Source organism: Ursus arctos, unplaced genomic scaffold (assembly GCF_023065955.2).
Source record: "Ursus arctos isolate Adak ecotype North America unplaced genomic scaffold, UrsArc2.0 scaffold_25, whole genome shotgun sequence".
NCBI classification, from domain to species: domain Eukaryota; kingdom Metazoa; phylum Chordata; class Mammalia; order Carnivora; family Ursidae; genus Ursus; species Ursus arctos.
This window is the reverse complement of record NW_026622930.1, coordinates 30,674,577-30,733,869: the sequence shown is the minus strand read 5'-3', so window position 1 is coordinate 30,733,869 and position 59,293 is coordinate 30,674,577. Positions and strand designations below refer to the sequence as shown.

Sequence of the window (59,293 nt, the reverse complement as noted above, 5' to 3'; positions counted from 1 at the left end):
CCAACAGGTGGTGTGTGAGATGTGTCCATTCCCTCGGTGACGTCTGTGCTTCCAGATTTAAAATTGCACGGATAATCGGGCCTAGCCAGGGTCTCAGTGGTTGCTGCCGCACTGGCAGCTGTCCCAGGCACAGTCCCTGCTGGCCTCTGGAGTTCCTGTCGTCACTCGGGCGATTCGTGGATGTGGTGGTCCAGAGGTCCTTGTGCTCCAGAGGCTTCTCTGGCACCTCAAGGTGGAGCTTGGTGGCTTTTTTCCTCCCGCATCCCTGGTTGTCTCCCCCACTTCCTGGCTGGGGCCCAAAGACCGCCCCCCTTCATCCCCTGTGTTAGTTACGGTTGTGTACTGAGGGCCAGGTGGGAGCTCAGTCTTCCTTCTGTCCTTTGGTTCTCCCTCTCCGAAACTCCTATGCCCCTTGCACTCCGGTTTACTTAAGGGCACCTGTCGTGGAACATGGAACCTCTGTAGTCATTGTCTCACTGGAGTCTCCACCCTCCACCGCCCGCTGCTGTCCGGGCCCTGTGTGAAGGCGGAGAGTGGAGCGGGAGGGGCAGGCGTGAGAGGAGACCCTCCCTCCCGTTCTCTTTCACCCCTAACTTCGCCCTGCTCAGTATTTGGAGAAACCAGAAAAGCACATCAGGGATGTTGTCCCTGAAGCCTGTTGGACCTGGAGAAAGCATTCCAAGGGTAGCACGATGCTGAGAGTTGGCAGGGCCCATTTTTGGTGTATGAAGCCATGAGGGTTTCAAAGAAACTTGCCCAAGATTTTTAATCAAGTAAACGTGGAGCCCCTGGCACTGATCCAGTGAATTGCTAATTCTGTTCCAGATGAAAAGCCGGCCCCCTGGCTCTTCCTCAGACGTTCTGGGAGAAGTGTGTGGGATTGTAACAAAAATGGCTTTGGGCCTGTTGGCCAGACTGAACACATCTCTCTCCCCCAGTGAAATATACTTGCTCTTAGAAGCCAAATGAATGTGTACATTTTAATCCACACATCACCCACGAGGGGGAGCACCAAATACCTTCAGGGTTTCTAAGCAATGTGCTGCCCACAGCGATGCCCTTGGACACCAACGGACCGCGTTAGTGCTGGGAAGCGGCTGGCTGGCAGGGCAGTAAGGTCCTTGGGCCACTCCCGGAAACATGTCTACACTGGCAGCCTCGCATGTGAGCAGTCGTCTGGCGGAGAGAGGGCAGAAGCCTAGCAAGAGGTTGACCCTGCCGATGAGAACAGAACCGTGTCATCTAATGCGAGACTCTTCCCAGCTCAGGGCATCTCACATGTGGGGCTGCCCGGACACAGGGCACTTGGTCTGTGCCGGCACATTCTCTCCTTTGGCTCCCCCAGCCCCTTAACTTGGCCTACTGGCTTCGAACGTGCATGCGGCTCCCCCCGTACCCCACTTCCCCTCCCTCCTGGTTTCCCCTGAGGGGCAGTCAAGCCCTGTGCAGGTAAAGGAGCCTAAGACCCACGCTTGGCCTTAGAAAATGCAGTCAAAGTGGAATACAATACAATAAAAAGAGATCGGTCTTTAGAACCTCAGAAGGGGAGGGGGGTGTGGCATCACAAAAGTGATGTCATCTGAGCTGAATCTTGCAGTCAGATTTTTGGGGAGATGAGAAGAAAAGCACTCTGGACTGAGGGCACAGCAAGTGAAAAGGAACTGTGAAAGTTTGGTGGCTTCTCAGAATATCAGACCCGGTGCGTCTGGGGCAGAGTTGGGGAGGAAAGGGAAGGGGGGGGGGCGGACAACAGGTTGGGACGAAGGAATGGGATCCAGTGGGGCTGAGAGAACACTGAGGCCCAGAGATGCCCAGTGATTGTCCTCAGTTCACACCACCGATGGCAGAGCCTGGATTTAAACCCCTCTTAACACTAAAAGCAGGCAACAAGCCTGCCATGTCCAGATGGCTTTCTCCTATACGTCCTCCACCACACCACAGGTGCTGTTTTATGCTCATGAGGGAAAGTGGAGGCCCGAGGGGTCGGGCTCCATTTGGTGTGCAAACAGACAAGACGTTGCAGCGCCTGAATGGGGCCAGGTGAAGACAAACTGATTCAGTAAGTGTTTGTTGAGCACCTACTACAGGCCCTGGACTCCGTCCTGAAGGAGCTCACGGTCTGGAAGGGACGCAAACATGGAGAGGGAAACTCCAAACGAGGCAGACAGACCTGTACTAGGATGGGAGAGGGCAAAGGTCCCCGGGAACCGAGCAAAGATAACCCAAGCGATGGTGGTGTAGTTCCTTCCGAGTTAGTGTCATACCCTGTGCAATCTGGGCCAGGAGCCCCAGGGAGGGAGTTAGGGTGGGAGGAGGGAAAGAGGCTCCGTGAGAGAGATTTGATGCTGCAGGAGGGTCTGGCCTGGAGCCCAGATCTTTTCCGCCTCTTCTGCTTCTTGGCCCCACTGGGACGCTTGTGCTGGGTCCAGCCAGCAGCCCGACACTGGTGCCAGGGCAGCCCAGGGAACCTCGAATAGGCACATTCCTGGGTCCTTCACTTGGCAGCAGCCTGGCCCACCTGAGAGTGGGGTGGGGACGAAGAGGGCTGAGAGCTGAGGAGGCTGCACTATGGGAAGAACTGCTCTGTCCTGGTTGCTGGGAGATTTTGAGGCCCGATCAGGATGTGACTCCAGGGAGACCCTCGTCACCCTTTCCTGTCTGAGAATGTCTTTGTGCCTATTCCTGACTGGAGTGGGTTAAGAAAGACTCTGGCTCACTCTAGCTGAAGTGTCAAATCAGTGGGCTGGATCCCAGTCGATAGTCACACATTTCCTTACCATGGGCTAGTCATGTGTCGTGGCCGTGCTAATACCTGTCTCATGGGACAGTGGTGACTATCACATGAGCCTGCAGACTCTGGATAAAAGCAACGTCATGGTAATGTATGTTCTTGCATACAGCAAAGGAGATCAAAATGAAAAGGCAACCTAAGGAATGGGGGAAATATTTGCAAACCATATATCTGATAAGAGTTAATATCCAAAATATGTAAGGAACTCATATAACTCAATATAACCTGATCAGAAAATGGGCAAAGGACTGGAATAGACATATTAGTACCGAGGTAGGGCTGTTAGTATGGGGGCCAACTGAGACGTTTATGTACAATATAAACACACCCTCTGATGATTTTAAGGGACAAAATATATGGTATCATCCACAGGGAAAATGCCTAAGCCAGGGGTGGTATTGGCTCATGAGGACCAAACCCCTACTGTGTTGTTACTCAATGAAGATCTAGCAAAAGACACCAAAAGCAAAAGCAACAGAAGCAAAAATAAACAGGTGGGACTACATTTCAACCAAAAATCTGCACGGCAAACCAGCAACAAAATGAAAAGGCGATCTATGGAATGGGAGAAGGTACCTGTAAATCATTGATCTGATAAGGGGCTAGTATCCAAAGAACACAACTCAATATTAAAAAAAAAAAACCCACACAATCCAATTAAAAAGTGGGCAGAGGAACCAAATAGATATTTTTCCAAAGAAGAATGGCTAACAGGTACATAAAAGGTGCTCGGCATCACTAATCAGGAAAATGCAAATCAAAACCACAATGAGGTACCATTTCACACCTGTTAGCATAGCTGTTATCAAAAGACAGGAGATAAGTGTTGGCGAGGATGTGGAGGAACGGGAACTCTCGAGCACCGTTGGTAGGAATGGAAATTGGTGCAGCCACTATGGGAAAAGAGCATGGAGAGTCCTTAAAAAATGAAAAATAGAACTACCCTATGATCCAACAGTATCACTTCTGGGTATAATATCCAAAGGAAATAAGTATCCTGAAGAGATGTCTGCACTCCCATGTTCATTGCAGCATTACTCACAACAGCCAGGATACGGCAACCACGCGTCTGTAGATGGATGAATAAATGAAGAAGATGGGGTACATACATGCACAACGGGATATCATGCAACTGTAAAAAGAAGGACTTTCTGCCATTTGCAACAACATGGATGAAGTTGGAGGACCTTATGGTAAGTGAAATAAAATCAGACACGGAAAGACAAATGCCCTTTGATCTCACTTATGTGTAGAATCTTAAAAAGTCAAATTCCTAGAATGAGAATGATGGTTATCAGGGACTGGGGGTGGGGGAAATGGGGAGATGCTGGTCCAAGGGTACACGCTTTTCAGTTATAAAATGAGTAATTCTGGAGATGGAGTGTACAGCGTGGTTAATGACACTGTATTGTGTACTTGAAATTTGCTAAGAGTAGGTCTGAAGTGTCCTCACCACACACAGGCACACACACAAAATGGTAACTGTGTGAGGTGATGAATAGATTAACTTGATTTTGCTAAGCATTTCCCAATATATACATGTATTTTTTTATTAAGTGGGCTCCACACCCACCATGGGGCTCAAACTCATGACCCTGAGATCAAGACCTGAGCTGAGATCAAAAGTCGGATGCTTAAGCGATTGAGCTACCCAGGCGCCCCTACCAATATATACAGGTATTAAATCATGTTGTACACCTTACAAAATGTTGAAGAATCTAAATATTTATGTCACCCCTGCCTCACTAAAGCTGAGGAAAAAAATAAAAGCCAAAAGAAAAAGAAAATGTATGTTCCTGTCACTTCCCTCGTTCTACACATATTTGAGGGCCTATCTTGCTTCAGAAATGACTAGGGGAGTAGTAGACAACCTTTTGAACGTCATTTTACTCCCCAGGAGAATGAAAAATAATACGTACCTCGCTGAGACTGTTTCCCAAATTAAACGAAACGGACAGGATGTGCACAAGCTGCGTAGACCATCTGGGTCTGAGCTTGTGGGGCTCTCGGGACCCTGAGTGTCTGCCCTTGACTGGTCTCGCCTCGTTCCTGATAAGACTGAACGGCACCGGCCCACGCTCAGTCCAGCAGGATTGTCTCCAGCCTGTTTTGTCTTCCTCAGAACTATCTGCCAGCGTTCGGCACCCCCACCAGCGAGGGCAGAGAACACAATGGAAGCAGAAACGGCTTCTCCCAAGGCTCACTTGGTACTATCTGGGCTGCTTAGTTGAGGGAAGCAGAAGCCACCTGTGTGGCTCGAGGCCCACCAAACTCATGCTGTTGGCCTCTGGTCTTTCCACCCGCCTCAACCTCCATTAGCTAAGGTCTGGTCAGGTGTCCGGTGTATAGAGGGGATGGGCAAAGACTGGTTTCTCTTCACCCCCGAAAAAAACCTGTGCTCTATTTCTTCCATTAAAGACACCGGACCTTTCCCAGGAACCACCTGGGCTCGTTCTACCTTGCTCTTCGGGAAGGGTTTCCTTAAGAACGATTCCAGGGATCCTGCCTTTCTCCCTCCTACAGCTCATGAGCTCAGCCCTAGTCCTTCACAAGCAGCCAAAGCTGGTCCTGACCTGATTAAGCAGAAAAGGAATTAATATATTAAAAGGATACTGGGCGGGCTAGAGAACTAGGCCTGACCAGAGGTAAAGCTTCCAGAAATGCTGCCCAACACCATGCTGAGGAAGTCTGCTGACGACAAAGCTGCTGTTGCCACGGAGCCCCGGATAATGCTGTCTGTGTGCCCCCTGCCCCGGGCGGCCACCGCAGCCAGTGTGGACGCCATCTCGCAGCCGCAGCTGAGCCCCAGTCACACGCTCCTGGTCCCACCTTCCCTGCAGACCTGATGCCTATGCAAGCTTTTTTCTTCATGTTTGTCACCTGCATCTCCAAGCCCTGTCCTAGTACCCCTGACCCATGAACTCCGCACCACAAGCTTCTCACACAAGCCTTCTAGCCTCCATCTGGGAAAAGCAGGACTCCTCAAGTGGGAAATTTTCCATGCCTCAGAACACGTGTCCAAAAGAGCCCCGAAGCGTGTAAGATGTTCACTTTGCACTCTATCCACAGGCTGCCGTCCTCTTCCCAGTCCTGTCTCTTCCCACCTGGTGGACCCGGGCCCGGGCCCTGTGTTCAGGCTGGACCTGATGTGTTTCTGCAGGGGCAGATGAGCCAGGAGGGGCACAGGGGACTTCAGATGGGCCCCTCTGGACAGCGAGCACGAGGGGATGCAACCTAGGCTTGGGAGCTCCAGAGTTCACTAGGGGAAGGGTGTGGGAGCCCTTTGGGAGCCCCCTTCTTAACCAGACTCATGGAATGTTAGACCTGAAGGGCCTTGGGGAGCCTCTCCTGAGGATCACAAACTCAGGTGGCTACAGGGAGGAGCCAGGCTAATAAGTGAGCCTAGCGAGCTAAGCGAAGGACAAGGATGGGGCGGCGGGGGGGGGGGGGGGTGTGCGTCTGTGAAGAATGCCATTCTGGGCAGCAAAACTAAAATAAAAATTTACAAGGTGTGTAAATGTTGGTAAGAGAAAGCAGTTGCTTGGGAGGGGGTGGGGAATGGCAGTTGACTGGACAGGTGCAGGTGGGATCATTCTGGGGTGATGGAAATGTTCTGTATCTTGTTTTGGGTGGTGGTTACTCTGCGTATACAGTTAACAAATAAACTTCGTCAGATAAATATTTAAGATCTGTGCATTTTATCCTGTAATAATTATACCGCAGTTTTTTACTTGGGCAATTTAATAAAGTCTATCTATAAACCGATTTGGCTCTTAGGCGACCCATTTGCCAACTTGTTCCAATACGACTCCCTTCTCTTACACAGGTGGACTCAGAGCCCCCGAGGCGGGGAAGTGGTTTTCTCAAGGGCACAGAGGTGGCCCCTCCGCCCGGAGCAGGGGGACCGCAGTGTGCTCTAGCGGGCTGCCTCTTACTGCGCAAACTCACTTCCCTGCCTCTGGAGCGGTGCCGACCCGCAGCGGGGTAACACCGCCTTTCCGCCCGCTGTCCCCAGGGGCTGGGCAGACGTCTGCCTCGGCGTGGCGGCGAGCAGGTCACCTAGAGCCGAGGCGGAGAGCAGCAGAAGCGGATGAAGCGCCGGGGCCCCCGGGCGCACCGGCCAGGCGCGCAGATAAATCACGGACGCGAACTGCACTGACGTTCGAGACCAGCACTGAGTGCCAAGTGCCGACGCGGACAGCCAAGTTCTGGGAAGACGAATTTGATCCCGCCGAGGCGGCGGCAGTGCCGAGTGCAACCCACCCGAGGGGGGCGGGGAGGGCAGGGAGCCGGCTCTCCGGGCGGGCGCTTCGGGCACTTACCGAAGTCTTACCTGGCCAGAGCCCAGCCCGAGGAGGCACTGGCATCTCCGCTTTACAGGTGAGAGAAGCAAGGCTCTCCGCAGCTCCTCGGAGCTGCAGGACTGAGTTGGGTTTCCAAGCCCGGCTGTCTGACACCAAACCCTTGCTCCTTGCTCTCCTCCACCCAGATCGAGTAGGTGTCTGCAGGAGCGACTCCAAGCCCATCACAAAGCACACGAGTTCCCAACTTCGGTGTAGGCCTTGCCCGCACGCCAAAAAGAAGCGGGGGTAGGGGTGGGGGATAGAGCCAGGAGCGAGGGGTGGGGGTGGGGAAGCGCTGCGGCCGCATCCCGGGCCGAGCGACCCGCCGGGACCTTCCGGGCGCACGGAGCCCGGCCCTCCAGCCGGCGCCCGCACTGATTGGCGCTCGCGGTCGGCCTCCAGCTCGCTCACCTGCCCCTCCCAGCCAATCGGGGCCACCAGAATTGGGGCTGTCGCAGGGAGCTGGGGGAGATGGTGCCGGCTGGAGGCTGAGCCGCCCTCCCCGCCGAGTTCCCGCCGGGCCCGCCCCAACCGCGAGTCCTAGCCTCAGGCTGCGCGCCCCGCGCCCGCTCGGCGCCGCGCTCCCCGCCCCGCGCGCTTTCGGGCCGCGGGTCCGGCCGCGACAGCTCCGCGTCTCTGGGCCGGCTGAAACGCGCGCCGACGGCGCCCGCGGCCGCGCGCCGACGCCGGCTCTCCGCAGCCTTCCGCCGCGCGCCCGCCCTCGCCCGGAGCCCCGCGTCTGGGCCGGCCCGCGTCTGGGCCGGCCCCGCCGAGGCAGGATGTTCACGTCCAAGTCCAACTCGGTGTCGCCCTCGCCGTCCCTGGAGCAGGCTGACTCGGACGCGCTGGACATCAGCACCAAAGTACAGCTCTACGGAGTGCTGTGGAAGCGGCCCTTCGGGAGGCCGTCGGCCAAGTGGTCCCGGCGGTGAGTACGCCTCCCGCGCCGGGTGAGGACCGCCTGGGGAGGGAGCCCAGGGCCTAAGAACCCCCGTATCATCCTCTCTCTTACCGTCCTGCCTCTGACTTCCTTTGTAACCTTGGCCTCGCCCTGTTTCACTCTACCTTGGCTCTCCCTGGAAGATGTGGCTCTCAGCCGGGGGGCCGGGGCCATCCGTGTCGGAGCACGGGTCCAGCTGGGGTAGTACCACTGGCCCGGGGGCGGTGGGGGATTCTCTATGGAATGCATCTAAGTCCGAGTGGGGGTAGAGTGTGGGCCGAAGAGATCGCGGCCGTGGTAAGGGCCCATCTGGGTCAGGTTGGGCCAGACTACCAGGGAGGTTAAGATATCCAGCCAAAGATATCCTCCTGGGATCCCCAGGGACAATTCCATCATCTCCGCAAGCCCCCCTCTCCCAGGCATCGAGGGTCGGGCTTAGAGGTGGGGAGCTGGGGCTCCTGTGTCCTACCCCTCTCCGCGACTTCACCCTGTGCTAGCCCCGCCATGGCGCTTCGGAGAGACTCAGGCCAGGAGAGAGAGTAAGGGTCAGGAAGGGTCTTTGCCGGCCCCTGGTGGAATACTGTTGGCAACCCCTCCAACTATCCCTTGAACTAATTTTTAAAAATCTGAGCCTTAGGGAAAAGAGTCTCCAGTGCTTCTGGCACAGAAGCCTGAGAGGAGGGACTGAGCTGGGGTGGAGATGTGGGGAGACTGAGGGGGCAGGGAGGGGATGGATTGGTCCTGGCCCAGGGATTGATCTGTAGGAAGGGGTGCTGAAGAGAGTCAGAGAAGCCCCAACCCTGGCTTTCAGTGCCAGTTTCCCTGTCCCCAACTCAGAGGGGACTTCCCAGAGTCAGTCAGTAGCCACTTTCCACTTACAAATGGGCCTGGAAGGTGCTGGAGGAAGGGGCTTCTTGCTGGAGGAAGGTATTGGAGGAATGGCTCACAGCCCTGAACTTGCAGGAAGCGCCCTGAGCTGGCTGCAGGAGCAATGGGCTATCTTCTGGACAGTTTCCATCCTCAAGGCAATCTCAGTTCCGAGATTTGCTATTAGAATGATCGATAGACCTCAGACCCTGATCCAGCCTCTCCCTGAAGGTGTGACCCTGCCGGGAAACTAGGAGTGTGTCGAGATGCTCTTTCCCATCCCACTATGAGTCTGTCCTGGAGCAGAGCCTCAGATATTTCCAGGACCTCAGATCACAGAGATGTGGCAGCGATTGGTTCGGATGTTCTGTTTTGATGAATAATTTAATATTTCTACAAGACCAGAGAACAGAAGGATCTGTGGAGGGTGTTTCACGCTTTACAGAGCTGCTTTCACCTGCCTTTGTTGGTTCTGCCACGTTTTGCTCTGGGATTAAATGGCATGTAGGTTTCTTGCATTCCTCCAAAGTTAAACTTCTCTCTCATCCCCTAAACGGAGGCCTGGGGCAGCGTGGAGGGCATCTTCTGAGGGGCTTCCACGGTGTACTGTATGAGATGCAGTTCCTGGGGGCAGGAGCGGCCTGGTTTCTAGCAGGGCACCCTGGTGGGGGAGGGGAGGGCAGTGGGAAGGCTGCTTGTAAATTCAAGTACCATTAGTGCAGTGCCCCCACGCCCTCTCTGCTGCCTCAGCTGCCTCAGCGGCTCCAGGCAGCCACTGCTCCCGCCCCCCTGGGTCTGGATGCTGTCCTGGGCCTGAGTCTGGGGCTTGTCCTCCAAGCCTCTCCTTGCCAGCCGCTGGCACCTGATCACATCCCTAGTAAATACTAGGGGCCTGTGAACCCCAGAGTCTATCTCCTAGCCCCCCTCACCTGGAGTGGTGGGGCCCCGGGCCCTGTAGCCACAGTTGATTTCAGGGCTGGGAGGTGTCAGGGGCGAAGGCTCCAAGCTCAGAGCACGATGATGGAGGCTTGGGTGTCTTAAGCTCCCCCCCACACCCCAGACTCTCCAGCAGCAACCCCCACAGCCACTCCAAAAACCATCCGATCTCATTCAGAACAGTGGGTGCTCTGCAAATGCAGCTTCAGGGCAAGTCCTCCAGCCTCCTTCTGAGGAAATTGTCACCTCTGTTCCCTTCTTATGTAGGAATTCTGGAGCTGCCACCTTACAAAGAGTCCCCCTCCCCTGGGGTTCAGGAAACACCTAACAGCACACCTGCCGTTTGGAGTGGGGGAGGCATGATGCTAAACTTAGCCCCCTCTTGCTTCCTGGCAGGGCCCCCTGGGCCCCGGTTCCCCATTTGTGAAATGGAGTCTGGACTTCAGCTAATTAGCAGCCACGGGAAGGCTTGGGGAGGGGGCAGCCCAGGTCTGCTACTGCAGAGCCTTGCCATTAGAACGATCGATGCCCCGACTGGGGCAGCGAAGGGGAGGGGGCCTGGACAGGCTCCCGTGCCGCATCAATAATGGATGGGCAGGATGGAACCAGCTGTGGCCGGCTGGGCTCTCTAAAACCTCTTCCGCTCAGGACCCAGCTCAGGGCATTTGCCTCCAAACCCTACCGCCCCGAGCAGCCCTGCCCCTCCTGGGGTGGGAAGATGCCCTCAAGCTAAAGGATCTGCTTTCTCCTCATGGGCAACAAAAGGGGAAAGGAATGGAAACATTACATAGAAGAGAGAAGAGAACCTGGGAGAGGTGTCTAGGGGGTAAGGTTGATGACTCAGTCCTCCCTCATCTGTGAGCAGTAGAGATGCAGAGGCTATTGGCAAAGACCAGGCAGCCCAGAGACAAGAAGGAAAGGCGCGGAGAGTGCCTGAGCCTCAGCCAGTGTCAGTCTGCCCCAGGCCTGCTCCCTCAGGCAGGCCAGCTCTCCCAGGGTTCGAGCCTCTCCCCAGCCTCTCTGTCTCTCTCCCAAACTCTTCTGAACAAATGCCGAGGCCGGAGCCCCTGATGAGGAGGGCCCAGCCAATTCCTGCAGCAGGGCCTTCTACGCACCTCCTGGGTCCTCCTTCCCCCCAGAAAGGCGGCCAGTGGGGCCGTGCCTCAGAGAGCTAAGGTTCAGTGTCCACGAAGCACCAGGGGAACCGTGAGATGGGGGCCCCACCTCCCAGATCTCACGGCATAACCTGCCCAGGTGTGGAAAGGTCATCCGTGGTCACCATACCAGAAAGATCGGCGGAGACTTTCTTCCCACCGGGATTTGGGTCTGGGAGTTTCATCTGTGGCCCGAGTACTGTTTCATAGAGATGACATCGCTGTCCCCAAGGGCTGAGGGGAAGAGCCTAGCATGTCACCTCCATGCACCAGGCTCAGCGTCTCGGGGCACTGGGGTTTGGTCTCGCTTTCGGGCTTACGCGGAACTCCGCGCCGCTGGCCGTGGCCGGTGCCCCACGAGCACGGCTGTATTACTGCCTGTTTCATCCCAGCGGGCAGGTGCCTGCACACGTCTCATCGTCAGCTGTGTTCTTCCAACTTCTCCAGCGGGACAGCGTGCTGGCAGGTGGCCAGGTGGCAGCGGAGGGATCTCCCCAGATCCTTCTGTCCGTTACCCCTGCCCTTTTGCAGTGGTGGCATGGAGGCTCCGCCGAGTCCTTAGGTCAGGGAGATGGGCACAGTCTCACAGCCAAACGATGAAACCGCTCGTTAATTCAGGCTTCACAGCAGACACGTGTTGATCCACGGGGACTAGGCCTCTGACGTGAAGTGAGTTAACACTGCAAACGAGCCATACTTCCCTCACCCCCCACCCCCAGGAGCTGGCCCTAGTGGCTGTCCACGTCCTGTTTGAAAATGAGTCTCACCTGAGTAGGGGTCAGACCTCAAGCAGGACACAGGCAGGCAGGTCGGCTTCCTTGTGACCAGGACTTGGAAATAACAAAGCAGCTTCGTTTGAGAGCGGCCCTGGCTGTGCTGGAAAGCAAACCTGGGCTGAGAGGCAGGCGCTCTGGGGTCCCGTCCCAGCGCTGCGGGGACCAGCCTGTGAGCCAGGCCGGGCGGCAGCCCCTCACCTCGCGGGCCGGCAGAACGGAAGTGGCTCACACCGCGGTTTCTCGGCCGTGTTCCGTGGAGGGTTCTAGAGACTCCTTGACTGTACCACGACGGGGTGGGGCTCTCAGGCTCTACCCACTTCACCCAGTGCCTCTGCACTCTGATCTGATTTACATTTTAACCTTGTCTTTACTGTGTTGTTGGAAGAATTGCACTACCGTTTGTAAGAACTCCCTTGGACTTGATGAGTCTGCATAAACTCCAGCTTGTCATCCCTGGTGCCCTTCACAGCTAGGATTCCTGCTGTCCTACTGTCCACACGAGTGCATAGGCCAGGACGGGCATCCCTGAGCCTACCAGGCCACCCGGCATGAACAGAAAGGGACATACCCTGGGGGCTGTGTCATTTCTGCCTTCCTTCTGTCACTTCTGAAAAAGGACACTTCTGACAAGCTGTCCTTCCCCAGCTCTAGGATTTACCTGGCTCCAAACCCCACACACCTGTTCTCAGTGCCTGAGAGGCTCAGGGATAAGGGAGATGGGGTGCCGGTCCTATTCTGGAAGTTTGTGCCTGGGGAGGAAGGGGCAGCCGGGCTGGATAGCCGCCTTCCTGTGAAATGTAACCGGCGGGCAGCGCGCCTGTCTTCGGGGCTCTCGCTGCCCTCCTGAGAGTGACTTAACTGACCCCAGGTCTAATCCCACATCCTGAGGAGGTCCAAACCTGCACCAGGGCTTTGGTGAGCCTCAGGAGACTCTAAACCCCTGTCTCCTTGTGTATGGATCACTGTGCTGTCCGCTGTAGGTGGTCCTGTTGCCAGAGCTCGGCTCATCCCTCGGTCTCCCACCCCCTTCCCCACCGCCCCAGGGACACACCCGCCTCTCACACGAGGTATCTGTGAGTCTAGTAGGCTATGCTGAAGAGAACATTTGGCAATGACAACGGCGGAAGAGGCATTTAAATCACAGAAGTGTGAACACTGCCTCATTGAATGCTGGCTCCCTGTTTTCCCACGCCTTCCAGATACCCCATCTCGCCATCCCCGGAGATGGGATCGTTCATCGCTGTCTTTTGACGCTGTGGGACCCAGACTCTCCCATCTTCTCTGGGTCTTCTCTCTTCTGCACTCTCCCATCAACCCTCCTCCCCACAGCCCTCCAGGACTTCCCCTGACTCGAACTTTCCCTCGCTCTGTGCTCCAAGGCCCTCTCCAGCCCCAACTCCCAATCTTGGCTCTTGCCTCCAAAGAGTGAGGAGCTCAGCACAGTGGGTCCCTTTCTTAAAGAGGACCTGCCCAACTTCAAAGGTACCTGTGGGTCTAAGCAGCCTGTTCTCTCACTTCCGGCTGGGTTGATCGTGAGGCCAGTGTTGGCCATCAGGCTCTGGCGGAGCCCTTGTTGTATTCAGAGCACCAAGGAGGGGAAATAAACGTGGAGGCAAAGCTTAGGAAATCCCTCCCGAGTTCCCTTGTTCGTTTTGGATGGCACCTGTGTCCACCCTGCCACCTAAGCCGGCAGCTGCCTTCATCAGCAGGAAGCAGCCCCACCCTGTTCTGGTCCCTGCTTCTTTCTTTGACCTTCTCTCACCCCCTACTGCCCCTCCCCCACACTGCTGCCTACCCCTTTCTACTCCTCTGCAGTAATACCAGACATGTTTTGATAACCTTGAACCCATGCTGTTCTTTCTGTCTGGAATGCATCTCCCCCTTTGGCTTCCTCCCAGATTCCTGAGATACTCCTATTCATCCTTCAAAACCCTCCCCAGCTGTCACCTCCTCTCAGAGAATTCCCTTGGCTGGACACCTCAACCATCACTCCTCCCCGGTCCTTACTCTTCTCGTACCCCATACAAACCTGCAATATCGGCGTGTGTCCGTGTGCTTTACGGTGTCCCAGGGTGTGCTGGGGCTTTGCAATGTTGCAGTAATCACCCCAGCTCCCCCACTTACCAGCTGTGTGATCTAGGGCGTATTGCTTAACTTCTCTGCGCTCCAGTTACCTACCTAGCTCATGTGAGGAGTGAATGAGTTAACACACATAATGATGTTACCAGAACAGCGCCTGGCACAAACGAGAAGCTCTATAAACATGAGCTGTTTTTTAAATGATTGATTTCTACCCTATCTCTCCTGTATTCAACTCTAAGCTCCTTGAGGGCAGGGAGTCACCAAGCCCCAGAGCCCTGCTGAGGACTCGGCCGTACCCCGTGATTCATTAATGCTCCCTGACCTGAGCTGACCGGGAGCTTGCCATCACTCTGCCGAGATGAGTTCTAGGAAGACAAAGCCATTGCAGGGCAGGCGGGACCAGGAGGGTCGGGCGTGGTGATGAGGAGGACCGGGCGTCACAGAGCACAGCAGTCGAGAACGTGAGCTGTATCAGTGGACCCAGCCGACTTCCAAGTCCGCCCCTCACTCGCTGCTTAGTGTCCGTGTGCCTCTGTTAACTCACCAGGATCCAGAACCACAAATATCTCATCTCTTAGAGTCGCAGTGAGAGATTTAAAAAGAGAATGCCAATGAAACACTTACCAAAGCGAGCGTCTAGGCACCTTGCAAATGCTCCTTCAGCTGGACGTGCGAGTGCCATTCCTTAGGGCCTGAGAGAGGAGGCCGTGGCTTTGACAGACCCCTCCCCTCACTCACATGCTCTGGGCTGCACCCTGGCCTGGTGGGGCTGACTAGTGGGGCTGCAGACGAAGCTCCGCCCAGGCCTGGAGTTGGCCCTGGATGGAAGGGTGGGCTTCAGACAGGAAGGGGCTGCACATGCAGGGAGGTGCCTGGTGCTTGGCCGCCAGGGGCTGGCCGGCTGGGCTGGAGTGGAAGCTGCTGGCAGTAGGAGCCAGGGGAGGGCCGATGGGAACGGAGCCCAGGGCAGGCTGCCGCAGACACTGAAGCCGATCGTAATTAATAACAGCAGCAATAAAAGTAAGCGTTTACTGAATATTTGCCATGTGTCACAATATGCTAAGTCTATACATGAACAAACTCATTTACTCATCCCAACAACCGTGAGAGATGTCGCTACATGTATTGTCCTCAATCGCACTTGGACCTGAGGCCTGGAGAGATCAGGTGACTTGCCCTGGCCACACAGCGGGTAAGTGGCAGAGCTCTGACCCGGGGGTCCCCAGCCTCAGTCCCTCCTGCCTCTGGCCGAGTGGTTTCCTGCCCGGCACTGGCATGAACGGAAGCGGCTCTGCAGGCCAGGTGGTGTGGGAAATAGGAGCAGGGACTGTGGTCTGCGGGTTCCAATCCCAGCCCCACCTCTGCCCTCGCTGTGTGACTTCGCATACGTCATTTCACCTTTAGGCCTTGGTTTCCTCATCTGGAAAATGGGAACAAAGTCCTGCCTTCTAGGATTACGACATAGATCAAATACTTGGGTACACGTACAACACTCAGCAGGGGAGCCAGCGCATGAGAACAGCTGAATAATAGGGATCGTCTCCAGCCCTGGCATAGCCGGCCGACTCCGCAGGGCACAGAAGGAGATGCCCCTGGCTTGCAGTCAGAACGAGAGTGTCTGGGAGCAAGGGGATTTTGAAGAAAGGGACAGGAGGAAGAAGTGTCCTTCTGTGCAGGGGCACTCGGGTCCTGGGCTCTCGCCTGCCTAGAGGGACCCGACCATCATCAGTTGGAGCAGGGGGCTGTCACTGAAACAGGTTTATGAGTAAAGGTGGCTCCTTGGGACCTGGAAGTATGCTGCCAGATGTGCCCTTTCTTGTGATCCTCATCCCTGGCAGCTGGGGAAGCACCCTCCTCCTCCAGGTCAAGTGGGCTCCTCTCCCTTGACCTTCCCTCCCACCCAAACCAAGCTGAGCGTCGCTGGAACGAGGCTGGACTTGGCATGCACGGCGTGTGGGCCCTTCATGTGCCCTGTGATCGGCTCCTGCTGCGCCGTGCTGCAGACCTCGCCGTTCCTTCCAGAGCCGGCACACTTCCCAGGGCCTTTGCACCTGTGGCTTCTCACCTGGAGCACCTTCTCAGGTGTCACCTTCCTAATCAGGCTCTCCCTGACCACTTTGCTTAATATCGAAACCTCCCCACCAACCCCTCACCCCATTACTTATCCTGTTTTATTTTCCCCCTAGCAGTTATTAGCATCTGGTAATAAATACATCTTATTGATTTACTGTCCGCCTCCCCACGCCACATACTCACTCAAGTGTAAGCTCTATGGGGACGGGAATTTGTGTCTCTCTTGCCCATAGTTCTTTCCCTAGCACTGACAACAGTGCCTGGCACACAGTAGGAGCTCAGCTGTGAATCTTCGCAGCAGCCCCAAGAGACAGATATCGGCAGCCCTCGTGTTATAGAGAAGCTTTGAAAGGGAGGCTCAGCAAGGCTGGGAGCTTGACCGAGGCCATGGCTCGAGGGATGGGGATCGTTCGACTCCAGAGCCCCTGTTGTCTCCCTGCCCATTGTGTCCAGTGATCATCTGCCTGTTACCCCTCCTCCCCAACTAAGTCCCTGGCACAATGCTTTAGCCCCAGTGGGGAGAGGACTCCAGAAGTGTTGGGAAGGCAAGAAGCTATTTGTCTGTGTTAGGCTCCCATAACCAAATACCAGAGACGGGGTAAATCGCCTCTGAACCTGCTCAGCTGTTCCAAGGTAGGTGTTATCCTCCCCATTCTACAGGTAAGTAAACTGATGCTCAGAGAGGTGAGCTTACTCGCCTAAGGTCCCCCAGCTGGGAAATGGCAGGTCTATCTGATGCCAAAGCCTGTGTTCTTAACTACTCTTTGAAGTTGCTTTGAAACAGGCAGGGGACGTCTCCCTTGGCCCATGGATCAGAGAGGGCATGGGCCTGCCCCCCAGGAGCCCAGCATGCCCTCAGGACAAGATGAGCACATGGGTATATTGGTGCTAAGTGCCAAGTGCACGGCCCAGTCAGCAAGGGCAGGAGGAGATCGGGTGGCACTGTGGGCTGGGCTGGTCACCAAGGAAGGGTGCAGCCAATGAAAAGCAAAAGACAGGGCCTTCCGGGGAGGACTGCACAGCCTCCTTTGCAGGACTGTGCAAAATGTAGTGGGGGGGGGAGTGAGGTCAGTGTTGGCTCAGAACAGAGAGGCTGAAGGGCAGAAGCGGTGGGAAAGCCGAGAAAACGGGCAGGGGTCAGGTGCTGGAGGGCCCAGAATGTCCCTGCATCTCTGCAAAGGCGGCATCTATGTGTCCTTTCTCCATCGGGGCAGAGAGGCCTGGGGGAGGAGGGCGTGAGCGGGATGTCCGCAGCTCCACTCCGTGTCTGGCTGGGCCAAGAGGGTCAGTGCAAATAACGAATAAGGGTTGGCGTGGGGCTCACACCACCAGACAAAGCCGAGCTTCTCTTTCCTGGGGGAGGTAAGGGGGCAGCTGTGGACAGTCCCGGGGACCCTCCGCCCGCAGCTATGGCCTCAGAAACAATCACGTGGCTGGTGGACCTTCAGAGATTCACTGGCTTCATGATGTCCCTAGCAATTTTTTGAAGCCCTCCCAAGAGAGGGCTTCCAAGCAGTAGTATTCTGGTAAATGGCTAATAACTGGCTCTCTCGGCGGGTGGAGCCCTGTTTGTAGCATTTGATGGTTTTCATGGTATAAGTGCTCCCCCTCCCGCAGTGCTCCCACTGATATCAAGCTACCAACACGGTGTTGCCGAATGCAGAGCAGAAGGGAGGGTCACATGGCCAGCTGTCGTCAGCCCATCTGAGCTGGCCCCAGCACCCATGGCTTCCAGCTCCCCTGGTCCTGGGCCCTGAGAGCAAGAAGCCAGACACTCTGGGTGTCCCTGAGCCTCCAGGCTTTGAGGCCTGGTTGGATCTTGTCCCGGAGGGTACTCGGTGTCTTATTCTGGTCAGCTCCAGTCATTAGTCCCATGAGAGTCCCCAGAGTGGGGCCAAGGGCTCCACGTGTTGGCATCAGGCTGTTGCCTCCGCAACAGTCAGAAAGCACCATGGTCCCAGAAATCCTAAGTTAGACGTGAGTCCGAGAAGGAGGCCACAGAGCACTCAGACAAAAGGGAAGGCAGGTGTCACCTGTAGGCGGCGGGCCTGGCCTCGCCACCTGGTACCCACATTCCATCCAGTTGCCAGTTTCATGATTACTTGTCAGAAGACCCATCTTGGAATCTTGCACAATCTCTTAGGAGGGAGGCCTCCCAGGCTGTGTTCTCCTAGAACAGAGAGGCTGAGAGGCAGAAATGGTGGGAAAGCTTTCTTCTTTCCCTCCTCCCGCCTCTCCTGCAGTAGACCCTAAGGGACTGGAGATATGGCTCAAGGGGTTGAAGATACCAGGGGGGGACTACAGGTGCCCTCCTGTGCCAAGGGTACCAGTGTGGTGGGATGGAGGGAGCCAAACCTGGAGGCCAGTTGTGAGCTTCCCACGTCCACTGCCCATCAGTGCGAGGGACAGGCTGCCCATGGTGGCGGGCGGCTGGCCAGCTGAGGCCTTTGCCCAGATGGGGAGCGTGAGTTGGTGTGGATGAGTCAGAGCTGGTGTCCCCGTGGGCTCTCCGTGTGAGTGCAGGACCTCCGAGGCCTTCTTACTGTCCCAGGAAACCTCACCCCTTCCCTCCTGGTTGCCCCTTCTTCCCCACCACCCACTCTAGGTTTTTCATCATCAAAGAGAGCTTTCTTCTTTACTACTCTGAGAGCGAAAAAAAGAACTTTGAAACCAATAAATACTTCAATATACATCCCAAGGTGAGGCAGCCTCCCCCCCAGGGCCGCAGTGGGGAGGGCCTCGTGGGGACGATGGGGGAGGGTATCCTGTGAGGGTAGAAGACCATCTCTTCTCTTGCTCTGGTCTGGCAGAGAGTCTGGAGAACAAACCCTTCTTGGGGCACAAGACTCCCTGCCTCTCCTGGGCTGGGCCCCCACCCTCCTGTGCCCCAAAGCCTGCCCCAGCCCTTCCCCTTCCTTCTAGGAGCCAGTTCTGGTCAGGTTCCCAGCCTGGGGCCCTTGGCAGGACCTGGCTTTGGCTGAGGGCTCCCAGAGGCCTTGAGTGACCTGGGCGGGGTGGGGGCTGCCTGTTCTGGTTCTTTCCCAGGGCGTCATCCCCCTGGGAGGCTGCCTGGTGGAGGCCAAGGAAGAACCCAGCATGCCCTATGCCATGAAAATCTCCCACCAGGACTTCCATGTGAGTAAAATTCTCCCCTCAGCCTGGCCTCAGCAAGGCAGACCAGCTTCCCTGGGGGACCTCCAGGCTCCCTGGGGGCAGCCCCTCCAGTGGCCTGGCCTGGGAGGGTGTCAGTGTCCTAGGGATGTGTGATGGAGGAACAGAGCTGGGCCTGTGGGGCCCTGTGGGTGGCCTCTGACATCCTGGGAGTGGCCTCGTCTCAGGGACACCTGTGGCTCGTCTTCCTGGCAGGGCACCATCTTGCTGGCTGCTGAGTCCGAGTTCGAGCAGACCCAGTGGCTGCAGATGCTGCAGGAGTCCGGGAAGGTGTAAGTGCTCGCAGGCGGGGGGGGGGGGGGGGGGGGGGGGCGGGGGGCAGGTCCGGAAGGGGAGTGGTTACGGGCTGGGTTCACCCTGGTCTCCTTGCCTCTCCGCTGGGATCCTGGTGGGCACTGAGGACCCCAGGAAAGGACAGGGTAGGGAGAAAAATGGCTGGGCCTCCTTGGAAACAGGGCTGTGGATGTTGGTTAAGGTGGGGAAGAAAGGCCAGGCCGGGTTTAGAGCATATGTGAGGGTCTGCTAAGTGGGCTTCGAGCACAGTGAGCTTCACCTGTCTGGAGTCACAGGTGGCAGACGAGGACACCATTTGTCTCTAACTCTTGGGAGCAAATCTAGCATCGCTAGGAGGATTTGGCTGCCCCGACACCCATCTCCCCTCCCCAGGCCCACAGTGAATCCTAGCGCAGACCAGAGGTCGTGCTTTGTAAATCAGAGTCCGGATCATAGAAACCTCCAGGCCAGCATGGTCTGTTTATACGTAAACCCCTGTCCTGGCACCTGCCTATTCAAGCTGGGTCATGCTTTAAGTTCAACAAATAACACTGAGCACGCCCCACGCCAGGCTTTGTGCCTGGGAGTGGCATGCAGTGGTGTGGAAAGCAACCCGGGAAGCAATCTCTTCTCTGCTCCGAGAGTGCTGCTGGCCCCGTCCACGGTGGCCCACTTTGCAGCCTGGGCTAGCCTCCAGGGACTGTAACCGATCGATGCTGGTGGCATGCCCACAGCCTTGGGTGCCAGAGTGAATGGGGCTGGGATTCTGGAGGAGACAGGATGGGCGAGCACGACGCAGGGCAGTCTCCTTCTCTGCCACCCTTCTGTTGTAACGATTTTGTGTTTCTTTCTTCTTCTCTTCTCTGTCCCATCTGCCCTGCCTCCCCAGGACTTGGAAGAATGCCCAGCTGGGAGAAGCCATGATCAAAAGCCTGGAGGCCCAGGGGCTGCAGTTGGCCAAGGAGAAGCAGGAGTATTTAGGTTGGCTAGAGGGGTGGACTGGAAGCTAAGGCTCCCTAGGTAGCAAACTCTCCAGGGTCGAGGGCCGGAGCCGGGCTTGGTGGAGGACCCAGGAAGGGGAAAGTCAGGGCGGTGGGGCTTAGCGGGCTGCAGGGAGCCAGAGACCAGCCAGGAGCCTAAAGGCTTTTACCATAACCTGTGTCCTTTTGGCCGGCATGACAGGAGGCAGGAGGACCTGGTGGCCAGGAGCCTGGGCTCTGGACCCAGCTTTGCCACTTCTCTGTCAGCTGTGTGTCTCCAGGCAGTGTAGCCCCTGTAAGCCTTAATGTCCTCATCCTTAAAATGGAGACGAGAACAGTCCCTAGCTTTTAGAGGTGGCAGGGGAGGTCAGGGGAAATGAGAACCTGCCTGAAAGCACTTGTGTCCGGCACACAGTAAGAGCCCCATAAACAGAGTTGATGTTATCCTGCCCTGGGTCCCCAGGTCCTGGATTTGCCCCTAATAACTCCCACCGGCCAGCCCACTTTAAACCTGGCCCTGTGCCCCTGACTGGCTGGCAAGCATGCTCTGTTTGGGAAAGAAGGTGAGACGGGGGCTTTGACCCTTTACCTGGCATCCTCTCCCCTGCCACTTTCTTGGACGCTTGGGGCCTCAGCTTTGGTTCTGCTCTGCCTGCTTCAGACACCCCGGTCCCCCCAGGACCTGCCCTCCCCCTCCTGCCAGACACCAGTGCAGAGGGGAGGTGGTCTGGGGAGCAGCACAGTTAACAGCACTTCGGAGGGGGGGTGTGCAGACACCCACCTGAGCTTCTGAAGATGAGGCCATCCTTGTCTTGTGAATGCACAAAGCAGGGACAGTGAGCAGGAAGGAGGGCAGCAGCTGAGGCCAGCATGGCAGCTTCTAGCCCCAGGACCTGGCTCTGCCCTTGGCCAGCCTGGGCATGGCAGGCCTGACCGTTTCCCTGGGAGATCCTGAGAGTGAGGGAGGTTCCTGGAAGGCACTGGCCCCTCCTGGCCGGAGCTGGAGCGAGCTTTCTGTGAGAGGGTGCATGCTTGCTTTGCAGACAAACTGATGGAGGAGACAGAAGAACTCTGCCTTCAGAGGGAACAGAGAGAGGTAGGCACACTCCCCAACACATCCTGCCTGGGCACCCCTGAGCAGCCACAGTGTACTGGCCTGTGTTTCTGCCTTTCGGGAATCATGTAGGGGACCAAGGCACCTAGAGAACTTTCTGGAAAGTCAGCCAGGTGAAGCAGCGAGGCCATGAAGTGACAGTGCTCGAGACTTGCTCTGGCTTCTTGTCAAAAGGTATTTCTTCTTGCCAATCCCCAGGGACAAAAGTAAAAAGCGTAGGTGACCACGTTCTAGAGAGAGCCATCCCCAAATTGTCTAAGTATATACATGAGTGGGTAATGGGCCGCTTGTCACTGGTGGTCGTCACAGGAGGCTGGGGTGGCCTCTGTTATCTACAGAGGGGTTTCTGTACCATCAGGGTGATTGGGTTGGATGATTTCAGGGGTTCCTTCATCCTCTAAATGACACAGTGTAAGTTCTGAAAAGGCCAAGCATTAGCCTGGGGCAGCCTGTAGGGAAAAGGAGACCCTGGCCTCATTTGTGGCTAGGGAGCCACAAAAGTCCACTTCATTTGGAATCTCCATGCAGCATTGGGCCTTGCCTGTCCTGAGGGGCAGAGTCAGGTAGTGCTTAGCAACAGACTTGAAGCCAGCCTACCTATGTCTGCATTTGACCTTGACCACTTCTAGCTGTGTAACCTTGGACAAGTTACCTACCCTCTCTGAACATCAATATTCTTACATGAAGAATGGAGATAATGGAACCCATCTTATTAGGACGCTGTGAAGATAAGTGATGTTACATATGAAGTGCTTTGGCACATAGGACGTGCTGCGTGAGTGTCTATTAGTATCGTGATCAGGTTATTATTAATTAGGGGCCCATCCTGCACGGAAGCTGCCTGAGGCCTGAGGCTGCAGAGTGGCTCGGCCACAGGAGAGCCCGATTCAGTCCACTTCTCTTTGCCCCGTCGCTTTTCCTTGTCTTGTAGGGCCGGGCCCGTCAGCCTCGGCCCAGTGTCTGCAACTATGACTTTCCTCTCGCTAAGCACCTTTCCGGACCACCGCTCCCTGGGCTCTGAGACAGACCCTACAGTCAGGAAGCCTCATGTCCCTGCAGCAGCCCGAGCATTCCCAGGGCCCGGCACAGCAGCTGGCCCAGGATGAGTACTTGATAAATGCTCAATGAGTGAGCATTTTTGATTCTTATAATGTCACATTACATCTTGATTTTAATCCCATAGGACAATTCATCCTCATCTTTCTTCTTCCAAAACTGTATGTGATATTCTTGCCCACTTATCCTTCCGGCTGGACTTTAGGCTTCACTTTGTCAATTCAAACAACAGGAAAAACCAAACCAAAACAAGCAAAAAACAAAACCCAAAAGCCATCGAGGATTTGTATTAGGATTGTGTGGATTTGAGAATTGGCATCGTGACAACGCTGAGCCTTCTCCCACCCGGAGGTGTGTGGGCCTCTGTCTCCCTGCTGTCATCCAGGCCCTGCGTGAGAGTCCTGGTATTTTCTTCACATAGTTCTGGCATTTTGAGAAGCGAGAGTTCCGGTGCATTGTCAGCAACCTAAAGACAGGTAACGGAGGAAGCCAGGGGAAGGGATGGAGTGACGGACACAGCCGCCGGCCGGGAAAGAGACAGACTTATCCATCAGAGAGGCTAAATCTGGGGCAGCAATCAGCCGGAGGAAAATTTAGACACTCTATCTAGGTCTTTGGGCAGGAAACGAGGACAGTGGAGACCCACCGCCTGCAGGCCTCACTTAAAGCCATAGCACGTTGAAGGAATGAGGCCTGTGAGCTGTGAACTCCCTGGTTCTGTGGCCCAAGATGTGAATGAGACTCACTCGGGCCCCGCTGATTCCCACGGTGAAGGCTGCTGTGGGTGGGCAACAGGGAAAGGTCTGGGCCCAGGCTTGGATTCCCACGTCACTCACGGCTGCCGGAACGTTCTCATCCGTGTCATGGGTCTGCCTGTCCCTTGCCCATTTCCCATCTCCACTGCAAGGCACAGAGGTGGTCTGGGCTTGCCTTGGGCCACTTAGGAAGGCATCTGGTAGGACAGGCCCGTGATAAGATGAAGATTCTCTGGTCGGTAAGAGGCAGCCTGGCCCACAGGCGGACTCGGGGTCTGGAACCAGGAGACTCCGATTGGAGTTGCAGCTCCATCACTGACTGTGTGGCCTTGGGCAAGTTAACCTCTCCAGGCCTCAGTTTCTCTCTCTCTTTTTTAAAATTATGTTCAGTTAGCCACCGTATAGTACATCATTAGTTTTTGATGTAGTGTTCAGTGATTCGTTAGTTGCGTATAACACCCAGTGCTCATCACAACACGTGCTCTCCTTAATACCCATCACCCTGTGACCCCATCCCCCACTCCCTCTCCTCTGAAACCCTCAGTTTGTTTCCCAGGGTCCATAGTCTCTCATGGTTCGTCTCCTTCTCTGATTTCTCCCCCTTCAGATTTCCTTCCCTTCCCCTATGGTCCTCGGGTCCTCAGTTTCTCTATCTGTGATACTCTGGTAAGAGTTAATGGCTATGCCTGCCTAGCTCCTGGGTTGCCGTGAGGCTCGATGACTAGAAGGCAACAGAGTGCTTTGTGAACCGGCAAGGCCCTCGCAGATGTGCGCTGTGCAGTGGTGGGCCACGGCACCCTCCGTGGGGAAGGAAAGCCCTGGGACTCTAGAAATATGAGCAGAGAGTGCAGGGGGAGCCCCACTGGGCGTATCTATCCTGGGGCCAGACGGCCATGCCTTTCCCTGGGTGCAGGTCCCTCAAATGTCCCTGGCTCCGTGTCCTCATCTCTCTCATCCCCTGGAGGAGGGCAGCCCACCTACCTTTCCTTTTCCGGCTGAACTCTGAGAGCTCAGCCTGCGTGTGAGCAGGCACATGGCAAATTAGAAATGTCCGGGGCCCGTTAGGCAGGCGTCTTGCCACCCAGGCTGCTCCTGGTCAGGCACAGACTCTGGCCGTCGGAAAGAACCTCCCACTTCAAGGTGGGGCTCTTTGCTCACCTCTCTGATAGATGATATCCTGATTCCGTCACGGGTAACTCACAACCTCTGGAGCTGTTCTTTGCCTTATTGCTCTGTCGTTTGAAAGCACTTCTTTTCATTGAGCTGGAATTTGCCTTCGGGTGACTTCTTTCCAGCCCTGTCCTCCTGCAGCTTAGGTCAGGCCCCGGAGTCAGAAGAGCAAACACTAGATGGAGAGAGGCTCTCGCGGCTGCCGGTCTTGGCTGACCTCAAACTACGGCAGGGTTGCTACAAGCGCTCAGACCATCTTGGCTGCAGGAACAGAAGGTTCTGGCTGCTCCGGGTTTATAGATTCTGCTGTCATTCAGTCTTCTCAGGCTACACCTGGACATCAGGTTTAGTTAAGAGTCACACAGGTAGGGGCACCTGGTGGCTCAGTCGGTGAAGCGTCTGCCTTCGACTCAGGTCATGATCCTAGGATCCTGGGATCGAGCCCCATGTCAGGCTCCCTGCTCAATGGGGAGCCTGCTTCTCCCTCTGCCCGCTGCTCATGCTCTCTCGCACTCTCGCTCTCTTTCTCTCAAATCAATAAATAAAATCTTAAAAAAAAAAATAGAGTCACACAGGTAAAATGAAAGGTGGGAAAGAAGTGATCAACCAGGAAGAAGATTCTCTTTCTTTGTCCTCGTTAATGTGTAAACTTAAAAAAAAAAAAAAAAGATGTTATTTATTTATTTGACAGAGAGAGAGCACAAGCAGGGTGAGTGGGAGAGGGAGAAGCAGACTTCCCAATGAGCAGGGAGCCCGATGCAGGACTTGATCCCAGGAGCTCAGGATCGTGACCTGAGCCAAAGGCAGATGCTTAATGACAGACACTCAGGCGCCCCAATATGTAACCTTTTTATTAGAAATCATGTTTTTTGTAGAACACCCGGAAAACAAACGTCATCCTCAATCCCACAATTGACAGACGACTGTTGACAACATTTTGCTATTTTCTTCAGTCTTTATGTATTATTGTAGGGGCACCTGGGTGGCTTAGCTGGTGAAGCATCTGACTTTTGGTTTGGGCTCAGGTCATGATCTCAGGGTCATCGGGCTGTGTTCAGCATGGAGTCTAGTTGAGATTCTCTCCCTCTCTCCCTGCCCCTCCCCCTGCTTGTGTGCTCTCTCTCAAAATAAATAAAATCTTAAATATATATATATATATATATATATATTACTCTTATATATATTTTCAGTATAATAGGATCATAGCAGAGATTCGGTTTCATAGCCGCTTTTTCATTATACCTTCATTAACACTGTACCTTTAGCACGTTTGCATGTTACTCAATGTTCCTTGAAAACTTCAGTCTTAATGACCGGGTACTGATTCATCCTATGTGATGTTCCATTGAACTACTCGTCTATTTTTGGACATCTGGGTTGTTTTCACTGTTATAAATTATGCCACAGCGAACATCTCTGTACACATAAATCTTGGTCTACTGTCTAACTGTTTAGGAGAGATTCCAATGGGGGAAATCACTACGTCTAGGCAAGAACTTCTAAGACTCCTGATGCATATTGACAAATGGCTTTCCAGAAAATTTGTACCAGTTTTCACTCTCACCACCATGTGTGGATATTTCCATCTTGCTCTACCCTACTGCCCGTGTTTGAGTCCTTCATCACTGACCAGCTACAGTGTGGGAAGGAGGAATGAGGACATGCGGGACTTTGCACAAGTCTACTTGCCCTGTATGTACCTCTGCTTTTCTCATCTGCAAGACGAGGATAAAAATATTACCCACTTCCAAGTAAGGAGGGCACGTATTGCATGGTGCACTGGGTGTTATACACAACTAATGAATCATCGAGCCTTACATCGGAAACCGGGGATGTACTGTATGGTGACTAACATAATATAATAAAAAATCATTTAAAAAAAAAAATATTACCCACTTCCAGAGTTGTTATGAGGATTAAATGATGTAATACATGTAAAGTACTTAAAACAGTAAGCTCACAGAGAATGTTATCTGTCGTTATCATTATCATCAACATACACGATCTGTTTCAGAATTCCCTTTTCCATGCCTTTGAACTGCTGTCTGTCCGTGAACAGACATCACGCAGATCCAGTTTATAATACCATCTGTCATTTATTAAGCACTGACTGTGTTGCAGACCATTTGCATGGACTAGCTCATGTGACCCTCCCGTTAACCCTACAAGGTAGTACTGCCCATCTCAAAGAGTACCCCCCACACCCTGCCTTCTTCCCACACGAGATCAAAGGCAATCTAGACCACACCTCCAGCTTCACTTGCTGTGTGTGCGCGAGTGACTCCCCATTGACGGATGCAGTCTCTTTTCTCTGCTGAGCTCCAGCCCCTTAATATCCAACTGGTGATGTCACATCTCCAGCCGGATGTCTCGAAAGCACTGCAGACTTAGCATGTCTGAGACCAGTCATGATCTTCCTCAGCAGAGCTGGTGGTCCTCCTCTAGAACTCCCTATCTCAGGGAATTCACTACCATCCATTGTTTGTGCAGACTGGAAGCCCAGGAGTCATGCCTCACCCTGTCCTTCCCATCTCCCCCCTTTCCACTCCACCCCCGAGTTCTGATAGCATTGCCCCACAAGCTCTACAACCTGCCTGGCCACTTCTGTCCATCTCACTGCCCTGCTCTGGTTCACACTACTGGGTCTTGCTGGACTAAGGCAGTGGCCTCCCACCTGGGTTCCCCGTATCCCTCTGGGCCCCTCTTCATCCGTTTTCTCCCTGCTGCAGCCAGAGTCACTGTTTATGGTGGAGGTCCCTGCTCAAACCTTCATTGTTTGTTCCTGATCAGGAAAAGAGACCAAAATCCCCAGCATAGCCCAAGGCCTGTGTGGTCTGTGCTCCCTCCCACCCTGTTCACCCTCACTCTGGGCCCAACTGTATGGGCCTGTCTTACTTCTTTCAGGGCAGCAGGTTTCTTTTTTTTTTTTTTTTTTAAGATTTTATTTATTGATTTGACAGAGAGAGAGCCAGTGAGAGAGGGAACACAAGCAGAGGGAGTGGGAGAGGAAGAAGCAGGCTCCCAGCGGAGGAGCCTGATGTGGGGCTCGATCCCATAACGCCAGGATCACGCCCTGAGCCGAAGGCAGACGCTTAACAACTGTGCCACCCAGGCGCCCCAGGGCAGCAGGTTTCTGAAGGGCCTTTGCACATACTGATCCTTCTTCCTGGAATGCTCCTTCCTTTTACCTATCTACCTTCACCTGTTGGCTCAAGAAATCTCCCGCTCCCCCCACCAATCATTCCCTCCTTCTTGTCCAAGGCCACTTTACATGGAACTGTGCACCTGTCCAGCACATGTCCCTTGGTTCGTAACCATAATCTCATGTGGGTACTTATTAGTTTCTGATTCTTGCACTGAGCTGTACGCTCCGTGAGAACGGAGACGTGTCTGGGTTTGCTCAGCTTCACATCCTCAATCCAGAGCCTGGCGGGTGCTTGGCACGTATTAAGCACTCTATAAATATGTGTGGCGTGAATGAATGAAACCACGAAAAAAAATCTCATTGGGGTTTTTACTGGAATTGCATTGAGCCTGTAAATTACCTGGGAAGAACCTTTACTGTAATCTTCCCACTCAGGGGCTTGCATTCTTTTTGAAAGCATAATTACTTTTACTGGGGACTTAGAAATAATGCAGTGAAGCATGGAGACTTGGGGACAGAAGAGCTGTTCCCCGTAGCTAAAGGGAAAACGGATCAGTCTTGTTCTGTGGCTCTAAGGGGAAAAGGCGGACCCGATGATGGAAGTTACGAGGAGGCAGATTTGGGCTCAGAGGGCGCTGGTGGATGAAACGGGCTGCCCCTTCTCCTAGGTGTACAGGAGGGACTCGGGGTGTCCACAGGTTGGCCGCGTGCTTGGCTTTGCCAGCCTTCGGTTTTGCTAAGCGCCGTTCCCTGGCTCCTCCTTTGCTGGCTGGGGTCTTCGGGCTTCAAGGCTGAGGAGACGGTAGCTGAGGGCGGCCAGTTCCCAGCGAGGGAGGCAGCTGCTGGAGGGAGAGAGTCTGGTCAGAGGACAGAGGGGGCTACGGGGGCATTGGAGGGCAGTTTTGCTCCATAAATGAGATTCAGCCCTCCTCTCTGAGCCGCGCGAAACTTTTGGCAAAGTCTGCGGCCCTTGCTCCGTGCTTCTGTATTTGGAGCTCTCAGGGCCCGTGCTGAGGTTGAACCTGGGAGGAAGAGCTTTGAGCAGGTCGTTCTGGAGTGAAACGGGCTGTCTTAAGAGGGAGCGCATTCCCTGTCATGAGAGCCATTCAAGCAGAACCTGGGCCATCTCTTGGCCGAAAACTGATTCTGGGATTCGAGTGTCTGATGGAGACCGACGCGCCTTTCAAGGACCCTCGACCATAGAGGGCTGTGATTCGTGGGTGGGTGCCCACTTCTCCGACTGTCGCCCAGCGCTCAGTGACGCCTGACTTAGGTGGGAACGCACTGTATCACACAGACCTGGGACCAGCGCGGGGAGGAGGGAAGGAAACGCCAAATGACAGTCAGGCCGTGTTATGTTCAGGAGCGTCAGTTTCACTGTCTGGTCCTTGGAGGCATCACGAGGGCCTGCTGGCCTCTGAGGTGCTAGAGATTCTATCCTCCCGCGGTGTGAACTATAGAGGAGCAAAGCAGTTGTCACAAAACAGCTTCCAGCCAAGCTTCCCTCGAAGTGTACCCTGCAGCCCCACCTGCCAGGGAGGCCCAGGAAAACGGGACCCGTGGAGGGCACATACTTGCTGAAAAAATACAGTGCTGGCCGGACGAGCCCAGCGGCCTGCCCGGCGCTTTCTGGCTCTCCTGTGCCCTTCGGGCAGAGCACAGGGAAAGCTGCAGCCACCTCGATGCCCCGAGGACAAAAGAGTCCTGATTTTCTGACTCTGGGGTTGGGAATGGCTTTTCTTCGCCACCCTTAACAGCTGGCGCTCTAGGCATCTTTAATGGCAATACACACGCACCCCTTTTTCCTCCAGCGCTCGGGAGCCGGCCAACATGCCTGAGGGTCTTAGTGCCGGGAGTTGCCCGGCAGAGTAGACATCCAGAATGATCACCACCTCCAGTCACAGGGAAACGACGTTGGGATCCTTTCTAAACCCTGGCTGCAGCAAGCCCAGGGTGTTTGATAAGGCAGACCCCTCACAGATTTTGGATTTGTTGAGACTGGGTGTCGCTGAGCGGGACCAGGGCTCCTCAAGACTTAGCCCCGAGTTGGCTCCCATAAGGCCCAGCCTGCACTGCATCCCAGGGGGCCCCTGGACGAGAGGGGCGGTACCTGACCTCAGGGGCGCTCTGCTGCCCGTGACTCTTCTCTTCCCCTCTGGTTCCCTTCAGGAGCTTGAGCGCCTTAACCAGGTGCTGGAGGCCGAGAAGCAGCAGTTTGAGGAGGTGGTGCAGGAGCTGAAAATGGAGCAGGAGCAGATCAAAAGGTGGGGGGGGGGGTGCCCAGGAGGGGGTGGGAGGAGGGTGCACCCCAGTCGGGGCGTTAGAACCCACGTTTCCCGTCGGGCCTGGGGAGCTCTCACCCAGGAGAGCCTCGCTACTTCGTGGCTTCCCAGTGCTCCAGGCCTTGGGGCAGCCCCGAAGGAGCTGTAGGCCCCACACAAACTGGACGTGAGGCACGGGCAGGTGCAGACCTGCGCCCCCCCCCCCCCGCCCGCCCTGCCCCCAGCAACGAGCCCCTCTTGCCTCTGTCAAGCCTTGCTTACCCAGAGGCAGACGGGAACCAGTCAGCCTGGGGGTGCTGTTCGCCAAGACCCACAACATCCCCTGCACAGTCTCTTCTCATTCTGGCTAATGACGTCCCTTGGGATCCTTAGTCCTGTGTATGGTTTGCAAACCCAGTTGTCCAGTTGTGCATTACAATCACAGAATGAGAATCTCTGGAAGGTAGGGCCCAGAGAGCTATATTTTACAAAAGCTCTCCAGGTCACTCTGATTCAGACTATGTAGGAGTTTGGAGACGAATGCGCTGGGTACTGGTGGTGGTAGTGGTTGTTACCCTCCACTTCCCCCTCCTCCTCCTCACTACTGATAATCAGTGATAGCCCTGAATGGTTTTTCTTGCAACAACCTTATAAAAGGAAGTCAATTAGGCAAGTGCTTTGGGGAGGGAGAAGCTCCAAGAATCTTACCAAGTAAATGGCCAAGCACCTGCGTATGTCCAGGATTGTGCCAGATACTGGAATAGGAGATTATCTTTCAATGCAGGATCTTACAATCTGGTTGGGAAAACCAGACTCATGCCCAGGAAACATCAACACAGTAATATATAATCAGGCACTAGGAGGCACAGGGCAGACCCCCTGTGTCATAGGAATTAAGGTGTACATGTGATCCTTGTGGGCATGAAGAGAGGTTCGACTGAGCTGGGCCTTGAAGGATGGGTAGGATTTAGGAAATTGGGCAGGAGAAAAGTGAAAGGCATTTCAAGCAGGAGGAAGAGAAACCAGGGGTAAATGCCCGAGGGAGCCCAACCTTAAGAAAGCAGCAAGGGGGTTGTTACCCCAGAGAAGGGCCTCAGCCATGTCCCAAGTCAGAGTGAGTAGGGGTTCTAGCAGGGTCTGTCTGGGGAAGACAGGAGGTAGGGCCAGGACCCCCTTGGTTTTTCCAGGGCTTCTCTCTGCCTGTGGGGTGGCTCCGGGTTTATCCCGCCTGACAGATGCCTGTGTACCTAGAGCAAGTGACTTCAACCCCACTTGGCTGGGATCTTCTTTCAGCACCACGTCCCTACAGCTGCTGTTCGGACCCTGCCATGCAGAGAGGGGCTGGCCTTCCAAGGACCCCTCTGAGCCATATTGGGAGGTGAAGCAGAAACACTTCTGTGTGCAGAGGGGATTGGGAGGGGTGGGCACTGCCATACCCAGCCCTCTGTTCCTGCAGGGAGCTGGAACTGACTGCAAGATGCCTCAAGGGTGTGGAGCAAGAGAAGAAGGAGCTAAGGCACCTTACAGAGTCCTTGCAGCAGACACTGGAGGTGAGGGGCCACTGGTGGGCCAGCTGGCCTTGGAGGCAGGCTGGTTGGTTGGGCCACATGATACCGTTTTTCCAACAGCATTTCCCCAGAGGGTTCTCCACAAGGGGAATGGGGCCTGATGGAGTGCTGACCTAAACAGTTTCTTCTTTGTGACCCAGTGAGCACAGGAGGCCTAAAGCAGGACCCAGAAGGGCAAATTCAAGTATGTCCTGCTGTGACTGTGGCCTTGGGAAATCCACCTTCCTCAGTGTTTGTATTTTTATACCAGAGGGGGGTTGATTAGGTGCGTGGTGGGACCTGTGGTTCATTCCTTCCTTCGCGTGGCTCATTCACTTAGCTGCTCCTGGGTGAAACTGATCATGAAGGGAAACCAACCGTCGTGTTACCTCCATTTGATACCACAGAAACTGTGAGGGGGAGGAAGCAGGTGGCATGTGTTAAAGACCAAGTGCAAACTCTGTCCCCAGCCCCTCCTCCCCGACTCTCCCTTGGTTGCCCCTCCATACCCTGCACAAAGACACTCTGACCCCTACTCCAAACCACTGAGCTCATGTGCCCCTAGGAAGCCAAGCTCTTTCAGACTCTATACCTTTGCCCAAGCTGTTCTTTCTGCACAGAATGTCCTTTCACCTCTTCTCTGCCTGGAGAGCTCATCCATCCTTCTAAGACTCAACTCCAACATCACCATAGCCAGGCTTCCCTGACTCTTCCAGGCAAGGGTTTGCTCTGAGCTCTAGGCTCCTGCAGCACTTTGCACACCTGTTATGGGACATTAGGTTGTGTTTTCCAAAATGTGAACTTCACTAGGCTGTGCCCTAAGGTCTCACCAAGCCCAGCAGCACCTAGCAGGAGCCTGGCACATTGCTAATGTTTACTGAATTCATGAATTGCCTTGAAGGTTGCAAGGTTTCTATTCTCCCTCACCTGACTGGGGCTTTGTTTGTGGTGCCTTTGTTTATCTTTCCATTTCACATCATGTTCTCGCCATGGTTCTCGTGGAGTGTTTCAACTCCAGAATTTTGGCGTAGTGCAAGACCCCAGCCTGATAAATGGAGAGAACATCTAAATCTGTTCTAGGGCTGGCTCCTCTTGGGTGTTTTTCATGAGCCCAACACACTCCCTCACTCACCCCTGGAGGAATAAAGACCCCCGAAGGTCATGGTGCCCTTGGGCCCCAGTTGTGTAGGAGCCACCTTCACTGGAAGCTGCATTGGGCTCCTCCTTGAGTCCCTCGATGGAGGAGTAACCTTGCCTCTTTGTTAAGGAGATCTTGGTTGGCCTTCTCCCTCCAGGGAAGAAGGAAGATATTTCAGGTGTCTCTCCTAGAAGATTGAGTAAGGAGGGCCTCACTCCCTGAAACCGAAAGGCAGGTGAGGGCAGCCATGTTGGAGAACCTAAATTAGGTTCTTTCTCTTCCCTCCCTCCCACCATGCCAGGAACTCTCCATAGAGAAGAAGAAAACCCTGGCAATGCTGGAGGAGAATGAGAACCAGCTGCAGACACTGGCCAATCAGAGCGAGCAGCCCCCTCCCCGTGGGGGTCTCCATAGCAACCTGAGGCAGATAGAGGAGAAGATGCAGCAGCTCTTGGAGGAGAAGCTCCTGGCTGAGAAGCGGTGAGAGGTCCTTCAACCCGAGTCCAGCTGGAGAACTTTCCTTGAACTGCACACCCAGATTCTTGGGTTCTAGCCGGCGTTGACCAGATAGATTCCTTACTTCCTTTTGCCTAGGACTCAGTTTTCCCACCGGGCAAAGGAGAAGAAACTTTACTCTTCCCAGAGCTGACTTGATCATTATCTCTTGCACTGGTGTGAACCATACAGACAGACACTAGGTCTGTCTGACAGTGCTTTGTGAAAGGCTGGGCAGGTCCTCACAGCTTCTTTGTACAAAAGAGGAAACTGAGCCTCGGAGGGTTGATAGGACTTTCCTGAGGTCACAGAACTAGCAAGACCAGGGCCCACGACTCCAGTCTTCTGACTCTAAGCTAGGGGCTCCCCTCACTGACCACACCACCCCTCTCATCCCCTGGGTGACAGAACCCAGAAAGTTCTGGGGCTCAGGAAGCCTGGGTCTCAGGGCTTCTCCAGCCAGGTCTCTAGGAGGGGCTGCCCTCCCACTGGAAAGCCCCTTCGGTAAGGGAGCACTGAGCACCTCTTCGGCCCCGCAGGATGAAGGAGAACGAGGAGCGCTCTCGGGCCCTGGAGGAGGAGCGGGAGTTCTACTCGAGTCAGTCCCAGGCGCTGCAGAACTCGCTGCAGGAGCTGACGGCGGAGAAGCAACAGGCTGAGCGGGAGCTCAAGGTGCTGGCCTGGGCCTGCTGGGAGCAGCCTGTGTTCACCGGCCTTCCTTCACACCCCTTACCGGGCAGAGCCCTGAATTATCTCTGCCAGTCTCACCCGCCAGGGGCAGGCGATGCAGCCACCATTTGGGGAAGCAGTGAGCCCGCTGCCGGGGTGGGGGAGCACTGCTAGACCCCTGCCGGGTGCAGGGGCTAGGTCCGGGCCACCCGGTCAAGGGCTCCAGACACGAGGCAGGATGTGGTAACTTCCATCCAAGTCCAGAGACAAGGAAGCCCGCTTGAACCAGGGGGTGACCAGGGAAGGCTTCCACGGGAGAGGACAACTGCTCCCCAGGACCCCACTTCCGTCTGTCTCCCCCCCCCCCCCCCAGGCCGAGGTAAAAGTCCGCATGGATCTGGAGAGGCGTCTGCGGGAGGCAGAGGGGGCCTTGCGGAGCTTGGAACAAGGGCTCAACTCCAAGGTGCGGAACAAGGAGAAGGAGGAGAGGATGCGGGCTGACGTGAGCCATCTGAAAAGTAAGCCCCGGCCCCCGGCGCCAGCCCCCAGCGCTCGCGCTCAGCCCCCGCGGGAGGCCAGACCCTGCGGAGCCGGGACCCTGGCCGGGAGCGCGGCGCGGGTTCGGGTGTGCATTAGGTGGTCCCGAGCTACGGAGGGAGCCTCTTCTGCAGACCCCTGCAGCAGGCGCGTCCGGGCTCGGCTTCTCGGGCTCTCGCACCTGGGTGGGGGCGCGGCGGGGGTTTCTGTGCCCTGCCCGGGCGGGTGGGCGGCTGCGCGGCTTTCCCGCGGGGGCCCGGGGCCGGGGGGCGGGGCGGGAAGGACGCAGCGGCACTGCGGCCGCAGGGTTCTTCGAGGAGTGCATCCGGAACGCGGAGCTGGAGGCCAAGATGCCGGTCATCATGAAGAACTCCGTGTACATCCACAAGGCGGCCACTCGCCGCATCAAGAGCTGCCGCTTCCACCGGCGCCGGTCCAGCACCTCCTGGAACGACAGTGAGTGTGGCCGTCCGCGCGCCGCTGCTGCGGTGGGGGCGGTCGGAGGCCGGGGGTGGGGCAGGGGCCGGACGACGCGAGGCGAGGGTCGGCGGAGTGCTGGTCCGGCTCAGAGGCAGGACAGTGCGGCCTGGACCTTTCTCCACCGGCCTCCGGCTTCTCCCAGGATTCCGGGAGCCGGTGGGCGCGGAGCGGCTGCGAGGAGCTCAGCAGCCTGTGGGATGGGGAGCGGGGGAGGCGGGCTGCGGTCGGGGACCGGGCCCAGCCTTGCTGGAGGGAGGCTGCTCACGGCCACCCTCTCCCCAGTGAAGCCGTCCCAGTCCTTCATGACCTCCCAGCTGGATGCCAACAACATGGAGGAGCTAAAGGAAGTGGCCAAGAGGCTCAGCCGGGACCAGCGCTTCCGAGAGTCCATCTACCACATCATGGCAAACCAGCCAGGAGCCCCCTCGGTGGTTCCCCGGGGTGGAAAGTGATGAGCGGGCCTCCCCTGCCTCCCAGGTCTTTCCTCAGCGGCGGGGGCGCGGAGGGGGTGCAGGGGGAGGGCCAACTCTACCTGGCCACTCTCTGCTCCCCTCTGGGCCAGAGCTCCACCTGGCGGCCAGCCTCACCCTCAAAGGACGGGAATGGCACCTCCCTCACCCCGTCCCAGACACTACCCTTGGGTTTACATCAGGCCCAATCAGGCCCAAGCTGGGTGCTCACCTGGTGCTCACCTGGTGAGGTGAGGAGGGGCCTGGCTCCGCTTGGAGACCTTTTGGTTGGCGAGTGGAGTAGGCGGGGCCCACAGCTCTTTCTTGTGCCCACTACCTCTGTCTGTGATGCTGCCTCCCTGTCCTCATGGATAAAGGCCTTCCCTCCCTTGACACCTGCTTCACCCTGGGGTTCCTAACCCTTCCTTTGCTTCTGACGCCCATAGATACCTCTCATCCAGGGCCCTCACTTTTACCACCTTGTGGGGCAGGGAAGAGAGGGACCTAACAGTGACTTTTGGGTTTGTGGCATATCACACTTGCCATGGGGTCTCCTTTCCTGAGATTGGGCCCTGACTGAGGGGCTACCCACTCACTTCCCTCCTCAGGTGAGTTCACCCATCTGCAGCTTCAGCTGGCTTGGAGGGTGATGTGACCCTGCCCCTTCTCCCCCACATCCCTCCTGCTGGGTCCCTAGGGCCCAGGGCCCTGGCTGGGATCTGGGGCCAGCAGTGATTCTGAGGGTTCTCCCAGAGGACAAGTAGTAAGCTTAGGGGGTGGAACAAGGTGGCCCTGACTTTCGCATTGTTGACTCCTGGTTGGATAGGGAGGAAGCTGCCTCTGGCTGTGGGGGCCCTATTGGTCTATGGGATCACAGATGTCTCCCTCTGGGCCCTGCTTAAGCCACCTTGTGGCCTCCTCTCCCTGCAAAGGCTTTACCCAGTGAAGCAATGTGACCCTGGAAGATGAAGGGCCGGCACCTGTAATAAGGCCAGTAGCCATTGGTTGGCCCCATGTCATCCGGGGTGAAGCTGAAACAGCCTGCAGGTGGTCTGTGGGGGGGGTGTCCCTCAGCTGCAGACAGTCTGCTCTCCTCTTTTCCTAACCACACCCTCCAAAGCTCCCTGGGTCTATTGATCTCTCCAGAAAAGGGGGTCTACCTGGGACCAGGGCGCTCACGGTCAGTGGTGATATTAAAGGTGCTCATCCTCTGCTGCTTGGGAAACAGAGCGAAGAGCCCAGTCTGAGCGGCGCACAGACGGCTGCAGGGCACGCCCCAGCAGAGGTGCTGGCCCCCCCTCAAAATACATGCATATCTGCTGGATGGCTAGCGCAGGCCAGGCCTCGGTGCCCTGCGCTGTGCTCACGGCTGCCCGGTGAAGCTAGGGGGGACTCAGCTGAAGTCCTGGGTGGACTCTGCCGGCTTCAGCCGGTCTCTGCAGAATCTGGGTGGGGGCAGGGGCAGAGGCACTTAGAATCGAGGCATCTGAACAGGGATGAGTCTAAATGTAGAAACTTTACACACGTAGCACCTGCATAAACTTGGACCTCATTTATCTAACGTGCAGAGGATGGACTTTGAAAGGAGGAGGAAGTTGTATACAATCAAGATTACCGGGTGTTTTTTGTTTCTTTTTTTGTTTTTTTAAGAATTAGGTTAATAATGGTTTGATCTCGGAGAAAGATCCTTTGGAAATTTTCCAATGCATTTTTCCCCCCAGGCGAGCTATTAACCAGAAGAAAAAGTGCTTCTTTCCGTGCACATTCACCAATCTCTAGTTCCTTCCCTCCCATTTCACCCTGTACTTTCTATGCCTCAGGCAAAACTGTGTTATCTTCAACCAACTGATCAGTCCATAAGTATTTGTTAAAAGCTCACCATGTACCTAACACTGTAAATAGAAAAAGAGCAACATCTCTATATGAAACTATATCACAGTGGAAATTATTTATTGGAAATGTGTTGATCTGATTAAAAAAAAAACAACAACAACACAACAAAACCCTTACTCCTTGGCCAATTAAATGGGTTTCCTGCAGTAGCGCTTGTGGTGTGATCATTGCTAGGGAGATGTTGCCCCCTGCAGGCCAAATGTGGAATTGTGCGATTCCCCACATGAGTCTTCCTAAGCAGGCCGGTTTCTCTACCTATGAGGAAACAGTCCCCACAGCTGCCCCTCCTGGGAGTGGCTTCTTAATAATTAACTGAAAAATCTGTGTTCCCACCCTGAGGTCCTGGCCATCCCGGTGTAACGAGGACTATCAGCTGGGTTTTATTCTGATTTGAGCACTGACCAAAGGGAGCCAACTACATGAGTGCGACTAGCCTCCAGGGAGGCAGAGGACTGCCGTTTATGACTTGCTGGTTTCAGTAACCCCCTGGAAATTGACGGCACGCCTTCCCTGCTGAGGAGAGGTTTGTGCTTGTGTCCTGTAATCCTATAAGAGAGAGCAGGAAATGGTAATGACTGGATTCTCCTCCTGTTTGGTTTGTTTCCTCCCTGGGGATGGATGATCCATCATCCTGCCCAGGACTGCCCCGGTTTGTATTGTTCCCCAGCATACTTATTAATGGTTCCCAGCCCGGATGATAATTCTGTGCTCATCCTGGTTGTAATGCTTTGCCCCCACAGTATGTTAATGGGTGAGGTAAGAGATCTGTAAAACACTCAGGTCCTGACCCACTGCCCAGCTCCCAGCTCCTGGGAAGAATCCACTCCCTGTATTTGTCTCTGGAGAGATGTCACTGTTGCCCACCCCCCAATTTTATCCCACCCAGCTCAGCATGACCTGGGCAGCCTGTGGGTGATCAGGTATCATCCGAGTAAAATTTGGAGCCCACAGTGAATGATGTTGGTGGAACAGACTTGCTCAAGTCTCAGGGAACCAGCCTGTGTCAGATTTGGTCTAAATGGAAGGTAGTCATTAAGACCACCAGACAAAGGGGCTGCTCTGAAGCCCTCAGATAAAGGCCAGCAGCCCCTGGGGAATCTTGTGCTTCTGGGAGGAGCCTGGATGGGGCTGCTCAGACCGTAAGGCTGCTGCAAGGGCTCCCCAAAGTCAGAAAGCTTATGGCTTTGACTCTTGGAGGGAAAGCTACTGATTTCCTTTACCTCACACACTCCTGGTGAGCAAGGCGCAAGGAGTGTGCTGGCTTTCTTCCGGGTGAGACTCAGTGATCAGGCAGAGAAGTTGGGTTGAGACAGGGTTGCTCAAAGGCAGGAGGCTCCCCCTCAGGGGCTCCAGGGGCTCTCAGAGCTAGAGCCAGCTGCCAGTGCATTTGGGGGCTCGTTCTCTGCACTCTGTCTTACTTGCCCTGAAGGATCTGAAATCTGCCTCTAGGCTGAGGGTCCAGCTATGACCAGACTCAACCTGTCCTGTTCCCCAGACAAAAACTGTGGCTAATGGGCCTTGGAGTGTCACTGATCACGGGAGTGATAGAGCAGTAACCTGGCACGAGAAGGGAAGGAACTTGTCCCGTGTGCAGCTTGCCGCTGTGGGGGTGGGGTGGGTGTCTCTGATGGTGAGAGGTCAGCTCTCAGCTTTGTAAGTTTTACTAAGTCGCAACTTAAAATGCTTTTTATAGGGGCACCTGGGTGGCTCCGTCGGTGAAGCCTTTGCCTTCAGCTGTGGTCATAATCCCAGGGTCTAGGGATCGAGCCCCATGCTGGCTCCCTGCTCAGCGGGGAGCCTGCTTCTGCCTCTGCCTGCTGCTCCCTCTGCTTGTGCTCGCGCACGCGTGTGCTCTCTCTCTCTGTCTAAATAAATAAATACACAAAAAATTTAAATGTTTTTATATGTATATATTTTTATTAGGTAGGAGACAAATCTCTTAAATCTCATGAGGCTGCTCAGAGCCTTTGCAGTGCTCAAGTTCTATGAACTGGGAAAACTGGGAACCTGCAGCTCTGGGAGGAACAGAAACACGGCTGCCGCTACCGGCGCTGATCACAGATACACAGTGCTTAGGGAGGAAGGGTGTTCTGGCTCAGGTTGAACTCGATGCCATGCCATTGTCAGAAAATTGGAGTGCTGAGATGAGAAGAGGAAAGACAACTAATTTATCACCCCAAAGAAAAGGCAATGGTGACTAATTCGTCACTTGGAAGGCCATCCTGGGAAAGGAAAGATGTCCGTTCTCATGTTCACCCTGATGTCTGAGACCATCTGACAGCATCACTTCTTTCCATCTTCATTCAACACGTATTTATTGGGATGCCATTGCCTGAAGTCAAGCACCGACCCTGTGCTTATTACCTCTATCACTTCCTGGTATTTTTTTTTTCATTGTGGTAAAATATACATAGCATAAAAGTTAATGTTTGTTTGTTTGTGTGTTTGTTAAAGATTTTATTTATTTATTTGACAGAGAAAGAGACAGCCAGCAAGAGAGGGAACACAAGCAGGGGGAGTGGGAGAGGAAGAAGCAGGCTCCCAGCGGAGGAGACTGACGCCGGGCTCGATCCCATAACGCCGGGATCACACCCTGAGCCGAAGGCAGACGCTTAACAGCTGAGCCACCCAGGTGCCCCAAAAAGTTAATGTTTTGACCATTTTTTAAAAGGATTTTCTTTATTTATTTGACAGAGACAGCCAGCGAGAGAGGGAACACAAGCAGGGGGAGTGGGAGAGGAAGAAGCAGGCTCATAGCAGAGAAGCCTGATGTGGGGCTCGATCCCAGAACGCTGGGATCACGCCCTGAGCCCAAGGCAGACGCTTAACAGCTGAGCCACCCAGGTGCCCCAAAAAGTTAACGTTTTGACCATTTTTTTAAAAGATTTTCTTTATTTATTTGAAATGGTGAGAAGCAGGCTCTCCACTGAGCAGGGAGCCCAACTCAGGGCTTGATCCCAGGACCCTGAGATCATGACCCAAGCCTAAGGCAGATGCTTAACCAACCGAGCCACCCAGGCGCCCCCCATTTTGACCATTTTTAAGTGTACAGTTCAATAGTGTTAAGTGTATTCACATAGTTGCACAGCCATCTCCAGAACTTTTCATCTTGCCAAGCTGGAACTCTATGCATTAAACAACTCCTTGTTTCCCGCTCCCCAGCCCCTGGCAACTACCATTCTACTTTGTTTCTAATGGATTTGACTTCTTTAGATACCTTGTCGAAGTGAAATCATACGGTATTTGTGTTTTTATGACTGGCTTATCCCACTTAGTGTCACTGTCCTCAAGGTTTGTTCACAGTGTAACATGTGTCAAAATGTCCTTCGTTTTTAAAGAAAAACTGATTGATCATATTTTTCTATAAATTGTTGGCCAATGATGAGGGGCCTGCCTGTCTTAAAGGATAAGAGTCACAGCCGAGGGGAAGGGAAGTTGGGTCCCCATGCTTCCCTTTTGTTCGAGGTTGCTCACAGTGGCCTGATGAAGGGACGCTTTGGAGCTCACTTCCTCCTTCTTCCCAGCAGGTGGCAGCACGCTATGCGCGGGCTCTGCAAAATCTGGGGGCAAAGCGAGCTAAGGCTCCCAGAGAAGAGGGAGGACTTTGGGACCCTGCTCAGGTTCTGCGTTATTGATGATGAATCTCCCAGTTGTTCTCCCCTTTAAGATATGAAACAAAAGTCTCCGCCACAGCCATCATTTATTAAGTCTGTTACACATCACGTGCTTTCACATTGATTTCTCCTGTTTGTCCTCACAACATCCCTCTTCTTGAAAGCCAGAGGTTAAGGGTGTTTTGTCCAAGGTCACGCAGCTTCTAAGTGGAGGTTCAGATATTTGAGTTCATGGCCGGTGTTCTTTCTAGCATACGTAAATACATAAAATACGATATGTAAATAATTCCATGTTAATTATTTTTAGTGGGTTTCTTTTCTTTCCCCCTCCTTCCTCCCCCCCCCCGCACTCCTTCCCTCCATTTCTTTCTTCCTTTCTTCAGCAAATACAAATATATCGAGTTCCTCTATGTTCTAGGCGCCAGAGTCTGCACTCAGATCTTTTCTACTATGGGTTCTTAAGGGACTGACTCAACTGCTTGGTAACTGACAGGTTCCCGAGAATTCTTCCATTCTGAAGGTCTGCTGGTCCAACGTCACAGGCCCTGAGGGTTGGAGCTTCTCATCAAGAACTTTGTAAAGTAACCAGGCCTTGGCACCAGGATGGCCGATGAGATGAGAAGTTTGCTGGAGGATTCTGATATAGGTTTTCTCACCTTTCGAGTCACAGGGAAGGTAGGATCCCTTTTTGTCCACCGGACATTTCATGTCTGGATATGATGCTTAGAAATAAGACAGCCGACCTGTGACCATGACAGCAGCTGGGCCTGGAAAGATGGCAAGGAGACTGGTCGTGACTGAGTGGTCACTGAGTTCACCAGTCCTAGGTCTGCCCTCTTTCAGGACTTCTTGTTATGTGATCTGACTTATCTTTCCTTATTGTTTAGGCCTTTTTGACTTGTTTTTCTGTTACTTTCAAACAAGAGCTGCCTCATTGATAATCACCTTAGCTTTTTCAGAGTGGTTGTGTGAACCCCAAAGACGGAGAGGGCTTTTCCTAAGGAAATCACAACATTTTCAGTTATAGAGTGGGAACTAGAATTCATCTACTCATTCAGTCAACAAGTATTTATTGAGGACTACAAGCATATTTTTAAAAAATTCTAGACACACACACTCTGCAACTCAAAATTTCTGAAATCGGGGTACAGTTTAATTTTTTAAATTTTTTTTATTTTTTAAAGATTTATTTATTTGGGGGGGTCACAAGCTGGGGGAGGAGCAGAGGAGGAGAGAGAGAGAATCTCAAGCAGACTCCATGCTGAGCACAGAGCCCCACTCGGGGCTGCATCCCAGGACTCTGAGATCATAACCCGAGCCGAAAACAAGAGTCAGCCACTTAACCGACTGAAATTGGGATATATTTTATTTTATTTTATTTTTACAGATTTTATTTATTTATTTGACAGAGATAGAGACAGCCAGCGAGAGAGGGAACACAAGCAGGGGGAGTAGGAGAGGAAGAAGCAGGCTCATAGCGGAGGAGCCTGACGTGGGGCTCAATCCCACAACGCCAGGATCACGCCCTGAGCCGAAGGCAGACACTTAACCGCTGTGCCACCCAGGCGCTCCTGGGATATATTTTAAATTGCTAGCTGGCCACATGGCCATCTCCGTGAGGTTGTCACTGCCTTTGCAGACATTGGACATCCCAGCAACACAATGTGTAGACTGTGTCAATAATTAGTGACAAAAATCCAGAAATACTCACGGAGCGTGCTCTTCATAAGGAAGGGTCACGGTGTCATCGGGCAGGTGGTGAATCAGACATGTCTGGGGGCACTTGTGACACAGGTGGACCCACAGAATCATAAAGCTGGCTGCAGAGCCCAGCACACAGGACACTTCGTTCCTTATGGATTCTTTTGAGAAATGCTGCATCATCAGGACTCTGGATGCCTCAGAGGATGCCAGCATGTGAAAAAGATGGTCTTTGTGATTCTCAAAGAGAGAGGAATCAGATTTGGAATGAGAGGTTCTAGAAATACCTTCACCCATTATTTCACTTTTACTTCCTGTTTTGTTATGCACGAGAGTGATTTACGATGAAAATCAAATCCAAAAACACTCTTCACTAAGTGTAAAATAAAAATTCGGAGTGAAAGCATAATGTCATCGTTCAATGGACAGCACTTTCAATTTCTTAGTGGTACATAAAATAACGGTATGCCTTGTACTCAATGACGTCTTAAACTGAAGACCTTGTCCTGTGTGCCCAGCTCTGTCCTGGTGCTGGGGAGACGACTGTGAACGAGAGTGGAAACCCGTCTTGTTTGTTCGGCTTGGCTTTGGAGAGTCCTGTGGGTGCCAGTCAGGGACCTGTAGGACAGCCCCTTTTCTTTCTTTTTTTAAGATTTTTTTCTTTCTTTATTTGAGAGAGAGAGAAAGAGAGTGAGAGAGCCCAAGCAGGGGCAGCAGCAGAGGGAGAGGGAGAAGCAGGCTCTCCGCTGAGCAGGGAGCCCGACGCGGGGCTCGATCCCAGGACTCTGGGATCATGACCTGAGCTGAAGGCAGATGCTTAACCAACTGAGCCACCCAGGCGCCCCTGACAGCCACTTTTCACTTATCAACTCAAGGCTTCCAGGGTTGCCCTTGAGGTGATCGTCTCCAGCAATCCATAAGAATTTCTCTTTTCCATTGTGCCCGGAAGTAGCAGCCCAGAGCACCTCCGTAGTCCTGTAATCGACAGACCCTCGGTCACGTGGCCGCATCCCCCACAGGGGCGGCTGAGCACCCGGGGTCGAAGGCGACTATGGACAATACTGAGGCTCCAGCAGTCTCGCCGTGCACTCTAAGCAACACTGTGGAAATGCGGGAGAGTCCCAGCCGCCGAGAGCCTCCCCAAAGAAAACACAAACACCAACTTGCCTGTCCTGCCGCGGTGTCTCTGGGGATGCTGACCCGAATGTTGGGCACATCACTGCATAGGAAGATGTTCACGACTCAGAATACTAGCCCCATGGGTAACCAGTTTTTGACAGCCCTGGTTACCCACGGGGGCCGATGGGGTTAAAGGAGTGTGTGGTGCTTCTCCTCAACCACGAATTTCTATTTGAGATATTTTGGGACAGAAGAGATTTTTCAGGAATGCCTGAAAGCCCCATCACTTAGCACTGCCAATTCCGCCTCTGCCTGCTGGGGCGGGGAGGGGCTGGCGGGGACTGGTTTGTTTGCTCAGTAGAATGTGTGCGAGGGACTCGGCCTGCAGGGCTCCAGGAAACAGAACAGAGCAATGGTGCAGAGGCCACTGGAAGTCCTGTGCAGAAATTCGGGTTTCACCAAGTCCATGCTGTGTGACTTGGGCACATTACTTAACATATCTGGGCATCGGATCTCTCCGTCGTAAACGTACAGTCATCCAATGTAGGCGTAGCAGCACTGGCTGCCCTGACCACCTCACAGGTTGTGGGGGGACCCAGAGAGCTGAAGCAAGGGAGGGCCCTGTGATTTGCAAAGTGTCCTACAAACACCACGTCGTGTTGGCGAAGAGAGCATGGCGTCTGCACTGCGGGAGTGCTCCCTGAGTGAGCGGTGGTGGTCTTGCTCATGCTCGCTCTGTCTGATGGGACATTTCTAAGCCACTTGTTGTAAGCCTCTCCTGCTCCTTCCAGACACACACACACACACACACACACACACACACGGGTACACGGACAGGCACACAGACACACAGGCACACACACACAGAGATATACACACAGACATACACAGAGACACACAGGCACACACACACACACACACACACACACACGCACGGAGCTTGTTCTGTCTGGTATTCAAGGTAAAGCCTCTAAGTCAGGGCTAAGGAACTGAGGCCTAGTATTAGTGGGAAATCCGCAGGAAAGGGAGAGGAGCCGGGGCCATGGCTGCCTCTCACCTGAGTGGGAACTGAGTGTATTTTTCGTCGCCAGCAGCCTGGGGCTGGCTGCGAGGGTCAGGAGGCCCCCATACGCCCAGTTTGGCACAGCACACGACTTGGTGTCGCCTCTCTGGCCAGCTCTGTGGGCTGGCTCCTCTCTCTACCTCTCCTCAGCGTGAACCGTTTCTGTCATTCTCTGAGTTCTGGAACATACTCTCGAGTTCCTGGGCCTTTTAAGCTGCTCTGTCTCCTCTTGCTCCTCTAACTTTTCCTAGATGAACAGAGGTTAGGAACACAATGCATTCTCTCCACTTGAGAGCTTTGCAAATCAAGACAGAGAAGGGAAGGCATTTCTTCGGAGGATGAGAGGCAAAAGAGAAGAATTCACTTGGAAAGGGGGAGGGCCCATCAGGACACTTCTGACTGACATGATAGAACATACTGGCTCATGAGGCTGGAAATGTCTCTGAGGTAAAGTATGAGCCATGGGGACCGGGCCTCGGGGCTTAAAACTGGAGACCCTGACACCGGGATGTTGGTTCTCTCTCTGCTTCTCTTGGCTTCTCTCTGTGTGTTGACCTTGCCCTGTCCCACCGCAAACATCTGGGAGAAGACCTAGCCCCTGGCAGCCGCAGCTCGGCCAGAGGAAGAAGAGAGCTCCTTCCTTGACGCTGCCTATACTCATCCCAGGGAAGGGATAGGACCCCGGCTCAGGCCGTGTGCCCGCTGCGTGTCTGAACCACTGATGTGGGTTAGCAGAAAGGATCTGTACTTCCCCAGGCAATCACCAGTACAGAGCCGGGTGGGAAGAGAACACGCGGAGGATAGATGTGGCGGTGTGTGTGTGTGTGTGTGCGCGCGCGCACGTGTGCGTGTATGGTGCACGCTGCCAGGACTTGGCATCACGGGGTGGGCCATGCTGAGGAGCCCCAGCGGCGGCCGCAGGAGCACATCCTCCCTGGGCTCCGGCCGGCTTCCTGAAGGCAGGTCGGCAATGGTTGGCATGGCAACAGCCTTGCTGGGAGGATCTTAAGGAAAAGACTGAGGCTGGAATGTTTTGAATATTTGCCTACAAATGAGTCTGTCTCTTGCTAAGAGTGAAAGAGAGACAAGGCCCAGCTTTTTGGATCATTTCAGTCTGAGTACAGCGGTTGGCGATGGTACAGGTGGACTCACGTTTGAGTTTCCCTCCCTGAGATGGAGGCAGACGCCTGCAGCCTGATTGGAGGAGGCCCTGAATAGATGAGGCCGTAGGACGACTTCTTCTTCTTCTTCTTCCTCTTCTTCTTCTTCTTCTTCTTCTTTTTAAGATTGTATGTATGTATGTATGTATGTATGTATTTGGCAGAGAGAGAGGGAGCGTGCACGCAAAAGCAGGGGGAGCTGCAGGCAGAGGGAGAGGGAGAAGCAGGCTCCCCGCTGAGCAGGGAGCTGGACACAGGACTCGATCCCAGGGAGCAGAGGCAGAGGCTTCACCGACTGAGCCATCCAGGCGCCCAGCCATCGGACTCTTCCAACACAGCCGTGTGAGCCACGTACCACCATCGGCCTGCTCCTGTGCCAGATTGTCTCCCATGGAGTATTGCTCCTCGAGGTGTCACAAGAGTGTTCCCAACAAGCATTTAGGCAGCTCGCAGGCAGGGGCTGGTTTCATACACAGTGAGCCCCTCCAGCGAGCCTGCTGTTCCCTTGGGTTTGCTCACTATCCACCAGTACAGCGAGGGCTTGCTGAAGTAGAGACCGCCGCCTCGCCCATGTCGTGAGGCTCCTTGCCATCGGCTCTCACCTCCCCTGGCTCAGCTTCCCCTGCAGTCGGCCCACGAGGAAACAGGGCTGGTGCTTTTACAGTTTTCATTTTAAAGATGAAGAAACAGTGGTCAGAGAACGCTGGCCTCAAGAGAAACTTGAACCCCCACTCTGCCTAGCCCTGCCCACCCTCCTCTCCCATCCCTAGGGAATAGGGTGACGCCCGGCCTGAGGGGGTACCCGGGGAAGGAGGTAGTGCTCTAGGCCTCCGTGATGGGGAGGGGTGCCTCCTTGGACTCTTCCTCGTGCCCAGGGACTTCCCTCCCTCAGTAAGCATGAAGGGTGCGGGATGAACCTGCTTTGCATGAATCTTGGGCAGAAATTCGTACTCACTTTTCTTCAGCGTGCTTTCTGTGGGACGCACCTGTCTTTACTGTGGGAGTCTTATGCCGTCTTGGAATTCAGGAGAAACAAAACATGGCCCCTACGTGAGCCCTCAGCCTACACGAAGGGGTCCCTTCTGTGGAGCAGCCTTGGCTACCGGGCAGGCACACTTCAGTAGCAAAGAGCTTGCATTTCATTTGTCTCGCGATGGGGTAGGGCTGGAGGATATGAGGTCTCTGGCCAGACCCCATTATCCTGTCACACCGCACACCAGCCATCCACCCAAGGTCCCACTGCCACAAAGGTAGAACTGGGGCTGGAGCTCAGCCTTGGGACCCAAGTCGTCATCTCTCTCCTTCTACCCCTCCTAGTCTTGGGACAATGCCAAGCCGAAAGGGGGGATGGTCCTGCAGCCTTGGGCATTCCAGGGGGAGCTGTGCACACTGGTTCCGGTTCCTGCTTGGGGTCACCCCTCTCTGGTGGACGAGCTCCACACTCAGTCGTCACATTCCTGCAGCTGCCCTGGGAGGCAGGGTGCCTGTCCCACAGCCTGACTACGGCTCTTTCCCCAGAGCCTGATACGTGCCATGAGCTAAAGTCCTTGTACTGAGATCGCTTGAAGGAGGCAATTTGTTCTATCCCTAACTTTCCTTCCCTTCCTTTCTCTCCCTCCCCATCCGCTTTCCTTTTATCCTTCCTTCCTTCCCTCCTCCCTCCCATCTACTCACTCAAATTTAAGCAGATGCAACCCCGAGGCGCGCTACCTACTGTCTGTCTCCTGTAGGTTAAAAAGCATCAGAAACCGAAGACTTCCCGAGTTGAGAGGCTGCTGAATTATTCATAGACCAAAGCTACTGCAAACTTCAGAGTGATTTTTATTCAAGGCTGAGGTTGTGAGGTTCCTGGTGAAAGCGTAATGACCACGCCCAACATAGCACGGCCATCTCCAGGTCCATCCCAAGTCCTTGGTACCCTCTTTTGCCTCCTGCCCTTGACTGTGGTATATTCTCTCCCTGCTGTGACGGAAACTTCTAATTGTCCACTAGTGTCCATCCTCTTCCCTTTCCTCTTAGTGTTAGCTTGACCGATGGCTACTGAGCCAGAGACTATATTCTCCAGCCTCCCTTGCAGTCAGGAGTGGCCAGACGACTAAGTGCTGGCCAGTGAGGAGGAAGCAAAGATGACGTATGTAACATCTACAGGAGGAAATTGCCTTCTACGTCTTCTTTTCTCCTGGACTGTGGAGGTGGTGCTGGTGAGTTAACTTTGATCATGCAAATGAAGAGAACACCCTGGAAGATGGCGAGGTAAGAGAGAAGGGAGCTAGTCCTGGCCAACGAGTGCCATGGGGCCATCTACCCAGCCTGGATCACCTGCCTGTCCAGGCACTAGAAGGTAAGAGAAAAATAGCCTCTTCTCAGCCTTGTGCTCGTCCCTAAAGCCTTAGCTTAGACGTCACTTCCCTAGGGAAGCTGTCTTTGATCCTCGCTGGACCAGCACTTCCTGGGAGCTTTCACCCATGCCCTCGCTGGAGCACACATCAGAAAACCCTTTGGAGACTTGTTGGCTTGTCCGCAACACACACACCGTACCTGGCCTACCCTAGGAGTGCTGTGAGGCAGTGACCACAATCTTCACTGCTCCTTTTGCTCCCGATCTGAAATACAGTAGGCGCTTAGTAAATGTTGGCTAGTTCAATGATAGTGCCACACACCTGCTTTCTGCCTTAGCTCTCACCCACAGAGATTTTAAGCACTTCCTCATGCTTAATCCCAAGCAAAAAACTGAAGAACAGTTTCCATTCTTCTCCGTCTTCCTAAAAACACACCCAGAACTTTCTTCTATGCCCAGTCAGCCTGGACCAGGCCCCAGGAAGGAGTGCTTCCCAAGGAGGATTGTTGACTATGGCCGAAGTGCATCCCGGTGCTGGATTCCAATCCAGGACCCCTGTTATCAGATACGCTTCACCCGAACAGGAGATCTGGCAGTGTTTTGATTAGGTCTGTGACTTACAGCAGGAGTTACCCTTCCTTGATTATCTTTGCCTTGAAAACCTGGGCAAAAGGGTGGGCGTTGTGGAAATCTGTGCACCACATTTAATTGGAAAAGGTGTGCAAATTCTTTTACAATTTGTTTTCAATTTACATACAACTATGGAGGTCTGTTTACACCTCTGTGATGGGGCAGCCCTGATAGATTTCTCTGGTCACTACATCAATGGAACCATGCACACTATCCAGACCAAGGCTTTGGCAGCTGCTCTGAGAGCTGGGGCTCTGGCCTCCAGCCAGCCTTTCCTTGAAGACACTTCCCAAGAGCATTGACCTTGGTAGCAGTAAGATGTTGCTGCTTTTATTAGTGCTTTCCTTCATCCTTCCTCCCTTCCTCCCTTTCTCTCCCTCTTTCTTTCTCTCTTTCTTTCTTTCTTTCTTTCTTTCTTTCTTTCTTTCTTTCTTTCTTTCTTTCTTTTTCTTTCTTCTTCCTTTGCCAGACCATTCTTTGGGGGTTCTTTGTACAGACAGCAGCTTTCATTGTGGCCCGAGGGTTCAAAAGAGCACGGTCTGCCAGTCTCACGCCCCCCCCCCCATCAACGTCAGCTTTGGGGACCAAATGCACGGCATCATCACACTCCCAAACAAACCTCTAACACGCACAAATGTGATTCCACCGCCCAGAAAGCTCAGAAATAGTGTCAGTTTTCCAAGGGCTCAGTGGGTCTAGCGACCTTCAGCCTGGGGTATAAGCAGGTCTTTAGGAATTGAGTTTGCCCCCGAGCAAAGGAATGCAGCCTTGAGCCAAAAAAGAATGAGACAGGTACTTTTGAGAAGATGGGGCATCAGACCCCATATTTGCCTCAGGAGTGTCCTCTACCATGACAAGGAGATAATAGTGGTTTATTCCCCAGTGTTCCAGCCAGCACCCCACACCTTTCTGGAGAGATATAAAAGGCTGAGCTCCCTAGGACACAGACTCTGGTGGGCTATGCTCGCATTTCTTCCCTAGTGGAGCATGGGGTGAAGTGGGGTGGGAGGGGAGGCCGCCCTCTAGGAAGCCATCAAACAGGGGAGTCCTCTGGTATCATTAATCCCCTGGGCATACCCCATGAGGGGTCACAGTAGCTAATGCAAGGTCACCATTCCAAAGTTTGTGTTCACCTTACTTAAACGTGATCAGGTGTCATCATATATGGAAGGCATGGATCTTTGTGATCTTAAGCTTTAAAATACTCAATACTTGTTGGTTTTAAATGGTCACCCTTTTATACTACATTCTAGTATAGATATCCAGAAGCATAAGCCAGGGTCTTAAGAAAAACATCACAGGGGGTAATCTAAAATTAAGACAATTTTATGTTTCGACTTAATTTTGTCTGTGAATCGGGACAAAAACTGCCTTTATTCAGCTTTGGCGGGGGGACACCTCAGGAACTTAGCTGGACTAATGGACTGTTGGGGTCTGTGGTTTGAATGGAACATGGGCACCTCCAGCCAGCCTCTCCGCATCCCTCCCAGCACCTTCTCTCTGAACGGAGTTAAGAGAAACCGTTCAGCTAATGGTTACCTCTATTTCAACAGAATTCAACTTTCAGAAGCACTGATTTTTTTTAAATAATGAGATTAATAATAAAAGCTATTTATTGAGCTCATACTACTTGCCAGGCACTATGCTATTTTTCTCTGCATGCTTTTTTTTTTTTAAGATTATATTCATTTATTTGAGAGAGAGCAAAAGCGAGAGAGATCACAGACGGAGAGGGAAAAGCAGACTCACCGCTGAGTGGAGAGCCCAATGAGGGGTTCGATTCTAGGAACTTAAGATCATGACCCGAGCCTAAGACAGATGCTTAACCAACTGAGCCACTCAGGTACCCCTTCTCTGTGTACTTCATCTCAATCTCAGGACAACCTGTCAGGTACTTACCATTATTGTCCCACTTTACAGACAAGGAAACTGAGGCTCAGAGAAATGGTATAATTTGCCTAAGGGGATCCAGAGGCCAGGTGTGTCTGACTCTCCAGTTTTAACCACTACACAATTTTACAAGAGAGCTGGTTCTCGGTGATATGGGCAGAAACCAGGTTCCCCCACTTTGGGAAAGGCTGTGTCCTACCACCCATGTCTGACGGTCCTAGAAAAACACTCCCAATCCTTGCACTCCACTGTAGGGAAGGGTCTGAATGGGAATTAAATTTAAAAAGACAACAAAATAAGGTGTCTGAAGTTCTGTCTTTTGTTTAATACAAGTCTGTTTTTGCAACTCTAAAAGTCGTAATTGCCCTCAAAGTTGAAAACTTCAGAAACGTTATCTCCTGGTGGTTGGCTAACTCTTCCGTAAAGTGTAACAATTTGGCAGAGCCGGCTTCATGGGGGTGGGGCCCTGCACTTAGAAAGGCTTGTGCGTGGTTCAATGCTCTGCTGTAGCTGTCTTGAAATTGTTAATAATATTTAAACGAGAGGCTATGCATTTTCACTTTGCACTGGGCACTGCAAGTTTCGTAGCAGGCCCTGTAATTTAGGAAAGGAAAGCAATGCATTTTGACATCAAATAGCCGCAGCCATGAACTAGCCTGGAGCCAAAGCTGACAGGCCTTTGGCACTCTCGTCAACTCCCTCTGTGTGGAGAGTAAGTGACTGTAGGTAGCCACACAAAGGAAAGTCCACTCCTCTGCCCTGCAGCAAGAGCTGGTGTTGAGGAGCTCAGCGCCAACCCCATCAGAAGAGTAGAGGGGAGTTCAGAGGGAGGAAACTCTGATCCTATTAGAAAATCGCAGGAGAACGGGGATAGAGAGCTCTGGGATGCCCTGAGTTTGGGTTTACCTGATGCCTTGACTGGTGGCAAATGGTCTGATTTCAATGCCTCTGATATGAATATGTCCTTCTGGCCTCAAGTTGGAGTTGGGAGCTTTGGTACTCCTGTTTTGAAACCCAGCCATTGGACCACCACGCCATTGGAAAGGCTCTGCTTAAACAGGTGGGGTGAGGCTGGGGTGGGGTACAGAATGCACATGGCTGGGGAGGAACCTGGCTCCCCGCCACAGGGTGCCTAGAGGTCTGAAGGTCCTGCCTCTGGGTTAGCCATAGTGAAGCCAAAACTGAAAGGCAGCTTTGAGAAGGAGAATTGATGCCATCTGGTTTGGCTCCTGTCTTCACCCCTGTTTTCAACTCACGGATACGCCCCTCCTTTGCTCTTTTGGCTTTCTCACTTGTTTATGATTTCTCTCGATGCCCCCGCACACTGCCAAAAGTAAGCTGTGCTGTCTCCTAGAAAGCTTCTCTGTGGATGCTGGGTCTCAAGGAGCTAGCCCTGCTGTGCCCGGCATCCTGCCCTAAGGTTAATGCTGTCGTTAAATATTAGGGAGAAGTGGGGATCCTAGTTTCTTAGGCTCTGACTGCCACCATCGGCGGGGGCTAAGGGCGATATGGGCCAGTTGGGGGAGACAACATCTGTGAGACACACCATCTGGACAACACTTGAGATTCATAAAGAATTTGTCCAATCACAAAGCACTGACAGCCCGATTAAAAAACCAGGTTTATGAATGATCATTGCTGGGTTTCTGGAGACATTTGCTCACTGCTGCCCCAGAAACCTTTCCCAGAGTTTGGGACATTAACCCCCAGAATACAATGCTGCTCTGGCCGACTTTCAGCATCCCCCACTGCCCTGAGCCGTCTCTCTGCCATCTGCCCCTGGGGCCCTTCTCTGGCTGGCTCTGAGCTGGCAGCCTGCTTGCGGCCCTGCGTTGTCATGGAGAAGGTTTTAGAAACATATTGTTGGATTGCGGGGCGTATTTCTGCCACCTGGAAACAAGTGGGTTTGTAGAAGAGCCGCAATGGAGGGAGGGAGAGGGCTCTTGGAGGGCAGAGCTGGCGCCAGTGCGGCGGGCTGGGGCAGAGGGCTAGGAGCCTGCTGCCGCTTGCTGTTTGGTATTCTGGACAGGCAGCAGCAGGCTGATCAACTTGCTTCTGCAGGACTCCTGGGAGCGGGCATCAGACAGAAGGCCAAGGACTCTACAGAAAAGTTTGCAGATTCTAAGAAAATGCACTGCTGTGCAGCCCACTACTATCGCGGGGGGTGGGGGAGGCCAGTGAGCTTCCATTTAGACCCACTGATGGAAATGTATGCTTCGTGCAGGCAGGAAGCTGCCCCTCGCCTGTGCACACCAGCAGGCTGCCCTTGACCTGTCTGGGACAGCTCCTTAAGGGACATCTATTTTTGGATGAGACCTGGACACCCCAGCCATCTGGGCATCTCCTTCCTACCTCCATGCTCAGGTCCCGAGGGGCTTCTGACAGCCCGTTTAGGGCACCAGTCACCTTGCTGTTTGCTGCTTTGTAGGTCAAAAAACAGTCGAGTGCAGGCAATTTCATATTGTTCAGCCAAACTGAAAAGCTTCCGGGCAATCTGGCAGCTTTTATCAGAATTGGACAATAAGAACAGTAAAGAAAATCCATAGTAGATTTTCTCTTGCCCAACAAATATAATCTATTGCTTTCTAAATCATTCTAAATCATTCTAAACTCCGGCACTTTGTGTCCATCAAGTCTTCGCCTTCCAAATGACGCACCCGCCGTCAAACATGCCCTCGCTGTCACAAAGCATTCTGGCTCTCCCTTGGCTTTGCGCACTTTTTCTTCTGCTGACTCGAGGTAGAAACTAGATCCATTCTGGTGCCCACACGGAGAAGAGACATCTCAAAAGTACCTTCTAATGGATTCCAAGGACTTGTTAACTGGTTTAATCACTGGCAGAAGAAACCGTGCATGTTTTCGTTACTTGTACCTTCTTTTCGCTGGAAGTTTTAGCAACTTTTGGAAAACCCCTTAGAGTCAGCTGGCCTACCCTTATCTGTGTAGATCTGACATCTATGAACTATGAACACATTTTGAATCGGGATCTAAATTGCAAACCATCCGTGTCTAAGGCACCTGCTCTCTCCTTTCTCCTCCCTGGCTCTTACTTCAGCCGCCTTAAGACAGTCCCAGTGAGGGGCCTCTAATCCCTCTGTTGAAACATTGACTCATTTAGCCATGCTCAGACTCACACACTCTATAGCCCGCCTGCATTTCTCTGCCTATAACTTCATCCTGGGATGCTTCAGCCTCTCCTCCCTTCGTTTTATTCCTGTCTTTTATTTCTATGCTCTCACGGCATGTTCTCCTTTTTTGAACATAGTGGTGCTCTTACTTATTTTAATAACCCTTCCTCAATCAGTCTTTTCTGCTCCCAAAGCAGCTCACTCCCCTCCCTCCTTGTTATTTGTTTCCTTTTCTTTTAGTGGCTGCAGGAAACAGGAGCCCCTGCAGAATTCTCAACCCGTAGATGGCAGCGGAGGCAGACAAGGAAAGTAAGGCCAGAGCTTCTGGCTGGGCCCGTACCAAATAATTAAATGGCTTTACTCCTTTTTTTTTTTTTTTTTAAGATTATATTTATTTATTTGACAGAGAAAGAGACAGCCAGCGAGAGAGGGAACACAAGCAGGGGGAGTGGGAGAGGAAGAAGCAGGCTCATAGCGGAGGAGCCTGATGTGGGACTCGATCCCAGAACGCCGGGATCACGCCCTGAGCCGAAGGCAGACGCTTAACCGCTGTGCCACCCAGGTGCCCCATTAAATGGCTTTACTCCTAATATCCTTTTGTTGTGACTCTCAAGAGGCAGGAAGGGCTGGTCTGATAAATGATAACTGGTGTATCAGGTGAAGTGAAGTCCACCCTACTGGATACCCCTTTGCAGGAAGGAAGCAGGTAAACCACTGGACTTTGGCATTCAAACCCCGGGTTTCACAAGATAGTGAAAACAAGCACTTGCCTCTGCGTGCAGGAGTAACCAGTTGTAACTGGGAATACTCAGTACAGGCAATGCCCAGAAAATACAACATGCAGCTGGCAGCCCAGAGATGGAGGGAGCAAAGGAGAAATTTTTATTAAACTGCTCTAATAGGTAGCTTTTCCCCCCTCCTTTTGGCAGGATGAAGTCTTCCAGAAAACCACGTAATTAGGGATAGTTGGGAAGCCAAGTCCTTGACGCCTACAACCATCCCAATAAGATCAGAATGAGTGGAATGTGTTAGAGTGGGAACCCCCAGCATCACGTCTGGCCAAGGCAGGGGACTTATTCATATCATTCATATGGAGAGAGGGATGGATGGTGTCTAATTTCCCTTTGAGTTCTGAAATACGATCCAGTGGCCTAGGAAGTGGAAGCCTAGCCCCAAATGACACAAATTTGTCAGGAAGGAAAGAGTTGCTTAGAAACAAGAAAGTAAGGTGGTGGGGAGAACTCACCAACAGGAGTTGATCACACATGCAAAATGAACTGGATTTGGGCTTGCCTTCGAGAGCAGTGGCTCTCACGCTTTAAAGAGCAGCACAAATTAACCGAGGATTTTGCAAAAAAGCAGACTCGGAATCAGAAGTTCTGGAATGGAGCCTGAGATCTTCATTTCCGACCAACGCCTAGGTGACGCCAGTGCTGATGGTCTGTGGACCAGTCTGGTGTAGCCGGGTTCTAGAGCAGTACAACCCAAGAGAACTTTCTGTGACGATGGACATGTTCCACACCCTGAGGTCCAATAGTGGGGCTACCAGGCACATGTGGCCACTGGAAACTCGAAAGGAGGCTAGTGTGACTGAGGAGCTGAATTTTTAGTTTCATTTAAGTTTGACTAATTTAAATTGACACACGCAGATGTGGTTAGTGACTCCCAAATCGGAAAGCGTGGGTCTAGAGCAGCGGTTCTCAAACTTGGACGCGCACTGGAATCGCCCGGAGGGCTTGTTCAAACACAGATTGCAAGGTCCCGCCCCGGAGTAGCTGATGCTGACCCTGCTGGCCTGGGACCACCCTCGGAGAGCCTCAGCTCTAGAACATGCACGAAGCTTCAGGGTCAGAACAAGAGCCTCTCGTCTTTTCTCTAGTCAGCGAGCCTCAGTCTCACCCTCAGGGTCAGCACAACCCACCAGGTCCAGATGGGGTCTGAGCTGAGTCCCTGCAGGCCTTATGCAGGGGCATGGTGGGTAGTGATTCAAATGGCTGGCATCGGAAGCTCCGGGAAGGCCCACTTTTAAAAAAATATCTTTCCCACGGATTCCCAAGAAGCAGCAGAACAGACTAGTTACAAGCATTTGCTGTACAGCCAGATTAACTGAGTCCAAGCCCAATTATGCTCAGTACTAGCCGTGTGACCTTGGGCAAGTCACTTAAACTTGGTGCTTCAGTTTTCTCGTCTGTAAAATGGGAAGAAGAAGAATACTTACCTCGTAGCGAGCTGGCGAGGATTAGATGCTTAAAACAGCTGCCCAGTGTACGTGCTCGGTGTGCACTCATCATCCTCACGCGCACTCCCAGTGTTCACGGACGGTTCGCTTCGGCTGTGTATGCACTTTGCTTCCCTGTAGGTTCTCTTCAAACGAGCAGATGTTCCTGGGAGTCACGCTCAGCCTACTCTATTTTGCTGAGGGCTCAGGAGGCCTCTAAGGTCCACTGGGGCCTCCCTTTAGGGTGTCCAAGGGCAGAAGAAAGGTGACAAAGCAGGAGGGCACCTCACTTGCTGATGTACACGGGAGAGCTGGCACAGGCCACTCCGCTGTGCACTGCTATACATCCAGAATGGGGACTCGACTTCTACAAGCCCAGTTGTGCAGCCATCCCCCAGGCAGCTCTGTGCAGGGCCAGTGGGGCAGGGAAGGATAGCATTTTCTGAGCCTTCTTAGGAAAAGTCATTTGTTGAGGATGAAGCAATGCGAACACACACCCACCTCTCTCCTTCTGTTCCCACATCTGTTCCTACAATGAGCTATCAGCACTTTCCCAGGCTGAGCTTGTCCCAGACCCTGTTTCTCATTCCCACGTGGCCATAGCAGAGACAGCAGCCCATCCCAGAATTTCTGCCAGGCATCACAGCCTGCAGTACCGGCGCGCCTCCCACGACCTCTTCTATGTGGTTCTGCTAAAGATACTACTGTAGAATTTGGTACCACGACTGAAACATCCTTTTCCCCAAGAAAGGTGTACACATTTTAAAACATTCAGTCATCTTAGCCACCATTTAGGAAGTCTTAAAATAAAATGTTCAGAATTATCACCAGTGTCAATTTTATTGCCAAACATTTGGTAAACAAAGTAATCCCTCCCTCCCCAACCCCAGGCTACAGCACATCACTAGGGGAACCATTACGCCAGAGCCCCTTCCTTTGGATTGGTTGGGGGATTGCCACACAGCAAGGGATACGGACAACCACAAAGGGCTACCATCAAAACCTGGTGTCCACCAGGACCACCTGGCTGACGTTCAACCCACCTCATTCCTTCCTTTTCTACCCAAGTTCAGAATAACAATATCCATGAATGGAGTGCTATTTCCCAGGGACTGAGCTGCTTTCCAAACATTAACTCATTTAACAACTGTCTACCATGTAGGATCTGTTGTCCTCCCTTTATAGATGACTTGAGGGGCCCATGGAACAGTAGGTAACAGTCTGAATAAGTCAAGATACTTGCTTCTTTGCCAACCTCTTTGCCTTAAGGCATGGCAGCCACATGGACTGGATGTTCAGAACTTTGTAGATGTTAGCCATTCCATCATGCTGAGATGTTCTGAATGTCAACATTTTGGCATCCAAAATCCATTTTCCAGCCAGTCTGTCACACTGAGTAGGGGAAAGGAGAAGTGTAGTGGCAATATGAAGACCCTTTGCCACCCACTTAGCTCATTGCTGGACTTATGGAAATATGGACACTACGCTTACAGGCCAGAGCCTGAAGCAGCCCAGGAGCTGGAGGTAGGTGGAATCCATGGACCCCTACCAAGGGCAGCTCAGTTTCCCCAGAGCTTACCTTTCCCTGGAAGAACACAACTACAATTGCCCTCCCTCTGAAAGAACGCTGATGCTGGAATTGGTAGGAGTGTGTGTGCGTGTGTGTGTGTGTGTGTGTGCGTGTGTGTGCGTGTGTGTATCAAACAGGAGTAGATACGGATCTACTGTCTTTCTGACAGTCCTATGAATTGTGCAAATGTCTGACGCAAAAACATGCCACCAAGACTGTACTAGTGGAGAGGAAGAAAGGCATGAACACTTCAAAATGGCAGCTAATTTAAAAATCACTTTGGACTAAGTCTGTGCTCATATGGGACATGACGGTATTTGATGAGTCAGGAAGTAACAACAGTGCAAACAACGATCACCACTGTTCCTCAAAAGGAAACCACCCTCCCCTCTATATCCTAACATCTGATATTAACTCCACCCTCTGTCCCAGCCCAGACTTATGGGAAGCCCAAGCAACACCAGGGCCCCGTCTGAAGGGACATGTGGAGGGATGGATGGGGCCGGGAGGAGATGTACCCAGAGAGACGCACCAGAGCTCTGGGGAACAGTGGACACAGGTGAGCAGACCCGGTGCTCTTCCACACGGGCAGTACTTAAAGCCCATGATTGGTCAGAATACAGCAGGTGCTGCATCAGACAACTGAAGCCAAATGTGTATCACATATATAGGGCCCAAACAACGTTTCTAGAACTGAGAGTTATCTGCTGGGTCCCTGAAAGCCGCTTTCCAGGCTGTGCCAAGAAATGCCAGGTTTCCTTGTGTTCATCTGTCATATGTTTCCCTGGGACATGCGGGGTGGAGACGGCAGTCACATGGTGGAGAAAAGGCAAGTCTACAGAGCGACCAATGGGCAACCTCAACCACCTGGAAGTCTTAAGAATATTTGCTTCCCTAACCTTGCTCATCAATTCAGTATTGATCAGAAATCTCTTTTTGTTGGAATTTTTAAGCTGGAAATGCTTCTGAAATGTTGAGTTTCTTGTCTGAGCACGAACAGTTGAATGGTGAAACCGCTACCCTGTTTAGTGATCTGGGGCTCTGCATGGCCTGAGGCTCGTTCTCTGGGTTGACAATCATTGCCTTTCTTCTTTCCACGATCATTATTTATGCTGCCTTAGTTAATGTGGTGACAAACAACATCCTTGAAGGTAATTAATCTCCCTCTCTCTTTTTACTGTAATTTAAAGCTGATTAAGTCCATGACCTTATGAATCTGACCTGATTAATCAAGGCTCCCGGTTAATCAAGGGAAAGAGAACAACAGGGACTGAGTGATGGTTGTTTGGCAGATGGTATGTTCCCAGGAAATTGAAAAGGTTTGAAGTTAGAGCCTGAAGGACCATCAGATCTGCCTGTGGATGGATACCAGGGTGGGAAGGTAGTTAAGCCCAATGGGGACAGACAGATGTCTGCTCACGACAGTGAAGCATCAAGGGTCCCCAGGGTCAGTGATCGGACTTTGTCTTGCCAGCATCAAAAGCAGTGCCTGGCACACAGCAGATGTTCAATACAAATTTGTCAAATGAATGGAGGCCTGCGCACCCCATCGATCCTTCACTGGTTTCCTCGTATCACCAGTCAGTTGTCCACCAGCCATCCACCATCTATCCCTCTCTCCATCGAGTATTTATGTGCTTACCATGTGGGAGGTGCCAAACTGTGAGCGATAGGGGATTCGAGGCTAACAATCTACAACCCCTTATGCGAAGTCAGGCACCCCTCTGTGTCAAGGGACTTTTTAAAGGAGAAGAAATGATAACTGGT

General features: G+C 53.3%; 1 protein-coding gene across 1 annotated transcript; it reads left to right on the top strand.

The window, feature by feature from the left end:
* The first annotated feature begins 5,451 nt into the window (after positions 1 to 5,451).
* Positions 5,452 to 37,233, top strand: PLEKHD1 (pleckstrin homology and coiled-coil domain containing D1). Its single transcript, XM_026519649.4, has 15 exons — positions 5,452 to 5,599; positions 6,807 to 7,171; positions 7,593 to 8,062; positions 18,568 to 18,661; positions 19,008 to 19,097; positions 19,329 to 19,405; positions 20,296 to 20,387; positions 21,430 to 21,482; positions 29,796 to 29,890; positions 31,344 to 31,437; positions 32,874 to 33,052; positions 33,607 to 33,739; positions 34,110 to 34,254; positions 34,580 to 34,729; positions 35,036 to 37,233. The coding sequence occupies exons 1-15, from the start codon at positions 5,452 to 5,454 to the stop codon at positions 35,203 to 35,205; spliced, it is 2,355 nt and encodes a 784-aa protein (XP_026375434.2). The 3' UTR covers positions 35,206 to 37,233.
* Positions 37,234 to 59,293: the final 22,060 nt, after the last annotated feature.

Bases quoted from the DNA above. Each gene is read 5' to 3' on its own strand.
- PLEKHD1 (XM_026519649.4), top strand. From the start codon at position 5,452: ATGCTGCCCAACACCATGCTGAGGAAGTCTGCTGACGACAAAGCTGCT. The intron at 5,600-6,806 runs GTCACACGCTCC...CGCTGTCCCCAG, and splicing joins GCAGCCGCAGCTGAGCCCCA to GGGCTGGGCAGACGTCTGCC. The intron at 20,388-21,429 runs GTTGGCTAGAGG...CTTGCTTTGCAG, and splicing joins GGAGAAGCAGGAGTATTTAG to ACAAACTGATGGAGGAGACA.